Source organism: Sceloporus undulatus, chromosome 5, assembly GCF_019175285.1.
Source record: "Sceloporus undulatus isolate JIND9_A2432 ecotype Alabama chromosome 5, SceUnd_v1.1, whole genome shotgun sequence".
In the NCBI taxonomy this organism is placed as follows: domain Eukaryota; kingdom Metazoa; phylum Chordata; class Lepidosauria; order Squamata; family Phrynosomatidae; genus Sceloporus; species Sceloporus undulatus.
This window is the reverse complement of record NC_056526.1, coordinates 55,815,203-55,887,291: the sequence shown is the minus strand read 5'-3', so window position 1 is coordinate 55,887,291 and position 72,089 is coordinate 55,815,203. Positions and strand designations below refer to the sequence as shown.

The 72,089-nt window shown below is 40.6% G+C and overlaps 2 protein-coding genes across 5 annotated transcripts in view; both read left to right on the top strand.

Annotated features, from left to right (window-relative positions):
• The first annotated feature begins 32,879 nt into the window (after window positions 1-32,879).
• Window positions 32,880-50,671, top strand: TMEM19 (transmembrane protein 19). Of its 4 annotated transcripts, none has more exons than XM_042470074.1 (7): window positions 32,880-33,105; window positions 39,358-39,511; window positions 41,159-41,272; window positions 43,155-43,292; window positions 44,064-44,315; window positions 46,508-46,717; window positions 49,432-50,671. In XM_042470074.1, the coding sequence occupies exons 1-7, from the start codon at window positions 32,929-32,931 to the stop codon at window positions 49,593-49,595; spliced, it is 1,209 nt and encodes a 402-aa protein (XP_042326008.1). In that variant the 5' UTR covers window positions 32,880-32,928; the 3' UTR covers window positions 49,596-50,671. The 4 variants fall into 4 exon arrangements, with proteins under 4 accessions (XP_042326008.1, XP_042326010.1, XP_042326009.1 ...); XM_042470076.1 differs by having other exon boundaries at window positions 32,979-33,022; XM_042470075.1 differs by lacking the exon at window positions 32,880-33,105 and adding an exon at window positions 33,156-33,407.
• A 17,404-nt stretch (window positions 50,672-68,075) lies between these two features.
• Window positions 68,076-72,089, top strand: part of RAB21 (RAB21, member RAS oncogene family) — an 18,264-nt gene continuing 14,250 nt past the window's right edge. The window contains exon 1 of the mRNA XM_042468903.1: window positions 68,076-68,490. Coding sequence (XP_042324837.1) covers window positions 68,308-68,490 — 183 coding nt within the window. The 5' untranslated portion in view covers window positions 68,076-68,307. The remainder of the gene's footprint in view (window positions 68,491-72,089) is intronic.

Genomic DNA, 72,089 nt, shown 5'->3' with positions numbered 1-72,089 from the left:
AGTGTATCCAATATACTTTTGTTCCAATAAAGGGTTTATGTTTTTGCTGAAACATGCCTAAAATAAGCAAAGTAAATTCTACTGATATAGAAGATTACATTTTTAGCTTCAAGGTAAAAAGAAGCAGAAAGTTGAAATTTTTATTTGTTTAGGTTGCATTTTCCCCCTATTGCTCTTCCAGCAGGACTACAATCATTATAAGTACTAGAGTATGTAAGTCTTCATTCTGGTATACATTTCATTTCATTCTTGCAAACAAGAACAAATAATTTTACCATTTTTCCTTGCTGTGGGAACATTATTGAGAACTGCACAGTTTTTGAAGACTAGCCACAGTTTGGAACTGATTCTCTGCTTCCAAAAAAAATGTGTGTGTGCATGCACACACACACACATACACACATTGCATGACATTTTCTATGCATAAACATTACTTTCTGTGCAAAAGCCCACATGCTTTTTGGTATGCAAAACAGATCCTGAAACATGAAGATTCTCATGCTTCTAAGGATTCTCCTTATCAGGATTTCATCAAGACATCCCTTTTCAACCTTTTTTAAAAATTTTCTCATATTCTTTCCATCTCTATACATTATGTGCCAATTGTGCCAAGAGAAATCTTGGCACAGGCTAGTTCCCAATTTAAGCAGTCTATCTTTATTTCTCTACCCCACCATTGCAACAATCCATGTCTGCCCGGCAGAGGTCAAAACAGCATCTCTTTCTCACTCCCACTAGTGTCTAGGCCAATGGGACAACCTTACACCAGTAAGTTGGGATAGTGAAGACAAGGAACATGTCTATGTTGCTTTGCACGTTCTTCCCTGTAGGGCTGCAGTCTCAGAAGGTGACTAACTATTCCAGCCCTTGACACCTGTCCAGACATGGACAATATTCCACTTCCACTATTGTTCCCCAGTGTTCCTGAGAGTAGAAAGAGTGAGATTACTGTAGTGCTGAAGATGGAAGTGAACAAGTACAAGAATAAATATGCACTGGATTACACTGTTAAGATGGCCAAGCATTTTATATGCAAGACCAAATGGGTACATATATGCTGAAAATTAAATGGTAATCAGTCTTGCTGCTCTCTGTTAATAATATAAGCTTGCAAATCTGTATTTCACTATTTTCTGTCCCAGACACTGGTGGTCCAAAATGTGGGCCTTTTAGCCTAAATGGATGTAGGTTCTGAAAACTGAAGAGAGAGAGAAATTAGCAGTTCATATGTTTGCCATCTTGCCGCCCAGAGACTGATGACAGCTAGTCCTTTAAACTGACCATCCATAAAAAGCAAGAGGAAAAAGTCAAGGCAGAATGTGTGTGGATCTCCAGCTTCATTCAATTAAATGTAGAACATCCGTTTCTAATGACTTGATATCTGAAGAAATCTTTTGGCAACAGTGCAGTACTAGGCACACTTATTAGAGAGTACTTTCCGCTGAACTCTCTGCAGCTTAATTTTGAGTAAACATTCATACAATCAGTCTGTAATTTGCCTTCATTTTCTTAAGGACCTTTTTATCTTGGGTTATGCCAGTCAGTAAATAAAAAAATTAATCCTATACCTGAACTCTGTAGCACACCTTTTCCCTTTGTTCTCCTGACATATTAGATTATATTGGATACATTCTGCTCTGCAGAAGTACTTTAAATGCAAGACTTTTGCAATATCTACCTTCCTTGTGTGTTACACTTTGCTTCAGTACCAATTAACATCAACTTTATTGCCTTTTCTAGTAGAGATGAAAATGTTACAAAGATGCAAGATCAGAGCAGAGAGACAATTATCCAGCAGAGTACTGTATAATTTTCAATTTAGATACAGTAAAATTCATAGGGTCACTATAAGTCAACAGTGGACTTGAAGGCACATACACACACATATCATTATTTGCAGCAGCCACTGTAAACCTGTTTATTCCTAAACATATCCTATTGAATTCAATTAGACCTACCTCTGTGATACCCTTCTCAGTATAATTCCTCATGGCTGGATGTAGGAGTTGCGCTCATGAAACCCAATGGAGATTATTGCTGAATAAATGAAGAAAATTGTGATACTCGTTGGTTCATTCTTCTGATTTAGTGCCAAAAATACACTGGGTGGATCTCTGGAGGAGATGAACTGCTCCAATTACAAGCATGAATTTTGAGGCCCAGAAGTTGGGGCACGCCCTGACTTTTTTTTCTTTCCCCAATGATGTTGTGTCTCCTGACAAATTGAATCACAAGACGGTTTACTTTCATGCAAGAATGTGTGTGAAACAAACCCTTCCTAGCATTCCATCAAGACAAGCCACTGAAGTACGTATAACACTTTTTGTGTTTTCTCTGGCCTTCCACTTGTGGTATTGAGATACTTGCTTTACAACTTCCCAGAGGTTTCTGCCACCCAAAAAAGACTATACTCCAGGTAAGAAATACTAATTAAGCTTTTGGAAAACTTAATTCAGACTGGTTCAGTGTATTAGTTTATGATTTTCTTGCTTGATGGATTTTGTTTAGCTACATGTATGGTTGTAGTAAATTGTTCAATCGGATAGCACTATGTTGTTGTTTCCTGACTATAACCATTGCAATTAGTGCTAACAACCATCTTGTTGAAATGGCAACAAATGCATGCAAAATAAATAGTGACTGCTATCAATAAGACTTGCCTCTCTGAATTACTAATGGTAACATTTTAGACTGTTTGAATTTAAAGCCATAACCAACGTAATAAACAGAAGACAATAATTTTGTGACTAAGAGCTGATCTGCACTGCATAAATAATGCAGTTTGACACCACCTTAATTGCCATTGCTCAATGTTATGGAATTCTAGGATTTGTAATTCTGTGAGATATTTAGCTTTGTTTGTCAGAGAGCTCTGGTGCCACACTAAATTACAACTCTCAAGATCCCATAGGATGGTGCCATGGCAGTTAAAGCATTGTCAAATTGCATTATTTCTGCAGTGCAGATCAGCCCTTAGTCACAAAATTATTGTCTTCTGTTTATTATGTTGGTTATGGCTTTAAATTCAGTGCAGATGCACCTAGGTTTGCCAGATTTCAGGGCCTGAATCTCTGATTTTCATCTCAGGAGGGCACAAATTCTTCAGTTTTGGTGGCCTAGCTCCAGTTCCATCTCCAGTCAAGAGGAAAGGGCTGTGTGCAATTTCCAGCTCAATTTGTAGAGCATCTGCCTGCTACAATTTGCAATTATTAATTGATTGCTGCAACTTGTAGAGACTGTCTGGAAGCTTATGTATTTACTAAATTAGCCTCCTCCCCTCCCATTCCCTATGGCTCCAGAGCCACCTTCCACTCTGCTCTGCAGCCACATTCTTGCTAGCCCTGTTCTGGCTAGTGAAGATAAAGGCCCTGTGCAGACCGGCCCTAAAGGCCAGCTTGGGGGGGGTCGATTCAGGGCACAGCATCCATATGATGCATGCCCTGGCTTTGCCCCGAGGGCGCATGGTGCATGGCAACCCTCTAGCACTGTGTCCACATGCTGAAGGAGCACCTAAAGCTGCGGTGCTGTGGCTATCGCACCCTTTCCATGGTGCAAAAAGGAGCCACTTTTTGCAGCTCCTCTTTGCACCCTGGAAAGGCCATATCAGGGTTCCAGCTTCTGGTTGCCATGTCCCTAGTCTGGCTGTAACAGTCCCTGACTGTTGCACATTACTAAGTAAGAGAGAAGGAATAACTTTGATTTGGGAACAACCCCTTTGGCTAAGAATTCCTTCTTAATTTCCAAACCTCCATCAATATGTGTTAAATATATACACTATGCATATACTGTATATATTTAATAAGACAGATGTGCACACACTTTGCTACCACTGTACAATTCACAGCTTATAATGCTGGTAAAGCTTACAATAGAGCAGATGGTATAGATAAATGGGAATGGGACAAAGGCAGGAAAGGGAAAAGTGGCTGCAGGTCAAAATACATAGATTTCTGTGCATAAGCACAAGCCAGTGATGATGGTTAATGAGAAAGTGTGATGTGATTATTATCACACTGGCAGCAGTAGGCATGGAAGATAATGCAATAGTGTTAGGAGAAGCAGCAGTGACTTTCTTGGTTCTCTTTTAATATTCAATTACACCTGCTGCTTGCTGGCCAATGACAGAATGAGCACTGGCAGTACTATTTAAAAACCTGCCTAGGAACTCTATCCGATGAATCAGGTGCAAATAGGCTGCAGTACACTAAATCCTATGCCCAATAAAACATGTTCATCTTTAAGGTACCATATGACACTTGTTTTTGACAAACTAGCATGAATATCCTCCATGGGAAACATGAAGGTTTTGTATCAGCCATTCATATCTTTTGACTAGGAGTAGGTCTTTAACATGGAATAACCAGAGAAACAGGCTTATAAGTCAAAAACAAAACCAAAAACCAAAAACCAAAAATCAACTGATAAACAATTTAACCTAATGAGCTGGAAATATTGACTGCTGTCTGGAATTCTAGTCCTGATTTTATGGTTTTTAAGATTCCTGGTAAAGCTATCCCAAAACTTTGCTTGAAACAGAGCGTAGATACCCCCTGGCAGAGGGTGTATTTTAAAGTCTTGCTCTACCATTTAAACACACAGTCCTGTTTTTATCTCTACTAGTTCATGTTTTTTAATCATGATACTGCCTGAAGCAGGTTGCTTCATTACTTACAAAGCTTTGAGATTTGGGTTGGGTTGGGTTGGGAACTTCAAGGTAGGGATGTGCAAATGAGGAAAGGGCTCATTTGCAAAATAAAGCTCATAGGAGTTTATCACACGGGAGGAATTTCTCTTAATTTCAAATGAAAAGAAAGTGGGGCCAGAATGCATTCAGCGAATTTACGTGAATTCGAATTGCATTCAAACTGACTTCCCATTGCCCGAAAATAGCTTGCTATTGCCGGAAATTGCATGTGATCACCTCTCATGCAATAATATTAAACACCATGATTGCATTTGGATTGCAATTGAATTATACTTCCAATTTCCCTTGTCTGATAAACTCCATTGAGATTTCCTTATTCCTTCCTGAAAGCCCATTCCAACTCAAGTGCCTATTTGCGTATCACACAATGAGGGTGTTTTGCTTTGTTTTATTTTTGGCACAGGTATTTGGTGTTTTCTGTGCACATTTTCCAAAATATATTCAATTCTGTGCACATTTTTTTAAAAGTATGTATTTTCCTTACATTAAATGAGCATATTTTTCAAAAATGCCTTTTCCCCAATTGGGTAAAACATGCTTGTGTACATTTTCCAAAGTGTGCATTTTTCAAATCTATACATTTATTTAGCACTTTTTAAAATGCACAGATCAAATAATAAGTTCATAAATTCCATGCAATTATGGTTGCATATTGACTTTGGATCTGTATTCAGTTCCAGGAATTGGATCAGATTTGGTCGAGGGTGAACTAATATGAGTTTATCACTCACCCTTGCTTTAGGGGACATCAACATTCAGAATTTTAGTCCTGGGACAGGCTCAGATTAAATTGCCAGCATACATTTTATTCATGATCTCCCACAGGGAGAATGATCAGATGGTGGATTCCAAACATTGGCAATAATATATGCACGGGAATTTAATGTGAAATCAATGCATTACTAGGCAATCACGTCAAAGGTGAAACCTTTACCTTTATCAATGCTTTAGATTTTAATTCTCATGCTGCAGAGTTTAATGCAAGTTTTGCTGTTTTATTGACAAATCTCAAAGAATTCCCCTAACATTCCCTGTTAATGTTGTATTGTATGCCTTCAAGACTTATGGTGACCCTCAGGCAGGATTTTAATGAGTTTTTCTTAGCAAGATTTATTCAGAAGGGTTTTTGCCATTGCCTTCATCTAAGGCTGAGATAGTGTGACTTGCCCAAAGTCACTCAGTGGGTTTCCATGGTCAGTGGGGATTTTAATCCCAGTCTCCCAGAGTTTTACATAATCCAGCATTCAAACCACTACACCACACTGGTTCCCATGACTATTAATAAACATTGATAAATATATAGGAATATGGGAATCAATTAATCAGAATTATGCAGAAACAGCCTACCTTTAAATAATCAGAGCATTTTCTCTATTATTGTTATTGTGTTCCTTCAAGTCACCTCTGACATATGGAGACCCTAAGGCAAACCTATAGCAGGGTTTGTTTAGCAAGATTTGTTCAGAGCAGGGTTTGTCTAGTCTATAGTCATCAGCATAAAATGATGCCATATGACCTGACAAAATAAGCAGAGAAGTGTGAAGTTTCATTGTCCACTTAAGTATTGAACTGAAAATTCAGGCAACACTTTCAATCAGAAATATGAATCTGTGGGCGGGGCCGGTGCAGTGGGTTGCATGTTGGGAGCTGGAGTCCTATCCCTGTGGGGTGCCACGTGCTGTAACAAACTTTCCAAGAGATGAGGGTTGCTGCAACAGTGATGCTTTTAATAACTCTAACCAACTCGACAGTGCAAAAGCAAACAAACAGTGTCCCTTCTTTCCCAGGGTGTCAGCTTATCTCTCAGCTCAGGCCCGGGGTTCATCGCCGGCATCCTCTGAGGGTGAGGGTTCATGGCCTCGACGTCCCCCTGACTGCTTCTCCAAGAGTTCCCTCTCAGCTTTCTCCCAAGCCTTAGGTTCTGGCCCCTGTTCCCAACAACTGCCTCTAACATCCCACCACTCATTCTCCAACCTTCCTGAGTCTTTTCGTCTCCACTCCTCTTCTTCCGGATACAAGAAATCCCCCTCCTCTCGGGGGTCACGTAGTCTAACGTCCTTGTGAGGTCCCAGCCACCTAGGGCTGAGTCGGCCCAAGAGAGACACTGGTTGGCCAGCCCTCCCCGGGCTACGGGTCACCCTCACTTTCCCTACCTCAACCGCCTCTTCGCATCTCCCAACTCTCTCCACACAAGTGCCTCCTTCCTCTCTTATACTCCCTCGGGGCTCCACCTCCTTCTCCTCCAGCTCCACCCCCGGGTGCCTTTCCCTTATTCCTTCCACCTGATTGCTCTCCGTCCACCCAACTCTCCCAACATCTGTACCTGGGCTTGCCCCACTACAGAATCAAGACTGTGAAACCTGGAAAGTACCATTAATGACTCAATTAATTACCATTAATGACTCAATTGCTGTCCATCCATGGTGGCACAATTATGAAACAATGGTAGCTCTCTTAAAGCTTGGCAAAGTAACTATTTTGTACAACAGCTCCCAGAATCTCCATTGGCTAATGTTGAAAGCTAGCTGCAGTACAAAAGAAAATGATTTTTCTAAGCTCTTAGCTGGTTCTCGTTCTTTATATATTGTGTTGTGCAGTCCCTGTCTTCATGCTCTTGTCTACTCCCCCCCCCCCCCGCTAATGTTACTGTTGCCTTCTGTATCCACAGCTTCTGCAGCCACAGATTCAACCATGTCCAGCTTGAAAATATCCAAAACAAAATCCAAAAACCAAACCTTGATTTATGCCATTTTATATAAGGGACATCATTTTGCTACCTCATTGTATAGTCAGCCCGCCATATTCACGGATTCTGTATCCTCAGATTTAACTATTCACAGCTTGAACATATTGCAATCCCATCCCCTACCCCCCCTCAAATTCCAAAACACAAACCTTGATTTTGCCATTTTAGATTAGGGACACCATTTTATTACAGCACTGTATATAATGAGATTTGAGCATCCACAGGGAGTCCTGAAACCAAACTCCAGCAGATATAGAGGTCCCACTGTGTAAATTTTAAGTTATATGTGATTTCAGCAGATATTAATCCTCATGCAAACTCTGACCTGCAGCCAAAGGTCTCCTTTTCACACTATCTGCACAAACAGATTTTGTCAGGTAAAGAGTGCATCCCCTGATAGCCATCCTTCTATTTTTGATTGAGGGCTAAGTCTTTACTCACAGCTAAAATATTCTTTCTTAATTTATTGATGTAGCAAATACTTATGGTACTTTTATAAAGATAACGTTTTATGTTTCCTACTCAAAAGAATTTACAGTGAGTGGGATTTGCTCAATCATAGTTACTAATGTCCATTTGCATCTTTAAGAATATTAGTGGTGATGGAATAATGGGAAAGGATGTGGTCAAACGGGACTGAAATATACATTATATTGTGACTGCAAAAAGAACTTTTATAAAATGATGTACCATTGGTATATGATGCCGGAGAAGAATGTTCAGGGGTGTTTAAAATGTATGTCGGGAATGTGAACAACTGGAAGGGGCATTTTCTCATACAGTATGTGGTGGTCATGTGAAAAATCTAAATAGTTCAGAGTTCAAGTACATACCATGATGGAGAGGATTTTAAAAGTCAGTATTCAATTAAAACCAGGACTTTTCCCACTGGGATTGATGGTTGAACAGTTGGGAAAGAATCATAGAAAATTAGTACAGTATATGATAATGGCAGCATGACTGCAATAAGCACAAATATGGAAGAATTCAATACTACATATGAAAGAGGAATGGTTGAGTGATATTGCAGAAATGAATAAACTATCTGTTCTGAATGGGGAAAATTATTAGTGACTTTTAAAAAAGATCAAAGACCCCTGATTGACTTTTTGAGGGGGGGGAAGGAAATTATGTGAGATTTGAGAATTAGTAGGAGTAGGCTATAGCAATGATCTAGTTTTAGAAGGAAAGGGATGATTATATTAGATGTTTCTATAACTGCCAAAAAAAGTGGGAAGGCATTTTTCTATTTGTGTGTATTTTCTTTAAATCTAATTTCCTCTTTTTCTGTTTCTTTGTATTCTTTTTACATTTCTTTCTATTTTTCTTTTTTAAAGTCTGTAATTTTGATTGTATTTGGGAAAAAGCTTAATAAAAATTATATATTAAAAAAATAATAGTGGTTAGAGAGCAAATACATTTTGACAGTCACCTTGAGGTAAAGCAACAGCTCTGGTGATTAAAAGTGACAGCCTAATGCTCCAAAAGACCCATAGGCTTCTGCTTTACATAAATCTCAAGAAAGATCCAAAGAGAGTCCCAGTAGAGAATGAGACACAAGGAAAATCAAAGCAGCTGTACACACACAACACACAACACACACACAGATTTTGAGAAAAAGTTTGGAATGTTCTGAAAACTAAAAGAAAAAATATGAAGTGATATTTGTATTTAAATATACTGCTTTTAATGAGTCACAAGCTGGGTCACAAGTTCCAATCCAGTTCGTGTCAGTCATGCTTAAGCTTGATTTCATTGCATTAACCACAACTAATTGTTGTTTAAGCTGAATTAACAAAGGACTATAGTTAACAAAGTCCTATCTGGAAAATGGTATCTTGTATGCTCTGTCATGAATGAAATGAACTACTGTGGGACCTTGTTATCCTTTGGGGTTTGATTCCAGGACCCCCAAGGATACCAAAATCCATGTATGCTCATGTCCCATTAAATACAGTGACACAGTAAAATGGTGTCTCTTATATAAAATGGAAAAATCATGGTTTTCTTATTGAAATATATATATATTTAAAACATTTTTCAAGCCATGGATATTTAAATTCATGGATAAAAAAACACCAGTGGGTATGGAGGGTCAACTGTACAGTTGGAGCCCATTGATTTAAATTGGTTAAGGACATCAAACTCTCTTAATTGGATGATAGTATAATCCTGTACATGCTCAGTTGTGTGTGACTATAAGCCATGGTTGAACTCACTATCATTTGCTTTTGAGGAAACATACATATGATCAGGTTCTTTTCCTCTCTGTGAAAACTATCTTTCTGTGATCTTCATTAGTATCTTTTCTGCATTTATCAGGACAAAAATTGACTTCAGCCATCAAAACCTACTCATAATAGGTAAGTAATTATAAAGCTGTATACTCTATGACATACATGTTACAGTGTGAATAAACTAATTTTATTACACTATTTTTTTTAAAGTACTGTAATTATAAAGCAACATTTAAGATATGTATCCATTTTGTGAGTTTTGAATTTTTATCTCCAGCCTCTACTGTTCTGAGCTGATGTTTTCAGTTACCTTTTTTCCATGAGCCAATCTGTTGTTCATGCTAATTACTATTGTGCTGATGTATCTAATTCCCAATTGGAACCTATGTTATGTTTATCACTCCTTCAGCCTGACACAGCAAAGTGCTAAACTGAGGTTGCCATTTGTCTCCCTCAATTAGTTGCTGAGCTACCTCAGTGATTGCAGCTTATTGATCATGATTTTTCCATATTTGTCAGAGTGAGACAGCCAAAAGAGATTATTGCACCGTCAAATTTCCTGCTTGGATAGATGTGGATGGATCATATCAAACAGTCCTGTGGCTGGGCAGCAGGCAGCTTGTATCCAATCTGGAGTTCTCCCGCAGCTTTTCAAGAATGGGATTTTCCTGTTCTTGAAAAGCTTTAGGAGAAGACCAGATTGGACCCGGGCTGCTTACTGCATATTCACAGGGCTGTCTGATAAGATCTGTCTGTTACGGTTACAACCTGGCGGTGCAATAACCTCCTAAATTGCTGAAATTACTAAAACAGTTTTTCTCAACCTAGCGGTCTCTAGTTGTGCTGAATTACAACAACCATCTTCCTCAGCCAGGATGCTCATGATGGTCTGAGATGACAGAGGCTGTATTCCCAACTCATCTGGAGGGCACCAGTTTGTGAAAGTATTTACTTCCTAATGCAGGAAGAACCGGGGGGGGGGGGAATTCTACTAGGTAAGGGTTATCAAACTGAAATGTGCTGATGAGCCAAAGGACATCCAGGAGATGTCTTCTGTAAAGAAAGACCAGTGTCACTAACCTCTTAAGCATTTATTATAGTAATTACAGCAGAAATTGGGAACTTTTGTCTTTGCTTTTACAGAGATTTTGGACTACAATTCCCATAGCTGGAGATGATGGTAACTGAAATCCAAAACACCTAGAGGACTAACTTGCCCTCTCTAACTTAGAATTTGAATTTCTTGCAGTTCTTGCAGATTAACTGATGGTGATGCATTAGCAGCTATTGGCAAGGCCACCACTTAGCCACATATAAAGTATCTGATTTTAAGCTCTGAAGATTAATTAGTATTATGGTTGGTAAAAAAAAAAATGTTCTAAACCTGTGATTTTTAGGCTTAGGTGCTCTAGATGTTTGGGGGATTACAGCTCTCAGTAACTGTGACCACTGACCACACTGGCTGGGCCTTCTAGAAGTTGAAATTAAAAACATCCAGAGACTTAATATTTGACAACCACTGTTCTAAACTACACTAGGGATGACAAAGGAGCCAATAAAGTTTTTGGGCTTTATACTTTAATTAATTGTACACCTCTAAATGTCCAGTACATGTATTCTTACATAAGTTCTACATAAGAGAGATATGTTCCTTTATTTGGAATTCCAAAATCCAAGATATTCCAAAATCATCCACATGGGTGGCTGAAATAATAACACCTTTACTTTCTAATGGTTCGATGTACATAAGCTTTGTATCATTCACAAAATTATTTAAAACATTTGATTGTCTATATAATTATCTTCAGGCTATGTGTATAAGGTGCATATGAAACATAAATCAGTTTCAGGTTTAGACTTGGGTCCTCTCTCCAACATATCTCAAAAATTTTAAAAAAAAATCCAAAATCGAAAACACTTCTGGTCCCAAGCATTTCAAGTAAGGATATATTTCATTCTTTACACTTACCAAAAGTCAAATACAGTCATCCCTCCATATTTGCAGCTTTGATATTTGCAGCTTTGATTATTCATGGATTTGATTAATATGTTCTTACTAGGACTGTCTAGGTCCTCCAGTGCAACTCTGTGGTCAACTTTAACTAAAAGTTGCACTGAAAGACCATTTGTAGCTACTCCAGTGCCATTCTATGGTCAGTGTATGTTGGACATTGACCACAGAGTTGCACTAGAGGACCTAGAGATTCCTAGAGAGGTGTCCTCTCAGGGAAAAAGTGTTTTTGTTATTTGCAGTTTTTCCATATTTATGGGGGTCTTGTTCCCCTAACACTAGCGAATATGGAGGGACAACTGTAATATGGGAGTAGCCATATTAACTTGCTCAGTTTTTGTCTCTTTAATGGTAGGCCTGCCTCTATTAATGAAAATGTCATATTCCCTTTTCTCATTTGGGAGCACAAAATGGTTGCTTTTAATACATTAGCTGTGCAGCAGAATTTGTTCTCCCCATTGGTATAGTTTAAACATCAAGGAAGTCCTGCTCCAAAAGTCCAGTCTTCCTGCCCAGCCCCGTTCCAGAAGTCCCAACTCTGGCCAGAATACCTTTAATTTGGGCAATCGGTTCGTCATCACTACCCTAAGAAAAAGTGTAGTCAAAGAGATAACAATGAATTAAAAATTATAATTTATTTATTTTACCAACCATATGACTTTGCTGTAAAGTTAATGTTAAGACATTCTGCCTAAACACCCTAAAGGAGTGTGGTGTAGTGGTTTGAATGTAAGATGATGCCTCTGGAGACCAGGATTCAATTCCTAGTTTGGCCATGAAACCATTGAGTGATCTTCAGCAAATCATATACTCTCAGCCTCAGGGGAAGGCAATGGCAAACTTCGTCTGTACAAGTCTTGCCAAGAAAACCCCATGATAGGTTTGCCCTAGGGTCACCATAAGTTAGAAATCATTTGAAGGCACACAACAGCAACAGCAACCAGAAACTGATCTTGGAACCTAACCAGGGCCATCCCTGGTTAGTACGTGGATGGGGGACCATCTACAAATATCAGGTGGTGGTGGTGTGCATTTTCAAGTCATTTCTGACTTATGGTGACCTTACAATGAGCTATCACAAGGTCTTCTTGACAGCATTTGCTCAGAGAGGGTTTACCTTTTCCTTCCTCTTAGAACGACAGTAGGTGACTTGCCCAAGTTCATCCAGTGGATTTTAATGGCCAAGTGGAGATTCAATCCCTGGTTTCCAAGTGTCCCAGTCCGACACTCAAGCCATTGCACCACACTGGCTGTTGAATACCAGATGCTGCAGATTATATTTCAGAGGAAGGAAGTGGGAAAACCACCTCTGAGTATTCCTTGAGTAAGAAAACCTTATGAAATCTATTAGGTTGTTGTAAGTTGACAGGCAACTAGAAGGCACACAAACAATGTTAAGATGATTTGCTTCTGGAGGTTGAAAAATCTGAAGGATTCCTTGAGGCCCTTACCTTGTTTTCATGGGTAGAACTGGCACTCTTGTCCAAGTCAGTCACAGCTACGTAAGTGTGTTTTGTGTGTTGTTATGTGCCCTAAGGTGAAGATTTCTTGGCAAGTTTCTTCAGATGGTGTTTGCCATTACTATCCTTTGAGCACCTCTTCCAAAACACAGCATTACGGATTGCCACATAAGCTTGGAGCAACTCTAATGATATCTAAGCAGGAATGTGGTTTTTAATAACATCTGCATCCATTGACACCCTCTGTTTCAGGCCCCCATTTTTTTATCTGTGCCTGGTTCTGCCAGATTTTTTTCTTTCCATTTATTGAAATTTATTCCTGTTGTGTTTTCCCCCCAACTAAGTTCCCATTTTATATTGACAACATTATTTCCACCCCTTGCCGTTGACTAAAACTTAGAGTGGGTAAAGTTTGGAAATCTAGGACCCATGGGGAGCTATAGAGGGAAAATACAGGGGGTCTGTGCCTTGTTTTCATAATCTAACACTTCACAAATCAGTGCCTCTCACCTTACTGTGAACAGCAAGATTCTGCCTTCTCCTTTCCCTCCTGCTGAGTTAATGCTCAGTATGCATTAATGGAAATAAAAGGAGTGGGAAATGGTGAAGAAGAGAGAAAATGGGACATTTAAAAGCAGCTGAAGAAGTGAGACCACAGAGGATTAAATGGGACTGTCCTTGCCAAATCTGCACAGTGGGGGGAGGGGGAGTAAGGCAAAAATCTTGAGGACTTCCAGAAATAGAAATAGCAATTTCATTTTATTTATTTTTTTATGTTTAAAAAAGTGGGTGGGGGTTGCAGGGTGCAGGAGGGGGTCTGCAAAGATGCCCTGGGGGTGGTAGTGAATGTAGTCTGTAGCAGTGCTTTAGTTTTCACTCCTGGACTAAATACAGTCATCCCTCTGTATCCATGAGTTTTCTATCCATGGATTCAGTCATCCATGTCTTGAAAATATTTTTTCAAAATAAATAAATTCCAAAAAGCCAACCTTGATTTTGCCATTTTATGTAAGAGACCCCATTTTACTGTGCCATTGTGTTTAATGAGACTTGAACATCCACAAATTTTGGTAAGCATGGCGAGTTCTGAAACCAAAACCCAGTAGATACCAAGGTGCACTTTATGTTTTAGCAGTGTTTTACACACATAAAAGAGGACACCTTCATGCTGGTGGTCTGGCAATCCACAGATTTGACCACCTGCAGATTACCACACCCCATATTATTCAGTGGTGGCATCCACATGCAAATCAGTGTCATTGAATAATATGTAACACAAAAGTCCATGGTTTTTGCCATCTGCACGGCAGGGCAGAACCAAACCCCTGAGGAAGAGAAAAGTCTACTGCATGTGCATATTGCATGTCCACTTTCCAAATATGTGGCTTTTCAATGCACTCATATCTATCAGTCAATAGAAGGACTGAATAATTCAAACTGTTTCTAGCCCATGAATGGACTGGGTAAAATCTGTTGAACTTTTGACTGAAAACAGTTTCCTTACACGTCACTCTCTGAATACTGGAAATGAATTTCATTTTTTATTACATTCTTCTTCTAAATAGCTTTGTTGCTAATGAAGGCTACAAGCTAAGCAGGTGTTTCAGCTATATTACATGCAATAACTCTACCCTAAAATAGCTAAAGATGAAGCACTGCCACAATTCAACAGATTGATAAAGTAGTTTAACTGTGAAGTATTATGTTAGTGAGATTGAAAAGGGATGCTGATTAGCCTCTTTCAGACCTTGGAAAGGTCACCATACACTTTTATAATAGTTCTACCAAGAGAACTGAGGCTGTAATGCGGTGTGGCATGCTTTATTTAGAATCAGAGCAGTAGAGGACTATAGATGAATTAATCAAAAAGTTAAATCTCCCAACATGACTATACCTACTAGGTTACTATTTTTTGAGGTGGTTCATAGACGTGTCCTTTTTTCTCTTCTACCACCCCACCACATTTGCTGCTGCACTGTTGAGTTTTTGTGGTGTCACAAGGGAAATCCTCCTGTACTTGTTTTAAAACAAGGGCAGAGAGAGCACACATTTTGTTTTGAATCCCCACACACACACACATACACAAGAAGCACAAATTGACTCTGGAGTTTATCGCATGGCATGGGAGGCAAAGCGCCCAAATCCCATGCATAAACGGGGTTTAAATCCCAGGAAAATCCTGCAGGGGCTGGATTGTTTTCAGACATGTCACATGAATTAAGCATTAACATGACATTAACCCATACAAAAGGCACCAAAATCACCCAATTCATGCCCGAAGTTTAAAAGTGACATGATTTTATATGGGTTAATGTCACATTAATGCTTAATTGGAGCGACATTGTCTAAAAACAATCCCGCTCTTGTGGGATTTTCCCAGGTTTAAACCCTGTTCATGCATGGGATTTGGGCGCTTCCCTCTCCTGTGATAAACCAATGAAATAAGAAGTGAGCACATGCTTTATTTTAAAATAATGGTGTTGGAGGGGTTGTTAATCCCAGCCTTCAGAAGTGACCAGCACATTTCCTAACATGTGCCCCATTTGGTATAATATAGATGTTCAACAATCAGTGGTATTTTTCTGTCCTCCTGGTAAAACGTATGGCATGGACTCAAGAAAACATAGTTAATGCCTATAAATGTGTACTTCTGTTCCTTAGGTGTAAGGAAAAGTGGATAGCTTGAGGTCAGTGGTATGCAAAGGGCAGTTGTCAAGATGTTATTGGAATGCAGTTCCCATCAACCTTAGCCAGCATAGGACTTTATCGCACTGCATCTGGTGCCCTACTTACCTCTTCTGAATTGGGCTCAAATTCAGAAGTTACGCTGATTTTATTGCACGGACCTTTTCTTCAAAACAGCTTTCCATTGCCTCCAGTGTTGAATCTAGGCCCCGTTAAGTCACTTTGGCAACAATTTTTTCCAATTATGAAGCTTCCAATTTGGAAAAAATGGCCACTGAAGTGACTTATGGGGCCCAAATTCAACACTGGAGGCAACGGGAAGCCATTTTGAGGAAAATGTCTGTGCAATAAAATCAGCGTAACTTCCGAATTTGAGCCCAATTTGGAAGAGGTAAGTTGGGCACTGGAGGCAGTGTGATAAAGTTCTTAGCCAAAGGTGATGAACAGTGAGAGACAGAGTCAAGCAACACTAAGAAGGCTGCATTTTACTATCTTGATCTAAGTAAAATAATGGTCAGCTATGGGTGCATCTACACTGTTGAAATAATGGCGTTTGACACCACTTTGAATACTGTAGCTGGGATCCTGGAATTTGTGGTTTTACAGAGTCTTTAGACTTTTCTGCCAGAGTGATGGTACCTCACAAAACAACAAATCCAAGGATTCTGTAGGATGGAACCATGACTGTTAAAGTTGTGTGGAATTACATAATTTCTACAGTGTGGATGCACCCTGTATTTGAACTTGTGGCATCTCTAATTCTTCATAGTTGTCCCACTGTTGACAGAAGTTTTATTAGGGAGCTTAAGGTTAGCAACTGGGCAGCTCAGATGTTGATTGGGATCTTGTTCATTTGGAGTTCTTCATCACAGTCAATGCTTTTAATAATGTGCACAGTTGTGTTTTTAAGCAATAGTACAACATTTTCAGTTAGCCTTTTCAGCCTTACTAGACCTTAAAACCAGTAAGATTTTATTATCCTTCTTACTATTGTCTCCTATAATCTTCTCATGTCACCATGTTTGCTATTTTAAATCCCTGGTATAGTCGGGGGCAAAGGAGAGTGAAAAAGCTTCCCATTTTCAAACCTGCTCAGGTCAGCCAAAGCCTGACAAAATAGAAGGCATCCAAGTTGAAGCAACTTTTTTTCTCTGAAGAGTGACCTTTCCTCTCCTTGAATCACCTAGACATGTTAATATCTGTGGTAAGTTCTTAAATCTTTCTGTCCTTCAACTTTTAATTTTAAATGCAGCTTGGTTATATCTCTGCCACCAAGTCCCCTTATTCGTTTCCGCCTTTAGCACACAACACCCTTGTGCATCACTAAAGCCAGTGTGCCACCATATCCGTTATTGTTCCAGTCTTGCTATAGGTCCAAAATAATTGTTCCAATCTTGCTATAGGTCCTTAAAAAACATTTAGGGGTAGCCGTGTTGGCCGTATTAGCAAATCCAGTAACATTCAAACAATTATATCTTTATTGGACCAACCAAAATGCACCATTACATGTTGCAAGCTTTCGAACTCACACTGGCTTCTTCATCAGGCATGTATACAGTGTTAACCCAAGTAATGGCATAATGGTTTGAGTGTTGGACTATGACTCTGGAGAGCAGGGTTAGGTTCCCAGCTCGCCATGAAACTCACTGGATGACCTTGGGCAAGTCACATGCTCTCAGCCTCAAGGGAAGGCAATAGCAAACCTCCTCTGAACAAATCTTGCCAAGAAATCCCTATGATAGGTTCGCTTTAGAGTTTCTCGAAGTTGGAAATGACTTGAAGGTTCACAACAGCAAGAGGGTAATAATGGTCCACTTCTGCTTTCTCATCTTGCTTAAATGTCTTCTTCTTCAAAAGTGGAAGTATGGATAAAAAAATCTGCCTTTATTAGAAGTGGTTAATACCAAATAAACATTACTCAAGAAAGCAGATTTTGTGTCAGGGAAGAAGTCTCACTCTATTAAAATGATTCACTCCCAATTTGCATAAGATGACAAGCTTTGCTTCTTGTTCAAAACAAGGTGGAGGTTTTCTCCATGGATCCCTCATACATCCTCATTCATTCCTCATATTTCTGCAAACAGCATCAGGATCACACAAACCTGAAGGTCCTCAGAAGTTTTGGATCCTAATATAAAGGTTGGTAGACAAACAAGACTGTAGCTCGTGTATTTGCTCTCCTTAACAGCCAAGCCAACACAAACCAATCTTGTGAATGAATGGGAAAAGATACATTCCCTTTTGCAGTAGAAACCTGAATGGTTGGTTCAGTCAGAACAATCATGGGGAAGGTTGGGGCTGTGCAGACCAGCTATTAAGGCCAACCTGGGGGTAGAGTCAGGGTGGGGCGTTCATATGATGCACACCCCAACTCTGCCTCCATGGCAGCATGCTGTCATACCACATGGCACGCAGCGACACAGTGCTCCTCTGGCACTGCATTTAAATTACTCAGTGCCAAAGGAGCCCCGTAAAGCTGCAGCACGGCGACTATGGTGCCTTTTCCAGGGCACAAAAACGAGCCACTTTTTCTTTTTGCGCCATGGAAAGGCCAGATGGGGGCTGCGGTGTGTGGTTAACCAGCCCCAATCTGGCAAAGATGGAGGTGGCTGCAGGCCACCCCTTAGGGGCAGTCTACACAGTCACTCTGAGAGCCTTTAGGGCTGAAAGGTGGGGTATAAATACCGTAAATTAATTAAATAAATAAATAAAATAAGAATGTTAAGTTTTATCCTCATGTCAGTAGCATGTTTGTTGGACATAATAAATAGCCAAATGCCTTAAAAAAAAAAAAAAGAATTAAATTGCATTAAAATACCTGTAATTTGATTCAGCAAGGTAAAGGCTTTTGAAAATGTTTGTCCTCCTTTGAATTTTTTTCATCCTCCTATTGACTATGCTAGCTGGGGCTCCAAGAGTATCTGCATTATTCCTACTCATGGCTTAGGGAAGAGACAGAGCAGGCAGTATAACATATCAGAATAGTCTTAAGGCAGCACCAAGTCTTCAGTTGCCTCTTAATATATTCTTAAATGGACCTTCACCCCTTGGTTATTCAAGTCAAGAATGTACTCTTGCTGAGTACAGGGAGTGGGAGCATAATTCACACTTTTCCTTAATCATTCGCTAGGACACAAAATTTTGCATAGTTATTCAATCCTGCCATGTGGAAAAGCATTAGACGGGTGAGGGAAAAAACAGTCCACAGACCACATGCAGCCACCCAGGGTCATTTATGTGGCCCTAAACCTCCCCAGGAGGAAAAAAAAAGTGTATTTTTTTTAAAAAAAGAAATAATGTATTGTGTCCCCAACTGTCCTGTTGGGGAGGTGGAGGCATTATGCCATGTTTCGCCCCACCCCAGGCTATTTTAGACCAAGGAAATATTTTTTAAAAATAAAAAGTAAACAAGAAATTACTTCAATTCACTTCTTATTTTCAAAAAAAAAAGGCCTAAAATGGCCTAGGGAGACCTAAAAGCATTGCAAAAGTACCTCTTGCAGCCCTTAAGGAGTTTTGGGGAACATATGGGTGCAATTTATTATTGGTGGGGTGGTGAGGTGGTCACTACAAGGACTGCTAGAATGCTAACGTTGCCCCTTAAACTCCCACAGTTGCCTAACCTTGCATTAGATATATTTTATACTGAATATTTTTAAAATGTTTAAGTACAAAAATTGCTGCTGTTGAAACAATATGCCAATAATTTTATAGATGCTACATGGTACATGAAGCATCAACCTATCCAAACCACCTTGTTATTGTTGTGTGCCTACAAGTCATTTCCAGAGTATGGCAACCCTAAGGTGAATCTTGGCAAGTTTCTTCAGAGGAGGTTTGCCATGGCCATCCCCTGAGAGGCTTGATAGAGTGTGACTTGCTCAAGGTCACACAGTGCGTTTCCATGGCTGAGCCAGGATTCCAACCCTGGTCTCCCAGTGTCCTAGTCCAACGCTCAAGCATGCTGGCTCCTCAGTTCACCTTACTTGAAAGTAAATCCCACAGAAAATAGGAGAGTAAACTTGGTTAGGCTCAGAGGCAAGTCTTAACAGTAAAAGCCTGATTACAGTCAGAAGCCCTAGAACAGGAGTGGGGAATTTCTTCTTTGGCCTTTCAGAGATAGCTGGACTTCCGTTTCTATCAGGTCTAACCAGCAATGTCAATAGTCAAGGATGATGAGAGCACCACTCCACTCATTCCTCTCCTCTGCTCTGGAAACCTACAAAAAATCTTCCAATTGTTATGGGACCAAACTAGATCTGACATCAGAGATCATGATGAGGATTTCCCTGCTTGCTTTTTAAATGAAGCAGCTATTGGAATGAGGAATGTGATCATGTGAGTGACACAGAAAGTACAACACTGCAGAAGGGGAGATTCATTAATGATTATATTTTAACTTTTGTATATTTTTCATGGTGTGAACTTTTAACTGTATCTGTTTCTTTTTGTATGCCACTTTGAATTCTAGGTTTGGGTAGGATACAATTGACTGGTTGGTTGGCTGATTATTATCATTTCCCTTGTCTCTGGAATCATTTGCCTTATTTTATTTTTGCTTTTTGCCTTGTGGGGCAAAGCACACACCCATATGGTACCTGTGTGGTATTCTTGCCAGGACATGTAATACTTAGAGGGAATCTTATAGTTAGTTTGTCAAACATTTTAAAATCCAGGCACTCTACCTTTAAGTATTAAAACTTCCATCAGGATTACTCTGTAATTCACACCACATCATTAAGGTAAATGGGACACCACAGTTGTCCTTAATAGTTCAGGATTGCACCAATGTGAACTGCAGAAACTGATTTTTGTTGTTGTTGTTAGCATGTTAGATCTTTGATTAAATGGAAGTTCAGTTTGTACAGCAGCCAGCAATTCATATCTTGCTCAGGTTAATTGGGATGCAATCTGTATTAGCTTTACAGCTGTGCACCCCATGTCCCTCTTACATATTATTTTGTTCTTGCTTAAACAAACATACCCACCAAAAAGGCATGCAGCCACTCAAAGGCAGGCTGGTGGATAGTTACAGACAACAGTAGACTTCTCAGCTTTGAAGAAGCATTAAAAGTAATACAATCCAAAGATGCCTGCTCACAAGTGGAGATTCCACATGCGTAGCCATAATTCTGAAAGAAAAAACATATGGAACTACAACATTCTGTCATTAGAAAACATATGGACAGTAGGATTTTTTAAATTAAAAAATACTTATTTAACAGGAAGGATATTTTATATCCGGTTATAATTAGTCAGTGTCTAAAGCCAGTATGTCTGAAATCTTCTACAGACACCTCTTTTTCAGTTTTAAAAAATAATCCTCTATTCAGGGTGACCAGACATCCTCCTTTTCCAGGATATATCCTACATTTCAACCTTCTGTCCAGAAGGAATTTCAAAATGTCCTCCATTCTGAGCATGACAAAGAAGCATGAATTTACATTTATATTAGCGTTTTTAGCTTGTATTTGGTCATGTTCTCCATTTGTCTTGAATGTCCTACATTATACAGTGCCTTGTTCTCATTTGAAGTAATGTCATCTGGTTACCCTGCCTATATTTTACTTGAAGTTTTAAGTGACTATAACAGGTCAAGTTATTTTGAATCCAGTGCAGTTTGCTTTTGAGTGAACATGGGCTTTACTTATGCTTCTGAACTGTAGAGAAGAATTAAAACAAATTTGTGAAAGGAGTGTTTTATGTAGAACCACATTGCATTCTCCATAGTTTAATGGGCTTCTTTTTACATAGTAATTACCTTTTATCATGGAGTGAATTCTTTGAAGTTCTCTTTATGTTTTAAAGGGATGCATTTGTTCATTATTTTAAGTTTGCATGCCTCTCTCAAATTATATATGTCTAAAATTTCACTCTGAAAGTTTACATTGCTCAAACAGTGGGCCAAATAACACAACTAAAGAGCTGTACGATAATCTGTACTTGGTAGCTTGAGAATGTAGTGCCTGCATTATCATACAATTGTGAGCATATAATTCCCTTTCCCATCTTGTGTGTGTGTGTGTTGTGCGCCTTCAAGTCATTGCCAATTTATGATAACCCTAAACGAACCTATCATAGGGCTTTCTTAGCAAGATTTGTTCAGAGGAGGTTTGCCATTGCCAACCTCAGAGACTGAGAGAATGTGACTTGCCAAAGGTCACTATCTCATTTTAGGGGGAAAACAAAACAAAACCAAGAGCCTGCATAGAACAGTGGTTAAACATGGGAAAAGGGAGATTTAGATATCCACTCTTCAGTGGTAGAATTGAGACATAAATTATCTATAACCAATGCTATAATCTCGAGATTTCATTGTTAGAGTGATATGAGAAGCATGATCTATATACTCCATTAGCAATTAGGAAAGTATTACAACTAGAGCCATATTTTACAGAGTTCTTAATGCCTAACTCTAGCCACCTTGAGTCCCAGTTTTGGAAGAAAAGCAATCATCGTCATGGCGTAATCCTATGGGGGTTGGACTACGACTCTGGAGACCCAGGTCTGATTCCCAGCTTGGCCAGGAAACCCACTGGGTGACCCTGGGCAAATCACACATTCTCATCCTCAGTGGAAGGCAATGGCAAACCTCCTCTGAACAAATCTTGCCAACAAAGTCCCATGGCAGTTTTGCCTTACAGTTGTCATAAATTTAGCAATATATCCATTTTTGATTACTTCTATTTTTTAAAAAATGTCTCTTGCCCTCCTCCTCCTCCTCCTCCTCCTCCTCCTCCTCCTCCTCCTCCTCTCTCCTCCTGGGTCTCCTGGCCTTGCCTTGCTCCCTCTTCTGCAGTGCTTCCCCTCTCCCCCTTCTTTTCCTTCCCTCCTTCCTTCCTGCTTACCTTTCTTCTTTCCTTCCTGCTGCCTCTGCTTGCTCAATACTGGTGGGGCTTGTGGGGCTGCTGCTATGCCAGCCAGCACTGAGCAAGTGGTGGCGGCACAGTAGCAGTGTCAGAAGTCCCGCCAGCATTGGGCAAGTGGCAGCGGCTCGGTAGTAGCACTGCAAGCCCCAGTAGAATTGGGCAAGTGGCAGCAGCAGGAAGGAAAGAGGGAAGGTAAACAGGAAGGAAGGAAAAGAAGAGAGAGGGAGGGAGGGAAGGAAGGAAGGAAGAGAAAAAGGAAGAAAGAGTGAGAGAGAGGGGGGGTCCAGTCGGGGCTGCAGTCTTCCAAAGGGGTTCCCCGGGGTGGGCGACTGGCTGAAGGGCTGCCGCCTTCCCCAGCTCCATCTAATGGGAACGACAAGCATTCACAGGAAAAAAAATTGATTCCACAAAAGGTCCCTTTTCATAGTGAGAATGAGGGACCTTTTGGAAATTGCTTAGGAAGTGGAGCGGAGCAGATCTGGAGTGGAATGCGGATTATACCCCAAGTGGGAATGACCCCTAGGTGTCATTTGGAACAGACTACGGAACAAACCCTTTCCAAATAGATTTACAATCTATTTTGATTTAAATTATTTAACAGTAATTGCATCCTTTCCACCACAATATCTTTCAAACTGGCTTACAATTTCAATTTAAAACAACTGAAAATAAACAGCCTGGATGAACAATACATATAAGAAGTCAACATTACTTTTAAAAAAGACAGAAAAGTACTGTATAAACCTCAGAGTCAAAAAATGTTATGTGAAATTAATTTCCAATCCCATTGTTGAATCTTTCCTGCATATGTAGGTTAAGTGCAAAGTTACTTGAAACGTTTAAAACAAAACAAACAAAAAAAAACTTATTGCCCCCTCCCATATTGAAGTTCTTGCCACATGAGTTAGTGAAATAATCCCCACCTCTTTCTATCTATAGTTCACATACCTCTCTTAATCACATTTACTATCTGTTTTGTGGTCACTGTAATATATTATTTTGACATATCCTTGCTAAAGTTGTCTAACTTGCTTGATCTGTAGTCATGTGGAAAATGACTTTAAATTACTTTGTTTTGTACAGTTTTTAGCAAGTGTTGTTGCTATGCACCTTCCAGTCTTTTCTGACTTATGCTGATCCAAAGGTGAATCTATCATGGGGTTGGCGAGATTCATTCATTGAGGGGTTGCCATTTCCTTCCTCTGATGCTGAGAGAGTGTGACTTGCACAAGGTGTGTTTTCGGTCACTTGATTGGGGATTTGAATCCTGGTCACCCAAAGTCCTAGTCCAGCACTCAAACCACTACACCACACCAGTTCTCTGAGCAAGTATACAATCTTGAAAGGAATATTTGAAAATATCACTCCCACATTGAGATCACATTTCCCTAAGACCTCAGTTGATTCCCTGAGAAATGGCAACTCTGATCATATGGATAGTGCAAAATAACCTGTTTCCTAGCTTCTGACTGCCAGTTTTACAATATTGGTAATGGTGGGGAAAGAATATCAGAAGAAGCTAAAGAGGGATGGTAGAGACTTTTATCCCAACTTCTTTAACAATGCATACATGCTGGGGTGTGTGTGATGGGTAGGGAAGAGTGTGTGTATACATGTCTGGAGAGCAGTATGCATGTTAGCAATCACATATGTATGCATGTATGTATGCATGCACAGGTGTAACATATGGATCTGCCTGCTTGCAGGGTGCAAGTCTTGGATCCTAAAAGTTTGTGCATGCCTACTGTAGCTGCTAATTGGAGAGTAAGCACCAAATGCAATAGGACTTTTTTTGGTATTGCACTATACGTGTTGCACTTCCACAGGGTCGCCATGGGTCAAGACTGACTCAAGGGCAGTTAACAACAACAAAAACTATAGGTATCCCTTTGTAAGTTTTTTGAGCAAATGGAGGGAAAGACCACTACATATTCCAAATAAGGGTAGGTATGGAAAGTGGAGTGATTGTTCTCAAATGATCATGATTTGAATATGTTTAGCAGCTTCTGAGGCAATGACATACAAAGTATGTAGAGGACATGTTTGGTACAGGTCATTGTAATGGTGTGATGAGAAAACAACTGAATAAATGACAAGGGGCTATTTTTAAGGGATATAACTGAGATTCAAAACATACTGCAGAAATAATCAACAGTCCTCTCTCCATTCTTGTGGTTTTCGAACTGGCATCCCTTGCTTATGCAATAATGGGCATGTGCTCAAGGCACACGTGCACCTGCTCCCACAGCCGTGTGCCTATATTCAAGCCAATGGGGCTTGAATACAGTGGTACCCCGGGATACGAAATACCCAGGTTACGAAATTTCCGGGATACGAAAAAATCCCATAGGAAATAATTGTTCCGGGTTACGAATGTTTTTTCGGGTTACGAAAAAATTTTTGGTGCTTTTTTCGGCTTTTTCGCACGAAATCGCGGCTTTTCCCCATTAGCGCCTATGGCATTTCGGCTTGCGAATGCTTTTCGGGTTACGAAAGCGGCGGCGGAACGAATTACTTTCGTAACCCGAGGCACCACTGTATATGCAAAACTCCATTTTCACAGGGGGAGGGGTTTCCAGAATGGATCCCCCATGAAAACAGAGGGTTGAAAGTAGTTTGAGACCTCTTTTACTTCCCTGGTTCAGTGCTAGGGAATCCTGGGAACTGTAGATGATCATGGCACCAGAACTCTCAGACAGAGAAGGCTAAATGTCTTGAAAAACTACAATTCCCAGAATTCCTTTGCATTGAGCCATGGCAGTTAAAGCAGTCTCAAACTGGATTATTTCTGCAGTGTGTTTTGGACCTGAGGCCAGCAGCTACAAATTAAGAAAAAGAGTGAAATTCTAGCTCCCACTTCAAAACTTTGGGATGGTTGGACTAAACACTTTTGTATGCACTAACAAGGCCATGTTTAACTTTTTGGGGGGAAGGTGGAACAACAATGTATGGCAGTACATTTTCAGGCTCCACTATTAGTGCTATAAAGTTGTTAGAGACTGGGAGTGAATATTTTCAGAACTTATTTCCAGGTTCCTAGGGAGAAATTATGGAGGACAGTACTAAAGAACTATTGGAGGTAAGCCTAGATCTACCTTTTATCTTCTCATCAAGGCTTCAGGTGAGAAAAATATATGCACCCAGCACTTCTCTTTGCTCTTGGCCATCTCAAGTTAAAACTTGGCACTAAGAGACAGGAAAGCAGACTTGTGCTGTGATAGTCAGGATGATTCTCAAGGAATTTTCCCTAACCTGTTTTTGTTCTCTGAGGATCCACAAAGGCCAGGAAGTAATGATTCACAGGGTATATACCAGCTGGTTCTTTGAACATGCAGTCACATGTATTGTGCTGTTGCCATATGATTAAAAACAATTTTATAGTCTTGTCTAAGCTAGTGCGTGGGTAGGAACACATTTTACACTTGACAAAGAGAGGCTGAAAAATCCACCTACACACAGCAAATTATTATGCTACCTAGCCTATAAAGTTTTGAAACATATAGTCACTGGGCAAGAGATTCAGAGTCTGATGAGCAATGCCTATGCCTACAAATCTGATCAACTGAACCAGAGATTGTTTGCTTCCAGTGGCATCCACACTCTCATTTCAGGTCTAAACTTAGCACCTAATATGCTCAATAGCGCCCCATCCATGTGCATTACATCATGGATTCACAACAGCCATGTAATTGTTTCAATGTACTACAAATTCTGTATGACTGAAGGAAGAGACTGTTAGGAGAATCTTCATATCTCCGTCACTGAAAAAGAATGAGAAAAACTATGTGTTAAGGTGACAGGACTGGACTTGCTATCCCAAACCTAATTGTCATAAGTCAGCAATTCAGTAACTGCACTCTTACACTCACATCTTATAGACATTCTTTGATATAATTAAATCACATTATATTCAATGGGACTTACTGCCAGGTATGTGAGGACATTATCAGACAAGGGAAATTGGAAGTATAATCCAATGGCAATCCGAACACAATCATACGGTTTAACGTTATTGCTTGATAGACTACCACACGCAATTTCGGGCAATGGGAAGTCAGTCTGAACGTAATCATGGGGTTTCACGTTATTGCGTGAGAGGTGATCACAAGCTATTTTCGGGCAATGGGAAGTCAATTCAAATTCACGTAAATTCACTGAACTAGCAAATTCATGTGAATGCATTCTGGCCCCACTTTCTTTTCATTTGAAATTAAGAGAAATTCCTCCCGTGTGATAAACTCGTGAGTATAGGATGGCACCTTTTGTTTTCTTTAATAAGAATATTACGTTGGATGCCGGACTAGGTAAAAATGACAAGAGACATATCAGTTTGGATAGTTTTACCGAGCAGCTGAAAAGAAAGAATCTTGAAAGGATAAAGTCTCAGCTTCCAGCAATATGAAATTCTCTTCTTCCAGTATAGACTCCTGCTGCTGAATGGCTCAGTTTTGATGCCTGTCTGGCTAGCTGATGTGCAGGACTGGCAATTTTTTCCCTAAAGGACCAAGGATTGGTACCATATTTGTGGCCATTGGCTACAATTGTTCCTTTCTTTCCTGGAAATTCACCACTGAACAGGAGCCAATGGCTAGTGGATTACCACTATGAGCAGCATAGCTTTACTTGAAACCTAAAGCTGCACAACAGCAGCTGATTTGAAGATCTGCAGACCCTTCCCCTTATTTTCTTTTTTAGGATCATATCTACACTGTAGAAATAATGCAACTTGAGAGCTTTTTAACTGTCATGATGCCATCTTACAGAATCCTGGGATTTGTAGTTTTGTGAGACACTAACACTCTTCAGCAGAGAACTACAAATCCCAAGATTTCTCATGGAGCTACATGTCAAACTGCACTATTTCTACACTGCAGATGCACCACAGGACTTTACACATGACCATGAGTTCTGGGCAATCTCAAAAGCTTGCACACGATTTTCATTTCCTTTTGTTTTCCTGGACAAAAGTATTGCATAATAGGGATATAAAAATGTTTACAATGCTCAGTACTATTGCATTTGCTTTTTCTGTGATCCAGATAATCTGAAAACTCAGTGGCTAAGCTTTTGCCACATTTAAGGAATAGGAAATCTAACTAAATGCAGTCCTCTGCCCACTTATATAGGAATAAGTCCCACTGAATCCAGCAGTGCTTAAACAGCTGTGCCAGCCTTATTTCTACTTGTAGAAATGTTACATAGTTGGCCTATGTATGGAACAGCCTCATTCCTGCTGCCATGGAGGATGGGTGGGTTGAAGCTCTGTGTCTGGGAATGTTAAGCAAGAGTCAGCTTTTAATTTGGCAATAGGGCAGGGTTGGGGGGGGGGACTAGTTTAAACCAGTTTGTTTGGTTTTTTTGCATTATTTTTTTCAAAGAAAATTTTTGAATCCTGCTTATTATATTAATACTGTGAAACATTGTTTTTATGGTCAACCATGTTTTAATGTTTTTCTGACACTGATTATTCAAAATTATTAGGCTTGACATCTTCCAATAAAACTTTGGGAATTATAATGACAAGTTGGTAGCCTATATAAAGAGTATGCAAAGGGATCTTGTAGCACCTTTCAGACTAACTCCACCCCATGCATGTGAGGAAGTAGACCAAGGCCTTTTTCAGACAGTGACAATAATCCAGGATGAATCTGGGTTGAATCTCCATTGTTCACATGCATCCCAAATGCACCTGATTAAGGTGTTTTTTTTTGGGGGGGGGGCAAAACCTCCACTTAACGGCTCCTGGGATAATAAATACTGGATATTTTCCCAAGTTTTTTCTCTTCTCTTTTTAAGATTTGCATCGTAAGCAGTGTGAATAATTAGTGTGAATAGATCCATGATTAAACTCTGTATGCCTTGAATGCATTTTGAATACATTCCCATCATCAACTCCGGCCCCATTCAGACTCACCTATTTGTGCTGGATGGAACTGTTTAAAAAAAAAACAAAAAACAGGTGGGAGCGGGTACATATTTTGTCAAATTTAAAAACCTCCAGGTGTATGTGTGTGTTGTGTGTATTTGTGTCACTACAGATTATGGATCTTCCCCTGCCTCCATTTTTCAACCCCAAAATGCAATCTAATGCCACTTCTGCCTCCTTTGCTTTCCCCCAGAATACACATATGTAGCAAAAGCATTCTGAATCAATTGGCCAAATTGAAAGAGAAACATTTGTAACATTCGCATTGTAGCATTCGCATATACATAACAATTTAGAAAAAAAAAAGCCTTTTGCAAAGTGCCGTGCTCTGCCCTCCCTCTGACCTAAATCCCTCCCCTGAACTTGACCCAATCACGATCGGGGACAAGTTCATATTTGCCGGACCTGGGTTTTTTCAAAAGATACAGCTTTTACTCCGCTTCCAAATGACACGGACTAAGGGGCATTTGCCCCTCAAAGGGTGTGCAAGCTTCGGATTCGCTTGTGGCAGATTCGGGGTTAATATGAACTTCCTGTGGTTAATTCGGGTTCTGATCGGAGGTAAAAGGTAGCCTGAATGGCCCCTCCAAGTTTATTTGAGCGCTGGCACATGTGAGATGTACAAAGATGCAGTGCCATAGTGTGAATAACAAACCCAGAATGCATGAGTGAGATTATTCACATTGTTCCACAAAATAACAACAACGTCTGAATGGCCTGTAAAACTGCATCCACACTGCAGAAGTAATCTAGTTTAACACTACTTCAACTGTCATGGCTCAATGCTGTGGAATTCTGGGAATTGTAGTTTTGTGAGCCTTGTGGATGCAGTCCAAGTCTACAAAAGCTGTGCTACCAACTTCTTTCAATTAGTTTCAAAGGTGCTACAAGATCCCTTTGCATACTGATTTTCCAGACTACCATGGCTATGTCTCTGAATTCCATAGATAGGAATATAGGACTACACCAACATAGGACTAAAACAGAAAATTAACTATCAAAATGTAGTTCAGATGTTATAGCCAGTAGCTTAAATAATAAATGTACTTTTTTTGTAAAGTGCTCCTTTAAAGCCAGTTGTTTTGGTTGTACTTATGTTAATTGACTTAATTCTGAACGACATTTCTTGCACTATAAAATAAAGTGATTAAAAAGAAGCAACTGTCACTGGATACTAGTCTAACAATGAAAAAGTGCCAACTAACTGTTAAAAGTTAACATGTTTAAATTCAAGCAGTCATTGCTATTTCAGTAAGGGGGTTGGAAAATAGTAATAATTATAAATAAATAAGGAAGGTAAGGTTTGTTTTGAGTTTTGTACAGAGTTTTTGATACAATTTAAATTTTAATGTGTAAGTAAGGTTTCTCACTTTTTAAAATAATGTAACTTTTTAAAAACTTCATATCTAAATTTAATACTTGTATTTTTTTAAACTTGTACTGTTGTAAATTTTAATTAGCCGCCTTGAGTCCCTATAGCAGGTGAAGGGTGGGATGTAAATAAATAAAATAACAATAACAATAGCTAGACTTTTTGTAAAAAAGTATGATCAGTTTTTAAAATCCAGGAATTGTTTTGTTTGTTTGTTTGGAGTCATTTTAGAAACCCTGCAAGACTCTTTGAAGTCATTTTAGAAACCCATCAAGAGGACAACTTTCAGGAGCTTGGAAAATGTGGCTGGGGAGTTCAGAGAGATGTAGTGCCAAAACAATTTGAAGTTTTGCAGGACAAGACAGGCACTTGCTACTGATAAGACTATAGAAAGAAGAAGAATAGATACAAACCCCAAGCTGGTACAGAGCATTTTCGGCTCCAAGCTGTTACAGGGAGGTTTTTTTTAGGGGGTGTGGTGGCGGAATAAAAGATGAGCCAACTTCTTTCCTTTGAGAAAGCTGAATGCTCTTTTGCCAGTTGATTCTAGCGCAGACCTGCACAGCTTATCAGTAGGTAGGGGCCAAAATCTAACTCCTAAGGGCCGCAGATATGTCGGGGGGGGGGGGGGGGGTGGGGCTCCCTCAGGCCCCTGCTTCATGGGACTGGGGGGGCCTGTGGGGGGGAGGTAGTGCAGGGGCAGGTGCAGAGGGCATTTGGGGGGGCCCTCCAAGCCCTATGGGGGAGCCACCTCACAGGACTTAGAGAGCTTTGGGGGAGGATGCAGAGGACATTGGGAGGGTGCCCTCCAAGCACCGCATGGCAGCTGCCTTAGAGAACTCGAAGGGTATTGGTGGGGAGGTGGTTTGGATTTGGAGGGCCTTGGGGTGTGTGAGGTGGTGCAGAGGGCATTGGGGTGGGGTGGGGGTGCCCTCCCAACCCCATGAGGCTGGGAGGGCATGGAGTGGGGTTTGAGATGGTGACCTCCCAGCCCCATGAGGTCACCACCTCACAGATTGGGAGGGCATGGGGGGGGATTGAAATGATGCCCTCCCAGCCCTGTGAGGCTGCGAACTGGCAGGAGTGGTGGGAGTGCAAGCCAGTTTACTGTCCCCTCATACCAGCTGACACCAACCCCAGTGATGCCCTGCTCCACAGCCCAGCTTTGTCCCAAGGACAGGGCTGGGCTGTGGAGGAGGGGAATGGGTGAATGTTTGGGGAAGGTGTTCCCACTTCCTCCTCCCCTGCAGCCCAGACTCTACTCGCAGGTAAAGGCCAGGTTGCAGGGGAGGCTTGGGAAATTTGCCCCATGCCATCGAGGGCCACTGAAAATCATCCAGTGGCCCACATGTGGCCCCCAGGCTGTATGTTATGCAGGCCTATTTTAGTGCATGCCACCTAGAGGCCTGACAGAGATAGGAAATTATAGAGGAACAATAGAATTTGGAACCAACCTTGGTTATGTCTACCTCTATTGCCCAGCTAAGCCTCTTTTGATATTGTTCTGTGCCTTGGAATGGCGACCCTAAGGTGAATCTATCAAGAGGTTTTCTTGGCAAAATTTGTTCAGAGGAGGTTTGCCATTGCCTTCCCCAGAGACTAGGATAGTATGACTTGCCCAGTGGGTTTCATGGCCAAGCTGGGAATCGAACCTTGGTCTCCAGGGTTGTAGTCCAACATTCAAACCACTATGCCATGCTGGCTCTCTTACTTAGGTTAATATAATTAGTGTACCATTATTTTGGACCTATAGCAAGACTGGATGAGAACAATAATGGATATGGTGGCGCACTGGCTTTAGTGATGCACAAAGGTGCTGTGTGCTAAAGGGATTTAAACCCTGGTCATCAGAGACATAGTCCAATGCTCAAACCACTACAGCAGCTAAGGCTACCACAGTCCTTATACTACAGGTGGGGAGCTGTAGTAGTGGGGAGTGGGTTACGACCATCCTATAATGACAACTGTGCTGTTATTTGCTGTCAAGTCAGCTTTGATTTATGGTGAATGAGAGGTCTCCGAGAGCCCAGGTTGTCAACCGCCCTGTTGAGGTCTTGCAAATTCAGGGCAGCCATATTGTGTATCACTTTACCATTATCTTTTCCAATGAGTCATATTGTCTCAGGATACATCCAAAGTATGATAGCTTCAGTTTAATGATTTTTGTCTGTACTGAAAAAATTTGATTTGCCCTTAAGACACATTCATTTCGCTTTTTGGCAATTCATGGTATCCACAGGACTCTCCTCCAGCACAATAATGTGTGCGTATGCCTTCAAGTCACCTGTCCGCTTATGGTGAACCAACAAATTTCATAGGATTTTTTTAAAGGCAATACTTTTTGCCTAGCTCCTTCCTCTGAAATGTAACTTACAGTATTTGGTCTCCCATGCAAGTACTAACCATGGTTGGTCCTGCTTATTTTCTGCTGCTCCAGAGAACAGGACCCGGAACAATGGATGCAAGCTGCAGGAAAAGAGATTCCACCTCAACATTGGGAGTATTTTATTGTATTTCTAATGCATTTTTACTGTTGTAACCTGCCTGGATTCCTAGTGATTGGGCGGGCTATAAATAAATCATTTATCATCATCATCATCATCATCATTACATTCCTGACAGCAAGGGCTGTTTGACAAACTCCCTCAGAGAGTGGTGGGGTCTCCCTCCTTGGAAGTCTTTAAACAGAGGCTGGATGACCATGTGCTTTGAGAATAAGTTTATTCATTTTCAATATTATTATTATTAATAATAATAAACACTCCTGCTTTGATTGAGAGTTCCTGCATGGCAGGATGGGGTTGTGGCCTCTTCCAGCTCTAGGATTCTAGTCAGCCTTCCTTTCTCAGAGGGATTCCAAAACGCCCTCCATTTTGAATGCAACTGAGGCGCCTGAAGTGGACTCGGAAGCTTTAGAATGATGAAGCAGTCTACCATATTCTGTAGTCTACAGCGCGGTTACCGAGGCAACCGAAACGGCCTGCTGCAATGGCTGCCTCGGGAGGCGGCGGGTGAGGAACAAAATGGCGCCGCGCCGTCGTGGTGGCCTGTGGAGCGAGGAGGGCCGCGTCGGGGCTTGGAGGGCGTCCCTGGGGTGCGTGAGGGAGCAACCCCCTTCCTTGGGGGGCGGGAGGGCTGTGAAGGCGCCCTTTTAACCCTCTGGAGCCATCTCCTCCCATTATCCCCGACACACGCGGTTAAAAGTGGGTTATTTCTGCAGTGCGGATGCAGCAGCACCAGCAGCCTCTATCTTAACCCCTTCCTTTGGCCTTTAACTTCTTTACCCTCCTTCTTCTTCCTTGCCTCCAAATGGGTCCAAAGCGACGCCGGTGGCTCCCTCCTCCTCCTCCTCCTCCTTCCCCTTTAGCTTTGGCCTTATTGCAACGCCTCTGTAAGGTAGGTCCAGGCAGGGAGTGTTCCAGGCTTCCAGAGGGGAAAAAATGTACTGGACGTTGCTCCAAAACACACTGCAGGAATACATAATCCAGTTCTGAGACCGCTTTAACTGCCCCTGGCTCAGTGCTAGGGAATCCTGGGAGTTGTAGTTTGTTGCAGCACCCCAGAGCTCTCTCTCTTAACAGAGAAGGCTAACATGTCTTTCCACAAAAACTACAGCTCCCAGGATTCCCCAGCATTATTGAGCTTTGTGAGACATTTAAGGCCCAAACAGACAGGCCAAAATAAAGCCGCTTCTGGTCACTTTGGAGGTATGCTGTTTAAATGATGCATGTGTCCTAAGAGGCCGGAAGCTGCACCAAAGCCTCTTAAGATGCATGTGTCGTTTAAATGGCATACCTCCAAAGTGACCCGAAGCAGCTTTATTTTGGCCGGTCTGTTCAGGCCCATAGTCTTCTCTAAACAGAGCTCCAGTGGCTCAACAAGCGACAGATCACAGGACTCCATAGCACTGAGTCCAGGGCAGTTAAAAGTGGTGTCAAACCGGTTTGTTTCTGCAGTCCAGATGCACGGCCAAAGTCATGCTCAGAATTGGAAGATGTGTCAGAATCCCTCCTGGGCAGAATGGCTGAAATGGAGGTCATGTCCTGGAAAAGGAGGACGCTTGTTCACCCTGGGTAGGCCAGCCTGAGAGTGACTGACCAGCCCAAGGCTTTCTCAGTGGCAGTAGGGTTGACCAGATGTCCTACCCAGAAAGGAGGACAAGGCACAGCAAGATAGAGGACATTTCACAAACAAAATGTAAGGCGTTGCAAAATAAAAGCAAAAAGCACTCAATATATATATATATATATATATATATAAGAATTTATTTCATATGGTTTATTTACAGCTATATGGCATATATTTTATTTTACAGTGATCCCCCCTTTGTATCCACTGGGGTTTGCTTCCAAGACACACCGTGGATACCAAAATCTGTGCATACAGTGGATAATAAAATGGTGTCCCTTCTATAAAATGGCAAAATCAAGGTTTGCTCAAGCGGTGGATGCTTGAATCCTTGGATATAAAGGATCTGAATAGTTTTTTGTGGGTTTTTGGGGCTTTGTGGCCATGTTCTAGAAGAGTTTATTCCTGACGTTTTGCCAGCAGCTGTGGCTGGCATCTTCAGAGAAATAATCTGTGAATGTTTAGGGCTGACTGTATTTTTGTTGTTGTGTGCCTTCAAGTCGTTCCTGACTTCGGGCGACCGTAAGTCAAACCTATCATGGGAGTTTCTTGGCAAGATTTGTTCAGAAGTTTACCATTGCCTTCTCCTAAGGCTGAGATCATGTGACTTTCAGGTACTGAACTGTATTTTTCTGATGAACTTAGCTTTGTTAAAATGCCTTCTTGGCTTGCAGCATTACATACAGAACTCCCTTACACACTTCACACACTTCTTGCTCAAAGATAGATGCTTAAAATTGTACTTTACCAGCCACAAATCTTTGACTGAATCTACATTTAAATTATTTCATTTTCACCATTGTGCTGATAATAAAGCGGGGGGAGGGGGGGAACCAATGTTTGCACTGTGTGCTCAAGCAGCCCATTGCCTAACACTACTGTTTGCTGTCCTTTTCTCCTCCAAGAAACAAATGCATCCTGAGCTCTAGGTGCAAGTCTTTGCTGTTGTTCCTCTTGGGGGAAAAAGAGCTTCAGAAGGATCCTTCTTGTCCCCCTATTTGCAGCGAGGACAAGCTGCATTTCTTGAAGGGGAACAGCAAATGTGGCGTTACTCAATGGGCTTCCTAGTCTTGCTCAAAATGGGGGACATTTTGGAATTCCTCCTGGACAGAAGACTTATTAAAGTAAATCCAGAGCAATGTTGTTTTTTCCCAACAAGGACCCTGGAGTCATTTTCAGTCAACTTTTTATGGTGGCAGAGGTGAAGTGAGTAAAGGAATGGGGACAAAAAAGGCAGGAAGGCTGGTAGAGATCACACAGCTGCTCTTTTGTGCCATTAAACACACATTTCCAGCCAGACTGTCCCCAGACCCCTGATGGAAGGAACCTAATGAATTGTATTTTATTGTTATATCATAGAGTTCTAATTATTGCATTTTTATCTTTCTGCTAAATCTGCCTGGAAAGGGATTTGTATCTTGAAAATTGGAGATACAAGTAACACAGACATGAAGTGGACTCTGGTAACAGGGGGCTTACATTGCAGTAAACCTCAGAGATTGTGTATCCACACAGCACAAATGAAACAGCTTGACACCACTTCAACTGCCATGACTCATTGCTATGGAATTCTCGGATTTGTAGTTTGGCAAATTATTTTGCTTTCTCTGGTGCGTTATAGAGCGCCCGAGAAGGGTGCTCTGCCGCCGCCACCGGTTGTTACGTCCGGGAACCGCAGCGGCCAAACCGTGCAGTTCCCGGGTGCTGCAAGAAAGAAGCACTGAAATGGCGCTTCTTTCTGCGCCCCAGAAGTGGCACTGCAAGGCGCTAGTCGTGCACTCGTGGCGTCACTTCCGCCGTGCGACGTCCACAATGTCAAAATGGCGGCCCCCATGTGGACGGGCGCTGCCATTTTGTACGGACTCAGTCCGTAAGAGTTGAGGGGCGTCCGGAAGGGATGCCCCTTCTTAATGCTACTACGCCCCTTCCTAACTCTAGCACGCCCCTTCGGAGCGTCTGTAACATGCCACAGTCAGGGAACTCTAGTGGCCCCACCAAACTACACATCCCAGAATTCCATTGCATTGAGCCATGGAAGTTAAAGTGGTGTCAAAATGCTTTATTTCTCCAGTGTTGCAGCAGCCCTTGCCATGTTAGTCTGGAATATCAATATGCAAAGAGATCTTGTAGCATTTTTGAGATTAACTGTATGGAAGAAGTTGTAGCACAAGCTTTCATGGAATTGGTCTATTTCCTCAGATGCTTGGAGTGAACTGGTGCCCTGGAAGCACTTTTATAACTAAGCTATTCCATGTGAGATAGATGTTGAGAAGGTGGAACATGTCCAGAAAAGGGCAACAAAAAATGGTGAAGGGTCTGGAAACCATGCCCTAGACTTAGGGACCTGGGTATGTTTAGCCTGGAGAAGAGAAGGCTAAGAGGTGATATGATAGCCTTGTTTAAATATTTGAAGGGATGTCATATTGAGAATGGTGCAAGCTTGTTTTCTGCCACTCCAGAGAGTAGGATCTGGAACAATAGATGCAAGCTACAGGAAAAGAGATTCTAGCTCAACATTAGGAGGAACTTCCTGACAGAGAGAGCTGTTCTACAGTGGAACAGAGTGTAATGGAGTTTCCTTTGGAGGTCTTTAAGCAGAGGCTGGATGGCCATCTGTCAAAGGGGATGCTTTGATTGTGAGTTCCTGCATGGTGGGGGTTGGACTGAATGGCCCTTGTAGTCTCTTCCAACTCTATGATTCTATAGGAATGCAAAACTTGTGGGTATGGTGATGAGGCAACAAGTTTAGTTTTAATTATGGTCCTTAAGGGACAAAGGCTGGAGGAAAGATATTGCCTATAGTCAGGATGGGTGAATGTCCGTATGAATAGTCAAAGTAAATTATATTATATATAATTTATACATTGAGCTATATTTACATAGGTAGGGATGAAGAACTGTAGGCTCTCCATAAGTTTTGGACTACACCTCACCATTGCTTACTATTGGTTGTGTTGGGTGGGGCTTTGGGAGTTGTAGTCTAGCATTGGCTGGATGGCCACAGCTTTTCCCTTCTGTCATTACAAGGTTAGTGCAGGGAAGGAGGAATAAACTGCTTTATCTGCTGTAGTTCTCAGCCAACAATGGAGACCATGGGAACCAGAGTTCTAAGAAGCGCTTGACAATCTGCAGTAAAATAGTCTTAGTTGTCCCACATAGTTTCCAGAGTGCTGTGAAGGGAGACTGTGACAGCTCAGCTGGTTTCAAAGTGATTTAAATTTGTGGTGGTCTTGTTTTAACCGGTACCTTGAGTTTTACATGGTGAATCCAATGTATACATTGTCTGTGCCAGGTTTTTTTTTCCTGAGCATATGTAATACCAGAACATACTGGTAACAACCAGTGAACTCTGCCTCCTCTCCAGTGGTTATTCTGATCAGGATTGTATTTGTGGATTTTGTTGCAGGTCAGGCTTTTAATTAGAGAAATCAGAATAAATAAATTGATTGATTGATTGATAAATCAGCTGCATAGAAATAAAACCACTATTTCTTAAGTAAAACAGATATTTCTGTTGTTTCTAGATGGACATATGGATTGTACTGTAGCATGGGAAAGAAGCAGGGATTTGAACAGGCTGCTTGCCAGCTATAGTTTTTATAAATGCTTGTTTTTAAAAATAGTAGTAGTGGAGGAGGTTTCAGATATGCTTTCTTGTTAATTGGGGCTCCTTATTAGTCCCAATCATTAAAAATTGATTTGATCTAATACATTACTTAAATGTTCAAGTTCTAGTTAAAGAGCCTGAACCTCGTTATAAAGACTATGGCGCGTTACAGACGCGCCTAAAAGTACGTGCTCAGCACGTACTAGGGTTAGAAAGGGGAGTCACTTCTTGACGCCCCCAACCCTAGTACGTGCTCATCACGTACAAAATGGTGGTGCCCGTTCTACATGGGGGCTGCCATTACAACGTCACCACTGCGCCACCTCCAAACGAGGTGGTGCGGTTGTGACGTCATCATGCCATGCGAGGGAGCATAGAGTGCCCTTTCCGCGGTGTGAGAAGGAGCTCTGAAACGGAGCTCCTTCTGAGGTTTGTGTCCCTGGAGCAACCTTTAGATGGCCGAGCGGCCCCTTTCTCCTCCTCCCCGCCGTTGCCGGGTGTCCTTGGGGCATGAAGCCCCAAGGACAACCCTTTCCAGGCCGTGGGGAAGCGGGCCTTTTGCCGCTTCCCCGCAGCCTGGAAAGTGGCGGATCGGGGCCTTGAAGGCTGCCGTTGTGGCAGCTGAGGCCCTGATACAGCGGGGAAAGGGCCGCTTACAGGCTGCCCCAAACGGGCAGTCTGTAACGTGCCTACCTTTATGATGCTGTTCCTTTAAATAATCATAAATAACATTGGCCTGTTACAGACTGCTAAAATAAAGCTGCTTTGAGTGTCTTTGGAGGTATGCTATTTAAATGATGCATGGGTCCTAAGAGTCCGGAGGTTGCGCCAAAGCCACACTCCACTCCTAAGCACTGGAGTGCAGCTTTGGTGCAGCTTCTGGATTCTTAGGGTGCATGCATCATTTAAACAGCATACCTCCAAAGAGACCCAAAGCAGCTTTATTTTGGCAGTCTGTAACATGCCATTGTTTTCTTTTTGATGCCTGAGATGGAAACCAGTTCTTGAATAAGTGACCCAATTTGCCATTCGCTTGTGTCTTTTCTGTATTGTCCTTTGGCCGTGTGCAGAGTGCACATATAAGGATGTAAGGAAGAGAGGTGAACAAAATGGAATTCATTCTTTTTCCATGGCACTAGTTATTTCTAAACAAACTAACAAAAAAGTTCTTATCTCTAGCCCCCAGTATCATGGGTGTTAGTTAAACTGAAAATTGTATGTTTTCTTCTTTTTTCCTTTTTGGGTAACAAACTTAATTCCAAAAGGACAAGAAAGATGAAAAGCCTCTTAATTTTCCTGTGGTCTTGCATCCAAGTCTTTTTCTCCCAGCTTGACTGTACTATTGGGAACAAGTGTGGCTGAGAGGAATGCATACAGTATCCAAGTATGGGATGTAATGTGCAAAAGGGTTAATTTTCCCTCACTCATTCACCCCTCATTGCTATCACCATCAGGGACAACTTGGATTATTGAAATTGATTTCTTTTGGATTTTTACTGGTTATACATTGCACATTGGAAAGCTATCTTGTTTGTTCAGTGTTTGATGTTACATTCTGTTACTTAGTTAAACAATTAATTCAAAGCATAATATCTCTGCTTCTTCTCACAGGTGATTGGCCTCGGATTTTCCATGCTGTTTTATTCATGGGACGAATTCAACAAAAATTATTTCAAAATGATAGCGAACATTATCATTTTGAGTGTCCTGATTTGCATTTCTTTATCGTTTTGGATTGTGTCCATGACTGCAAGTACATATTATGGTAAGGCTTTAAACTGTTGGGTTTTTTAAAATTAAACAGAACTTCATCTGCAACATTTTTGTGTATTTCCTGTAGCCACACATTACTACTAGGGATGGTGTTGGAGTCCAGGGATGATCTCATTTGGAGATCAGAGATCTACTAGATCTGTTTTGGACTGTAGCTGGGCTTCCTGGAGTCTTGAGGTAGTACAACCTAGATGCAGTAAAAGGCTTGAGTGTGAATCTGAAAAAGCCTGGAGTATAGAGATTCCAGAGCAGGGTTAGCTTGAACAGTGACGAAGTAGACTCTGCCCCAGCCATTCATAGCAGGAAGGCGAAGAATACCTGAAGCTGGCAAAACAAGATTCATTCCTCCCTAATCTGTGTGAAATCTGCTTTGACTTCTGAACAGAACTTGGACATGCTCACATCATGGCAAAAGTAGTTTCCATGAACTGGGGAAAGGGAATAAAGCAGAGGTGGGCAACTACATGGGACCAGGGACCAATTCCTCCTCCCCCCCAGACCCTCCATCCTAAATACAGTCGGCCCTTCTTATACACGGATTTTTTATACACGGATTTAAGCATACACGGTTTGAAAATGTTCCAAAAAAGTATAAATTTACCTTGATGTTCCATTTTTTATTAGGGACACCATTTTGCTATGTCATTATACTTAATGGGACTTGAGCATACACGGATTTTGTATCTCCTTTTTCTGTGTAAGTTTCTCAAAATGGTGGTAGGAAGTAAAGGTTCATCTCTTCCTATCATCATTTTGATAATAGCTGCAGAAAAAAACAGGTATTGGGGTGATACAGGGTTCTGGGATGTTAGTGGGGATTTCATGTTTTCATGCATGGGGGGGAGGTTTCTGTATGATTTTAGAGAAAAAATGCCAGAAAATGGAACCACGTTTTGTGTTGTTGTGCAGGGTAGTAAGAGGGTGATTATAGAACGTCATAACTAATGGGCTTGTAGGATCCTTGTAGGCTTGAGGTGTTGATTTTTGTGTCCTCTTGGATTGTAATTCCCATATACAGTCAGCCCTCCTTATCCATGGAAAGAAAAGAAACTTAAAAAGAAAAGAAACTTAAAAAGCTGGCAGGTGCCTCTGTATGGAGAGCCTAAGGCTTTCCATTAAAGATTGGACCGCGGGTGTGGATTGCTCTTGCAGGCTCCTCGCCCCCGCTTTCCACTCGCACCTTGGAGCTGCGAACTTACTTCTGTTTCCAGTGCTGGGGTGCGAGTCCAAGCCCTCCTCCGAGCCCCCTCTGATCCCCCTATATCTAGGGGGGAATTCTGAAGTTCCAAAGGTTGATTTGAAACCTCAAATCCCGCCGCCAACCAGAACGCCTCTGGAGCTATCTGGAGTCCATTCAGCGAGGCGCCATGTCCCAACCGGAAGAATCTACTCTGGTTTGCAGTAGATTCTAAACTATTTGCAAAGTACAGATAGCAAGGGAAAAGTCGGTCTAGTATCATAAGAAGAATCATTTTGATGGGTCTGCCTTTTAAAATGAATAAAAGCCACATGAGCTTTGATCCTTAGGCAGTTAGGATTTTTAAACAATTCAATGCTGTTATCTAATGTACAGTGAAATCTTGCATTTCGGCCAGTTTGTGACATACTAAATGCTGTTCGTTTGTTTTAACAACTTTAGGTACTTTGCGACCAATTTCTCCATGGCGGTGGCTTTTTTCAATCTTAATTCCATTAATAATTGCTTCAAGAGGATTTAAGAAAAAGAGCCTTGATCATGGGGGAGCAATAGGAGGTATGCTTTTGAATCTCATTTTGGTTGTGCATATATTTTATAGATACAGTGATGGCACAGACACCCATCTTTCCATGGAAAATTCATTATTATGATTATTAGTGATTTTTGGCTGCAATGGTTTTGGTTGATGTTTAAGCTACTATACAGATACTACCAAGTCTCTATGACAGTTATTGTTACTTCGGGGAGGATGGAAAAATAAATTATATGGACATTGTCTAGCAGACTTGAAGTTGCTGGAACCTCTCTAGTGTAAATGGCAAATTGTTTGGAATAAAATACATTGGCCAGAATCCTAATGATGCTGTATACCAATTCATTATGCCAGCATAAGACACTTTTGAAGTGATCCACAGTAGTTGCAATGAGACAGCGGTGAAGACTGTCATTGTCACTAAGAAAGCTGTCCTAATGGCTCCTGATCTGCTCCCTCTCCTCCCCCCCCCCCGATAGAATGTTTCCTCCCTGCTATCCACCTCTCTGTGTTGCTAAAGCAAATGTCATAGTTCTGTTCATGACCACCTACATTGCCTTAGTTACTTGAAGCAACAGAATCATGGCCACTGTTAGTAAATTTAGTGCCATCAATAGCGTGGTTGTGTTCCAGGAAAGTGATAAGATGTTGTGGTCTTGAACAGTGTGCCTCAAAGTGGTGGTCCATAGATTGTTGCTCACCAGCTACAGGTCCTATGTGAGTTTCCAGGAAAGAAAGGGGGGAAATTGTAAACAGTGGGTAAAAATGTGGTATAAGTTCGTGCCACATTGAGGGAGGAAATTGCCAATCTGCACATCAGATAGAGCTGTACTGGTCTAAAAGATCTACCAGCTAGAGATGGAGAGTAGTTCATGTTCAACAAGTGTATAGGTGAAGGAATTATCATAGCATTAGATAAATCAGTTGTAATCTGTAAAATTTTAACGTTTAATGTAGAAGGCTAAAACCCCAGAGCTTCAATACTCAAGAGAAAATGTAATTGCAGATGGGAGATCCATGAAACCTGGAACTGAAATATAGGTCAGGATTATATGTACTGTAAATATATGCCAGTGTAGTAGTGCTGGATCCCCCAGTTGTGTAATGGACACAGCACTCTGAATTTACCCACTGCACAACTGTCAAGTAGCTTCCCAGCCACCAAATCAAATAGGAAAGGGCTTGAGTAATAATTGAGTACAGAGGGCACTGCACTTAGCAGCCTTTGAGAAATTGCATCACAAAGATTGCACAGCTGTGTGTATGTTAGTGTAGAGCCTCAGCAGAATTTGAGTCATAATATACAGTATTATGCTATCCAGATGCCACTGTGTTACATTCACAGCACAAACTGAACTGGCAGGAAGGGAGATAACAGAAATGTGAAAGGCGGAAGAAAGAACAAGAGCAGAACTGAAAATCTAGTCTGATACAAAAAGTATACAATGTCGTTTTATAAATTGTTACATTTGCTTCCTAAATATAATTAAATTATATTTGTTGTTTTTGTTTTCCCTTAGAAAATGGTAAGCACTCTATAAGTGTTAGCAATAGCAAGTACCGCTTATCAGTGCACTTAAGCACTCACTAAGCGGTTTACAAAGTGTAAGCTAATTGCCCCCAACAATCTTGGTACTCATTTTAGCCACCTCCTTGGAAGGATGCAAGCCTGAGGCGAGCTTGAGCCCTTTTGCTGGTATTGAACTCGCAACCTTATGGTTTGTGAGTGAGTGGCTGCAGTACAGGCATTTAACCACTGCACCACCAGGGCAAGGATTGTGCGGAGATTAAAAGATAAGGGATTTCTTGTCCACAGGCTCACTATGTTTATTTTACACATTGATTTGATTGTCTTCTAGTAGAATATTGTACAAAGCAACATGTCATTTTCCCCACCTTTCTTAGGTTTAATAGTTGGATTTATCCTCACAGTTGCAAATTACAGCTTTTTCACTGCCATGCTCACATTTTTCATCACTTCCTCCAAACTAACCAAGTGGAAAGGAGAAGTAAAGAGGCAAATAGACCCTGAATATAAGGAAGGTAAGGTTTAAAAATTATTTTTTTACGACAACCTACAACCACATATTGCTTTTTAACTGTAAGGGAGTTAAAAGATGTGAACCATACTCTGTGAACTGGGATCCAGAGAGCCACTGCAGGTCAGAGTGATTAGAAACTTAGTAAGTCTCAGGAAGTCTAGAGTTCTTAGTGAACACGAAAGTCTGTTGCATGAGTGGAAAAACCAAATTTGTGTAACATCAAGTAGAATCATTTTAGTGAGCTCAGATCCTTGGGTGGAATCTGAGGGTGGATGGGGAAATCAGCTTTCTTCCACCTCTGAGCAGATTTATGTATTTAATCTTAGGAAAATGTGTTTTGTCACCATCTTCATTCTGTTGGGTTACAATAAAGTACACAGATGAAATATTCAATAAACAGTGAACAAATAATCAGTAACCATCTTTGTTTTTAATAACAAATGCAACAGTGTAATTTGTAATAAATTATTAATAACCAGTGTGGTGTTAGATTGAGAGCTGAGAGATCCTAGTCCCCACTTTGCCATGGAATTCATTGCATGATCTTGGGCCAGTTTGTTTTGTCTCAGTGTGACCTACTTCACAGGATTTTTGTTGTGAAGAAAAAAGGATAGGAGGGACCTTGTACATCATCTTCAGTTAACCAGAGGAAACATTGGATAGAAATGAAACTAATAATAATAGTTTAAATTCTAATCTTCATTATCTAAATTCATTTTTTCTGGAGTACTATTTATGAGCTGTGCCTTTTGGTTTCCCTGTTTGTACATAGGTGGGCAGAGAAATTGGGTGCAAGTGTTCTGCAATGGTGGTGTACCTGCAGAATTGGCTCTGTTATACATGATTGAAAATGGACCAGGTGAAATCCCAGTAGATTTCTCTAAACAGTATACTGCATCTTGGATGTGCCTGTCACTTCTGGGTGCTTTGGCCTGCTGTGCTGGAGACACATGGGCTTCAGAGATCGGCACCGTCATGAGTCAGGAACCGCGGCTGATAACAACCTGGAAAAAGGTTCCAGTAGGTAAGACTGAATTTCTTCTTTTCTAACCCAGAGTTAAGCAGCTTACTAAATCCCTTTTTGTTTCAGATACTGAGAAGATATACACTGACTGCAACTCATGTGCCCTTGACAGTGCACATTTGTGGCAGCTCAGAACCCCTAGCATTTGAACTCGTGGCCTAAATCCAGCCCAACGCTAACAGAGCAAAAAATTCCACTATTATGGTTCCAGTCAGTCAGTCAGTTGCTTTATTTTTGCTCCACCTTTTTGCCATGTTTGGGACTCAAAATATAAAGAAGTACAAATAAAACCTCATGTAACTAAAAACAGCAAAAAAATCAAGATTAAAATAGCATTAAACTGTACATAAAATTAAATCCAAGCATAGAATAAAAGTAGTACATCACACTAATACAGAAAGCTCTTATATGTAAGATGATCAGTTCCCATGTGCCTGGTGTTGAAGGTGACATGAAAAACAGAAATGGCTATATTTCTCCATAGCACCAGTTCCAAAAATTCACTTCCACTAGTGCAAAAGACCTTTGAAACCTTTGAATCAGGCCAGTGACACTAGAGTGTTGTTGGACAGTGTCTAAAATTGAGGGGTTATTTTCTCTCTCCTTTGGGATTTGTTTTCTAGAATATTCTAGAAAATATAACATAATCATTATTTTTATCCAAGAAGAGAAGAAAATGTTTTAAATTTAGGATTACTATGTAGAAAAGTGATATATTTGAAAGTTAGCTTCAGGTTCTGGAAAAAGATATGTTTCTCCTGAAGTTTGGTTGGCACCCCAATAATACTTCTTTCTAATAGGCCTTCAGTAATTTTATTATGATCACAGCTGTGGTAAGAGTTTTGGATGAGATGCTGAATTTCTGTTCTATGACCTCGTGCCCCAGATGATAAATCAATTTTGAAATCAGTATAGATTATGGATTAGTCGCCTAATCTCCCCTCTTCTGTCAAACTTGGTTTAAAGGTTCAGTCCTTTACACACTAGCCTGGGAGTGCCAGTAAGTCTCAAAACTCATTGGAACTTACCTCCTGAAGAGTCTGGATGACCATATTGTATGCAGTTAAAAATAAACACTGCCATCATTTCTTACCATGTTAGGCTCATAAAGGCTTAACGTTTCTGCTTTTCTACTAGTCCAGCATGTTTATCACTTCTCTCAACAAATTTTCATTTCCATTACTTTCTCATATCACCTCTCCCAATTGTATATATGTTTAGTTTTTTATGGGTTTTTCAGGCTATGAGGCCGTGTTCTGGAAGAATTTATTCATGACATTTCTTCAGCAGCTGTGGCTGGCATCTTTGAAGATGGCAGCCATAGCTGCTGGCGAAACATCAGGAATAAACTCATCTAGAACATGGCCACATAGCCTGAAAAACCCACAAAAAACTATGGATGCTGGCCATAAAAGCCTTCAACTTCACATTGTATATATGTTTGTCCAGAGTTCTGTACCACTCCTGCATCTGCTGAAGCAGATTGAGTCCACAAAATCTTATGTTAGAAATTCTTGCTTCCCGATTAGTCTCAAAAGTATGACTGGATTTCTTTATGTCTTAATACTGTATGCTAAAACGGACTACTATGGCTATCTCTTCAAATTCACACATATTGCAAGAATTCAGGAGTCAGTTGTTCTGAACTCTTTTTTTTTGGACTCTCCCACATAAATTTCCTGCAGCCTTCCTGTTACAGTTCCAATCATGGGATAACATCACTTTGACACTAATGCCAACCATGGCTGACTTTTTCAAAATTTGAAGGTAGCTTACTGACTATGGCTAGTGTTGGCAGTGATGCAAATGTATTGCTATACTGGAGTTAACATTGACAAGGCAGAGAGCTTACATTCCAGATTCATTTGGGTGTTGTTTTTTTAGGTTGGAAATGTTATCTCTGTACTAGCTTTGTGTGTTTTGTGTAAATTTCAAAGTAAAGTTGTATAAAAATAGATTTAAAATGGCCAGATTTTTCTTGTTTGCCTATAACACTAATGTGCTTTGTTCACACACACACACACACATCCCAAAACCCCACAAACAAACAAAAAGGGAGTTAATCTGTCTTCTTTTTACAGGAGGGAGATTTGTTTTTCCTTGTTACTGAACTATGTGTTATAAATGTACAGTTAATTTTCTTCCTCTTCCACTGAATGCATGTCCTGATGTATTTTTAAACTTTGTTTTAGGTACCAATGGTGGTGTTACTTTTATAGGCCTGATCTCCAGTTTGCTTGGTGGCGCATTTGTAGGTGTGGCTTATTTCATCTCCCAGATGATTTTTGTCAATGATCTGGATATTTCTGCACCGCAGTGGCCCATTATTGTGTTTGGTGGACTGGCTGGTTTGCTAGGTTCTATAATTGATTCTTATTTAGGAGCAACAATGCAATACAGTGGTAAGTTTTTAAAAAACAAACAAAACAGCAGCAGCAACAACAATACTTAAAGTTTAGTATAATGTTGTGTAACCTAACTACTGAGATAAGATAGTTTTAGATAAGATAATTTTAGATAATGATACCAAAAGCTTTCTTCAAAATGTCTAATTCTTAATAACTTCAAGGACTTTTACATTTCTGATCACCTGGAATGCCTTGCAAATCCTGTCTCATTTTGGTTTATGTTGTTGCATTGTTAGGTTTTTTAAAAAAATTAATTAAAAATATCTATATTTGTAATTTTAATGATATGCAAACAATATACAAACATGTTAAACATTAAAACACTCCAAAAACTTCAACATTCTATTATTCACAATAACATCAACTATCATACAGTCATACTTCCACCCACTATTTCCTCTCATCCCCGTTAATGATCATTTTATTCCCTTATAGATCTCTTCCATATACCTTCTCATCTTCCTCATCTATTCCACATACCTTCATCCCTTCTTCTTCTCACCCCCTCTTCTCACTTTCACCTTCAATTATTCATTCCTTCCCTTTCTTCAGTTTACTTTTTCCTTCTTCTCCTTCTCCCACTCACTTTCTCTTATTCTTTCACTTATTCATATCCTCCTATTTATCTTTTCATTTCCTTCCTATCTTGCTCATATTTATTCTCTATATTCTATTCTACATGCCCTTCAACTTCCTCTCATCGTTCTCATGCCCTTTTTCTCCATTCATCCAACTTCCTCCGTTTCCCTCTTCAGTGCTTACTTTATTTAAGTGGCATTCTTATGTCCCTAACTAGTTAATGCTCCATCTACTTAGCAAATATTTCACCTAATCTTTTCCTTATATCTATATATCATCTGTCTGTCTGTCTATCTATCTATCTATCTATCTATCTATCTATCTATCTATCTATCTATCTATCTTGATTCACTATTATAGAACATCCAACATCTTTTTCTGTTGAAAAACACATAACTGCCAATGTTCCTCATTTCTTTTCCAATTTTTTAAAACTATTTCCCATTCCTCATATAGTAAGATAAGCTGTATTAGGCATTGTTAGGGTTTGAAGCTGAATTTAGGTAAAGCTAGTAAGTAGTGTTGGAAAGATCCATTGTTAGATATAATGAAAATGGCACAATTCACTTTATCTGAGCCATGTAAACAGGACTGGGAAAATGTTACACAAATAATCTGTCTGAGTCAAAAGAAATGGAAGTGAAAGCAACTAAGTAGTTACTCAATTTCTCTTTTAGCTAACCATATCTCTTTTGGCAGTACATTTCTTAGGACAGCGTCAGCATCTTAGATAATTCTGTCACTTGCCCATCAGTTTTACTGTCGTTGGTGTGGATAATAATGAAGGGTCTTAAATATACAAGTCTTAAATTTTGTATTAAAACATGAACAGATTAATACGGCTGTGTCTTGTTCTCAAATAATCTGGACCTAAAGTATTTAAAAGTTTAAAATTTAAAGCCAGTTTTTGAGCTGGGCTTACATCAAACACACTTGTGACTGGTACAGCTGAAAGAGGATTGGAGTAATATGATCTGACCATCTAACTTAAATAGTTTCATTCTGTACCAGCTTAAGTTTCTTAGGCTGCATCTGCACTGCAGATCTAATCCATCATGACACCACTTTAACTGTCATGACTAAGTGCTATGGAATTCTAAGAATTGTAGTTTTGTGACACTTAGCCTTCTCTGCCAGAAAGCTCTAGCGCCACAATAAACTACAGTTCCCATGATTCCATAGCATTCAGCCATGGCAGTTAAAGTGGTGTCAACTTGGATTATTTCTGTAGTGGATGCAATTTTAGGGGCTGCAGCAGCCCCTTTTAGTGCTGGATCGTGGCAACTACTTGCTGCAGCCCTGATCTGGCTTTCCTGCGCTGTGGAAAGGGCACTGGAGCTGCCGGCACCACAGCTTTTTGGCACTCCTTTGGCACTGCATCATTTGGACATAGCGCCAAAGGAGCGCCGTGATGCCACCCGATGTGTGGTGTGGCGTGCGATGTCACACTGGCATGGGGCGGAGTCAGGGCATGCATACACCACACCCCCACTCTGCCCTCAGGCCGGCCTTTATCGCCGGTCTGTACACCCCATTAGTCATCTTCAAAGGCTGTTCTATGTAGATCACATTATAGTCATCTATCTTGGATGTAACTAGGTTATACAGAGTTGGGGCTTCATTTGGTCTCCATAAATAGAGTCTCAAATGCTGTATTAGCCATTGTTATTAAAATGCATTGTGGACAACTTCCATTCTCTGTACTTCCACAGTGAGAACTGAGTTCCAAAGGACTATTGAATGACATGCAAGGAGGAACTTGCTTCCCCACCCTAAATATGGTGATTTATTCTTCCCAAAGGAAAAATATTTTGCTAGTAGAAAGCCACAGCATCAGTTATGAGATCAATTGTGTTAAATGGTGCTTATTGCCGGATAAATATATAAAAATTGCAAACATAGGTTTTGTATGAAACTGCAGTTACTGTCTACTAATGCAAAGAATCCAAATTGAATTACAACGTTAAATATATTCTGCATTTTTATTGTCTAAACGATGAATGTCTTGTCTCCACTAGTTCTCAGTTACAGCCATTTATATACATTTGATGACACAATATCTCATTATTGGAGAAAACTGTATTTCCTGACTAGTTGATTTTTAAATTTTTATTTACTTCTTTCTTCAGGTCTGGACACACGTACTGGAATGGTTGTCAACCATCAGACCAAAGGTGCAAAGCACATATCTGGAAAACCTATTCTGGATAATAATGCAGTAAATCTCTTCTCCTCTGTAGTCATTGCTTTGTTGTTGCCTGGAGCAGCGTGGGGATTTTGGCCAAGAGGTTGACGTTGGTGTATTGACTCCCATATGTTTTATTTAAAGAAGCTGTGACCTAAAGCATTCTTCACAAGGCACTTTTATAACTTTGGGCTGGATTGTATTTTCCTGTAACTCTTCTGGAGGCATGAGGAATCATCAGGCAATTAAAGCTATGCTTCCTATAGCAGCTGCAGACATGCTAGGCCAAGTGGACGGAACACAGGAATACTGATTTGATTCCACTTCATTTATACTGGAATGCTATTCTTGCTTAAATGATTACAATTTTGCCAGTTAAGTACTTTTGTTCAGCCCATTCCTCACAGTCTGGCAACGGAGGAAATAAAGGTTAACTTCTTACAGAATACTACTGTATTCATGAAGCAAAACAATGGATCTTAACCTTTTACATCTCCTTTATACTGTATTTCTGTTGTGGGATGGGGAGGCACACTTTGGGAATTTTTCTCCTTTTGCTCTTAGAACATTCTGGGGAAATGACAACACAATGTTTGCGTGTCAGTTGAATCACATACACACAAAAAAAATCAAAATATTTTACAGTTTGGGGGTTGTTTTCTGAGTAATACATTGGCAAAAAAGATTGGCTCTTGCAAGCGTGTGTGCTATTTGTTAGCTGTGCCATGAAATCTAATAATAATTATTGATGTCCAGTGTTTAAATATTTAATTTGTTAAATTTAAAACCTGATGTTTAGAATATTTGTTTTGCCCAATGCCTGTTGATGGTTTTTATCCTAGCATATTCAACAAATGATATTCTTTACATTCATTCCAGGTAGTTCTGTTATTTATGATTGCTGTTGCTGTTTGTTTTTTTAACCTGAGAGTGGTGATAACTTGCAGATTTGCTTTGGCTATTGAAAAAAAGTTACTGCTTGATTACATGCATTGTACAAGTTATCCAATTCAGAAGTTTTGTTTTTACAAAGATGAGTTGGGGTAAAAATTACTCTTCACTGTATCTCAATGCAGTATATGACACCCCCCCTTGTGCTGATGAAAAAAAGAACTTCAAATATTACCCTTAGTGTGTATATCTGTGAGTTTAATTACAGACACAGTAAAATATGCTTCATTGTACTTTTCATTCTTCTGATTTGCAAATAGATCTATTTTCTGTTTTCTTATGTTTTTGATTGTACTAATGTTTTGTGTAAACCAGGTGGCTAGCACATTTAATTGTGTATTAACTATTAAGAAAGTATGAGAAGCTGAGACAACAAAGAGGATATGTCCACAAACTGTTTTGAAGCTGGATTTTATCCGGATATTATCTGTATCTTCAAAACGTGGTTCTTTCTGACAGATCCCACTGACAATCAGTGTGAGTTATTTTCCTATGTGAAATGGTATATTCTACAGTATTTCTAAAAGTTTGTCAGGAAAACACTGAATTCCTTGAAATGCACTCTTCTGTGCAACAGCCACTTGGTTCCTGTGCAACATTCAATGCAGAGAGACTTCTACAGTGTAGATCAAGCCCAGGGAATGTGCAGACTACTGACTGTATATGATCCCCATCTGTTCCTGAGGTTCACCAAGAAACTATGAATTTTTTTCTTCTGTTAAAAAATCATTTTGCTAAAAATGCCCCCATATCTGCTAGGAAGTCAATTTTGCTGCCATCCCCCCAGGCAGTTTTAGGCCCAGGAAAAGCCTTTTTCTATCCAGGAAGTAATGCAGAAATCAATATCCCATATAATTCCTGGTTATAAAATGCCCCTGTCAGAAAGGAAAAGGGACATTTTTAGCCCAAAAAAGGGTGCTCCAACCCTGGCAGTTGACTACACATGAAAATGAATAAATCACCCCAAAGTAATATTCTCATAGCATTACAGTGGTACCCCGGGATACGAATGCGCCGGGTTACGAATTTTTCGGGATACGAAAAAATCCCATAGGGATTTATTGCTTCGGCTTACGAAGGTTTCTTCGGGTTACGAAAAAACCGCGGCGCTATTTTCCGCCACCGGAGGGCAGCAGAGAGCTATTTTTCCATTAGCGCCTATGGGAATTCGGCTTACGAAGGTATTTCGGGTTACGAAATTAACCGCGGAACGAATTAATTTCGTAACCCGGGGTACCACTGTATTATTGCCTAATAGTCCAACTGGAAAGTTGGCCCCTCATGAGAAGATGGGAAAAGAATGAAAATGAGAAATGAAAGTGAAAGTTTAGAAGACAAGAAGCAATTGATGAAACAGGAAAATGAAGGTGGAGTGTTGTTGCCTCTGCAGACTTGGGTATGTATGCTGTTCATCACAGGAACAGAAAAAGTATGAAGGTAAAAGTAAGTTATAAAGGAGAGTATAAGTGGATTGAAAGATTAAATGTCTGAGGGAAACCCTCACATTATATAAAAGATACATACACTGAAATATTTTCTTTATATCTGTGTCCTTATAAATGGTAGCTACTGTGAACATAATTTCTTAAACAGATAGACCTTGAATAGTTTTATAAACTTGTTCAAATAAATCTGACTTCACAATGATGTCCAGCTCTTTTTTTATTGTTTAGCTGTTACAGATGATAAATTAAAATGAGATCAAATTTCTGGAGAGTCAGACCTTGAAAATTCTTCACACCTAGATCTCCTATATTTGTATTCCTTTGGTCACTTTGCTCACTGTTTTCTTTGGATGATCAAATTCTACATACATCTGAATGGTCAACTGAAGTTTTAAGTTACCAGAAATTTGGGGAAAGAAAATGGAGGGGGGGCAGAATTCTTATTTGCGGTCAGTATCTTCAATTTGTCCCCTTCCCCACAATAACTACACCCCTGAAACCCATCTGAAGGACACCCGTTTGAGGAAGACAGCTCTAATACAATCTGCCATTTAAAATTTCAGAAGGAAGATGGGCTGCTTTTACACTAAAAGACACACACTGAGCTTTTCTACATCTGTCTCTATTTTGTGAATACATGGCTCATAGTTCTGTCTCCTATATCACATTGTGTGTGAACTGTTGCAGCTGAAATGTTCAATGATAGTGAAAGACTTTAAACATGATGTTCAAAATATGTTATGTGCCTTCAAGTCATTTCCGACTTAAAGCAATCCTAAGACATTCATGGTAATATTTGTTCAGAGGGGATTTGCCTTTGTCTTCCTCTGAAGCTAAGTGTGTGCGTCTGGGGGTTTGAACTCTGATTACTACATCATGCTGGTCCTGTTGTTGTACAGGCTGCTCCATGTATGTATGTATGTACCGTATAAAAATTAAATTAAATTAAAAGGGTGGGCAAAGTGTGCCACCCCTAGAAGTTGCTGAACTGCAGCTTCTACCATCTTTCACCATTGTCAATACTGGCTAGGGCTGATATTACACAGTGAAGTAAATATATGGATGACTGCACTTGCCCAACCTCATGCATGGAATCCATTTAGCTTTGTAAAGTTACTTCATCTTAAGCCTTTAATGGAACATAAATGAAAATAAAAGGAATAATGGGTTACGGTGAAGGCATAAAATACTTATTTAAACTAGGATGTGAGCATGTGTATAGAGGGATGCTTTTGAAATTGTGTTGTTGCTTTCCATTGCCTGTGGATGAGAACAGTGACTTTTCCACTTCTGTCCTATTCTCCAGTCAAACTGGATTTTCAGGTTTCTGTAGCATTTGGAGAAGTATCTGGGGAAAAGTCAGAAACTGCTTCCAGCTGCAATAGCCAGTTACAGTATTTTATACCTGTTGTAGGTAATAATAATAATAATAATAATAATAATAATAATAATAATAATAATAATTATTATTATTATTATTTATAGCCCGCCCAATCACAAGGAATCTGGGTGGGTTACAGCAATAAAAATGCAGAGAATACAATAAAATAAAATACAAAAAATAAATAAAATACAATAAAAGAGAGTAACGTGAGTTACAGAATTCACAGTTAGACCTTTTAAATCTGTTAGGTACTGATTAGAATCTACAATGAGGAAGGGCTTTTCTGCTCCCTAATACCATAATATATTTGGAAGGGCATATAGTTTATATTTCTTTGCACCTTAACTTGTCTTTAAAAGATGGATCATCCCTGGTAACAATGCTCTGACACAATGGCTCTCTCCTTCCAGTGAAAGCAACTAAAAAGAAACTGAGAACCAATCTGTTCTGTTTCACCTAACTTTAGAATTAGCAGAAATGCTCTTGCTTTCCTTATGATGTTTATACAATTACCAAGTTACCTATGCTGGACCAAGACTATTACTGCAGTAGGATTAAAGAGATCTACACTCTTCAGAAATTAGAATATTAATCTAACCTAGAGATTTGGCAGTTTAGCATGGAATCAAACAGCTCCCTCTTACACAGGCTGGCCATGGTATGGAATAATAGAATTCATATACCTTTTTGTCTGAGGCAGGACTCTTTTGTTTTTATTTGCATTTCTAATTTATTTATTTCACTTTGAGTAGGCATTGCTGTCCATTTGTAGGAAACATCTTGGAGATTAGTCTTCCCCACCCAATGCCCCTATAACATCCATCATCTCCAGCCTGGGCAGTAGCCTGCTGACTAAAGATTACTGGAGTTGTAATCTAACATCGGGAGGGCAACAAAGTGGGAAAATAAGTGAATATATTGAACTTTTTGTTAGATAGCCAGTCTTTTCTTTGATGCTAAGCATCCTATGTCTTTAAGAAGGCAGCCTGACACTACTCTTCTGATTTGGCACAGCTGAGATCTTTAATTGAGATAATAGATTGCTGTGGTGTCGAAACTTCATATAATTGCTTAGGTATTCAGACAGAGAAAACCTCCTTTTAATTGAACACGGGGGAGTCAGCATGCAGCCAGTATAAAGTCATGTTGTGCCTGGATGGAAATAATTTATGGAGGTGGGAGTGGGATGCTGATGGGGCAGACAACTTTCTAAAGTAGAAGAGCAGAAATGCAGTCTTTCATAAAGAAGTTAAAAATAAGAACAAATTAAAACAATTTAAGGTGGGGTTTTTCTCATTTTCCCAATCTCCAGATAGTGCTGTTAGTACACGTTATATTCATAAACCACCTCATTGTTAATTTTATATTCATGTCCACCGTGTAAATGGAAAAGATGTAAACCAATGATAGGTAATCTTTGGCCCTTCACTATTGCTGGACTCCCATTTTCCTTCACCATTGGCTGGAGCTGGAGCTGTTTAGAAGTGAATTCTAGGAACACCTGGAAGGTCACATATCTTCCCCCCAATGTGGTGAACATCTGTTTGCCACTATCTCTAGATAGTGCTGTTAAAATTCCTATAATTTGCTATTACCAACCATTTTGGCTGTGGCTTCTTCCCATCCTGTACATTCAACATATTTTTTTTTAAAAAAAAAAATTAAAAATGGTAGTGTGCAAGTTGCAAAGTCCAGTTTGCTGTGTCCTGGATCTACAGTTTTCTTATGTGATTTTCTTAAGTGAGCTCTCTGTGTGTGTTTCAAAAAATAATTAAGGTCTTCAAGGAGATTTCAGATTTATTAAATCAGCTTTTATATTTATACATTTTATTTTTACATGCTATTTTTCTAGTTTTTAAAACAACTAAGGTGTACCTTTTTAGAGGGTTGTAGGGGGAAGGAAAAATTGGTGAAAATGACCACCTTTCTTCCCCCTTCTATCAGTGAGATCCTTTCAATGGATCAATAATCTTCCCTGGATAGAAGGAACTTATCCAGGGATATAGCTTAGTATTCATGGACAAGTGATACAAATGCCCCCTTCAAGCAAATTGTATGGGGAGACGGGCTGGCAGCTTGTGGCAGTGGCCCTTTTAGTTAAATGGCAGCTGTTTCCTTCAGTCTCTACGATGGATATAACATATTGATGGTACAATTAATAAAAGCATGCATATATAGGGTAGACCAGGTGTGGGAAATGGATAGTCCTCCAGGTGTTTTGAATCAACTCCCAGAAGCACCAGCCAACATGGTCAGTAATAGTAAATTACACAAATTCTAGTCCAGGATCTCTGGAGTGCCAGAGCTTCAACACCTCTGATGCAGGCATTTCTGAGAATGAGAGCTTAGTTTTCCATGTAAGTTACACTATTTTTACAATGACTTGCCAAAACCTTCTTTATGGATATTGTAAACTTTCAGAAGATTCTGAAGGACTCTTGCAACTTCTCATGAACCAACTGAATGCAGCTCACAGACTCATAGAATTGGAAGAGACCACAAAGACCATCCCGTCCATCCCCTTGCCATGCAGGAATACACAGTCAAAGCACTCTGACAGGTGGCCATCCAGCCTCTGTTTAAAAACCTCCTGAGCAGGAGACTCCGCTTCTAACCATCAGGAAGTTCTACCCAATGCTTAAGTGGAATCTCTTTTCCTATAGCTTGACTCCATTGCTCTGTATTCTAGTCTCTAGAGCAGAAGAAAGCAAGCTTGCTCCATTATCAATATGACATCCCTTCAAGTCCCATCTATGACTTATTGATTTGATTGATTCAATTTATATGCTACCTTCCTCCTGGAGTGGTTGCCTCAAGGTTGCTCACAAAAAGAATCAGCTAAAACCTAACAATAAAATTTTAACACAAAAAGCTTAACATGTTTGGGTTTGTAAGGCGTGTCTGTAACTACAAAGACAAGGCCAAGGGCTAGTCTACATGTAAATGTACTATGTAAATCAGTGCACACTTTTGCACATTTATATTGGTGGTTAATTGTATTCACCTTCCTGTGCAAATTGGCATCTATTCACTCTCCCTCCGCTGAAAATGCACAGCCATTCAAATGCATGTGAAGCAGATGGACATCCACATGTGCAATAATGTACACGCCTGCAAATTTCCTGTGGAGTTTAAGGATTTTTTCAGACACACACACACACCCTGCAGAAAGCCTGAATTCCTGCAAATTGCTTATGGCTGGATCACATTCTATTTGACTGAAGGAGAAGTATTGTAAAAGTGTAGACTAGCCCAGTTGTCATATCATTATATTTGGCTGTTGGTGTCCTGTGTCTGACCAGAGGGTGGAAAAGGTACTTTTTGCTACATCAGTCTCCAGAATCCTTCAGCCAGCATCAATGTGGGAGTTGCAGTCTAAAAAGTAACTTTTCCATACTCAGTTTGGTTTACCAGCTCACATATTTTGCATGGCTGGCTCATTACTATCTCCTCTTCCTTGCTATTATGTTACCTTCACTGCACACCTGCTGTACGTTTTGAGGGAGGAAAGAACACCTACTCAAACACAGGGAGAGGGAGAAAAGGGAGAACTGAGATAGCTCAGAGACAAAGCACTAAGAGCAACAACTGTTCACCTCTTTCTCCAGCTTAACTCTGTCAAGGCCAAATCAGATTCCTCCCTTCCCATCTGTGAAACACTGATAAAGTTCCAGCAGACAGCCTTTGTCTGCTTAGCAATACTGTCAGTACAAACTCTCCCTGTGGTGGAACCAAAATCTTTTTAAGAAGCAGTGACTGCATCTGGAAACTGCAAGGAATTTTCTCCCAGACTGACCTGTGTCTTCCAGTAAAATGAGGCTGAGCATAGTTTGGCAGCCATTCAGAAAGGAGCACCTTGAAAATCATGTTCTTAGAATAGAACAGAATGTACTTTTCATAACTTCTGTGCCATTGGGAAATACAGCCAGTGACAGATGAATTTAATTCTTTCCAAAGCACCAAGTGACAATGTGGTGTGGTTTTTAATTTTAAAATCCTTGTCAGTAAAAGTGTGTTTGTTTTAATGAATAAGAGGTATAGGCTGGGATCAATAATCAGTATGAAATTGCTTTTTTGAGCCCCTTAAAGCATTCTAGAAGTGAAAGCTAGATGATAAAGTCTAGCTGTCTTCCTGTATAAAAGTCAGTTTCCAACATTTTCTCTCCAGCTTTGCAAAGTAACAGAACCCAGAGAAATGCAATATGGATAAATTACCATGTGACAATGCAGATAAGAGCTGGCATCATTTTTGTTGGCTGAGGGTCACTTGAGGCAACGAAGTACACCTAAGGTGCAATCCTAGGCATAAAGCCCCCATGAGTTCAATAGGATTTATTTTAAAGTATGTAAATGTGTATTAGGAGATTAGTGCACAGCTAAAAAAAGTTACTTACTACTGCTGCTGAATTCAATTTGAATTTGGGATACATCTGGATTTTATCACATTGATTTTTGCCGCCAATGCCACCAGGCAGGTACATTCCGGGTAACATCTGGCTAGAATCCGAATTCAGATGCCCGATCAGATCCTAGCCAGATGTTACCCAGGAAACACCCACCTGGCAGCATCATCAAAAATCCATGTGAATTCTAGCCGGATGTTACCCAGGATATACTTCCCAGTGGTGTCCGCAGCAAAAATCCATGAGATAAAATCCGGATGTACAGTGGTGCCTCGGGTTACGAAATTAATTCGTTCCGCGGCACCGTTCGTAACCCGAAAAGCCTTCGTAAGCCGAATTGCCATAGGCGCTAATGGGGAAAAGCCGCGATTCCGTGCGAAAAAGCCGAAAAAAGCACCAAAAGTTTTTTCGTAACCCGAAAAAACATTCGTAACCCGAAACAATAATTCCCTATGGGATTTTTTCGTATCCCGAAAATTTCGTAACCTGGGTATTTCGTATCCCGAGGTACCACTGTATCCTAAATTTGAATTGAATTTGGAAGAGCTACATCGCTTTTTTCAGCTATGTGCCAATCTCCTTAGTTAGAGTACATCTGTGTCTCATCTTTCCCCCAGTAAGATGTCAGACATGGCTCTTCTCCACAGAATAACCCTGTAAGGCAAGTCAGGCTGATATAGAGTGACTGCTTCAATAACACTATATGAATTACATGGCTTGGGATGGGCACTTGAATCTGGATTTCTGAAATTCCAGTCCAGTACTCTAGCCACTACACTACACTGGTTCTAGAATTCTGGTCTTAAGGATCTAACAGTACTGTTATTTTTACTTTATCTGCAATAATTAATTGCAGTCACTTTGGCCCAAATGTGTGTGGGGAAGGGATCAAGTTCTGCTCTCCAATATGAATTTTCAGGTAGGTCAAAGACTTCTGTTCACCTCTGACATTATCTAGGCTGAAGAACTTGAACGAGTTCCTCCCACCTCTACAAATCCACAATTCCCCAGTCAGCAGGCCCAGTATAAATTCTGTGAGCACAGAAGACATGTGCCATCACAGCATGGATCATTCCAATATTCCAGCCCTTCCTATATAAATCAAATGAATTATAACAACAGCCATTTAGCTTGCTTATACAAAAGGTAATTTCAGAGTCTTGTCTCTGTCAAATGCATGGGTGGACACTTCTGGAGGGTTCTCCTTTGGATCTTGGTGAGCTACACCATAATAATAATAATAATAATAATAATAATAATAATAATAATAATAATAATAAAATAATAATAATAATAATAATAAACCTTTATTTATAAAGTGCTGTAAATTTACACAGCGCTGTACATACAATCTTTTTATTTGGACGGTTCCCTGCCCTCAGGCTTACAATCTGAGATGGTTCTGTATGCAGGAGATTATTTGCAAACATCCTGCACAACATCCCTGGATTAGGATGACAGAAATCAGGATCAAGTGTGTATATATGTGTCTGTCTTCATGTTGCCTGTAGACTTACAGTGACTCCCATTAATTTCCTAAGGTTTTATTAGGCAAGAAATACTCAAAGGTGGTTTGTCTTCCTCTAAAATATAGCCAACAGTGCCTAGTTTTCTTGGGAGCCCCCATGTAATACTATGCTGGGAGGTGTGGTAGAGTGGGGAAGATGAAAAGTTGTAAACAGCATTCCTGGAAGGTAAGGAGGTGATATGCCACTTAAAGGTTATTTTGACCCCACTAAGTCTTGTTACAGACCAAACAAAAGCCCAATGTAAAAGCAGAAAGTGACCCAATGGTCATCTTCTAATTTATACAGAAGTTTATTTGGGTCATGAAAGAAGCCTAGGTTGCATTGAATAACCTTTAAATGGGAAATCGTGCTCCCAAGACTTTGGGTTTTCCCCCCCCCCCCCTCCGGGTTTTGGAATTCTGTGATTTGTAGTTTTGCAGCAGCCTCTGCCCATCCGACCTGCCAGCACTCAGTTTAATTCTTGGGGACTGGCAAATCATTTGCCTAATATTATCCTCAACCTTTGGCTTCAATTGACAGACTATGGAGCTGACTGAGGACTGCATTTTGCTTGTAATTCAGACAAACTTCTTTGATGTTTTGTAAGTTGTTATCTATTATCACATATCATGTACCAGGTGGAAATCATGTGGCCCTCAATATGATGTTTGAGAGCATGTTAATAAGCAGGCACAGTTCCATCCTGTTTAGTTCCAGCAGCTGAGGAAGGGTCCCACTGCCTCTGCTGTGTCCTTGAAGGGAGAGAAGAGCAGCCAGCATCTGCCAGACTTGATTTCCTGCCACACAGCCTCCTCTTTTCCTTGGGTGTTGTGTCTGTTTAGATTGTAAGCATGCGGACAGGGAATTGTCAAACTGAAAAGCAAACTTCCCTCTGCCAGCATCAAAACAAGCAGGAATTGCTGGCTATTCTGTCTAGGGCTCCATAAAATATGTAAAGGCATTTGTTCTATAATAATTCAGAGGGGAGTGCCATCTACAGGTTTTCTTGTACCATTTCTGGAAGGCATGAGGTTAGAAACCAATGTACACAATGTAAACCCCAAAAAAGAAATAGCTGATTTTTTTTAAAATCTCCTTTGTATGATACCTTCTTCTAGACTGGTATGTTGTCAGCATGAGCATGTAAACTAGATGCTAGATGTATATAATTTTTGTCAGAAACATGTACACTTTAAACACATTAAAGTTTCAGTCCTCTGCTAATACCTGTCTGAAAGTAAGCCCTATAGAGTTACTTCTGAACAGACATGCAGGATTACACAATTTATTGTTCAAGGAAAACTATGCTCTATACAATCATCATTCTAATAAAGAAATAAATCAGATTTCTTCCACATTTAAGATTAATTTCCCAGACAGATAAGGGAATTAGAAATTCTGAAACATATTTTATTTCAAGATGCGGGTGGAGTGGGAGTGGGAAGCATAAGGAATTTTTAAAACAAAAGATACAATTCAAAGTCTTGGGTATTTTTCCTGCATGCATATACACACTGCTCTGCCAACTCCCCAGAAGAGATAACAACTCTATTACTAGTTTCCTTGAATTTACCAAGTACTTTCTGTTTGAAAACATTTCTCCCTCCTACTTTTCTCTGCAAAGACTCCCATCTCCATTAGGAAGAGCAGTAGTCATCTGCACAAGCAGTTAAGCAATTCAGTTCACTATGCCAAATTCCCTAAAGTAATCTTACCCTGCAGCTCTTAGCTTAGGTTTCTTAAGCAATTTAGGGCAATATATGTCATAGCCAATCTACTTTTGACAGTTCTCAGCAACTTTTATCTGTTCACGGCAACTTCTTTATGTGCAGTTTTTGGTTTCCCATTACCTTTAGGGATTGTAACTAATATTGTGGAAAATGTTGTTGTTGCTACTTTACATAGTAAGTAAAATGTGTAGTCCAAATAGCAGGATCAACATGCAAAATAATTTGAATGTGAGAATATACATACATACCCATGGATGTCTGCACCAATGGTGTTGTTTTATGCATTGAGAATCACTCTGTTTGACAATTTTACCTCTTCTAAAATCACTCTGGTTTTGAGAATATAAAATGCAGAAGTTAATCATCTACCTCAGCTTTTGCATGTTTGTACTCTATAAAGAAGTAGCTGAGTTTCAGGGTTCAGAAAATTATCTTTGCATTTAGTCACACTGCAGAATAGCAAAGACAAAGATAATTTCCTGAACTCTGAAAACCAGAGGAATAATTATGGGGAAAGACATGCTCTATTTTTCATGTATCACTAGTTACGAATAACATTATATATGTAGTGTGGGTATTACTCTCAGCATATCAAAATTGTTCAAAATTGTTCTCTGTAAACTAGAGCCCCGAAAGACAGGCCAAAATAAAGCTGCTTCGGGTCACTTTGGATGTATGCTGTTTAAATGACACACACATCTTAAGAGGCCAGAAGCTGTGCAAAAGCTGCATTTCAGTCCTTGGGACTGGAGTGTGGCTTTGGCACAGCTTCTGGCCTCTTAGGATGCATGCATCATTTAAACAGCATGCCTCCAAAGTAATCTGAAGCAGCTTTATTTTGGCATGTCTGTTCGGCCCGTCTGTTTGGGCCCTAGAACCTCCAAATCCAGTACACCTATAGTTTAAGACATCTCAATAATTTCATTTGTGATTTATTTTAAAATGAACATAGCACAGAATTGCTGCAAATAAAATAAATATGAATTGTTTTACATTTCTACCCCAAAAAAGGAGCACAAGATCTATCCTCCAAATAGCTGGTGTGGATGCACATTGTTACACCCAAAAGGTGGGAGGGCACTGGACCCCCCACCAACTGTGTCAGTGTTTCCTTAAATGTTGGGGGACACAACTAAATTGGCCAGCTTTTGTGCAGCAGCAATGGTCTGTCGGCGTAAAATGGTTTTTGAAAATTTTATAATGATTTTACACTTTTAATTTCACATTTTTTAAGAGTAAATTTTGTACAGTAGTCCCTTGGCTTACGTGGGGGATCCGTTTTGTGCCCCCCCCCCGTAAGCCAGAAAACGTGCATGCTCAAGTCCCATTCAGTTGAATGGGGCTCGTGCGCCATTCTTTCTCCTGTTGCACAGCTTCCAAGTAAGTATGGGGCGCCCACTTATAGTGCAGGCGCACTGTAATTGTATTCCCAATTAATATTATTTACTTTTATATTTTGATGCTAATTCTATTTTATTTGTTGTATATGTATGTCTGATGATTGATGTTTATCTGATGTCTGATCTGTTGATTGTAAATAAATAATTCAAATATTGGGGGAATTGTTTAACTCAAAGGATACTTGAAAGAGTTTGGGTAAACTAAGGGACCATTTTCACCTGTGTATACCAACACTAACTGCAGGAGCACTTCAGGTTTAATGCAACCTTGGAAGGATTCCAGGCTGAAAGTTTTATTTAGAAATATGCAAGAGAACATGCAAACACACACTAACAATTCAAACAGAATTGGAGCCCTGGTGTTGCAGTGGTTAAATACCTGTACTGCAGCAACTCACTCACAAACCACAACATTGTGGGTTCAATACCAGCCAGGGGCTCAGAGTCAAGTCAGCCTGGAATCCTTCCAAGGTTGCTAAAATGAGTACCCAGCTTGTCGTGAGCAATTAGCTTACACATTGTGAACTGCTTAGGGAGTGCTTAAGTGCACTAAATGGTATAGAAATTTACTTGCTATTGCTGTAACAGAAACACCACAGAAGGCTAACTGAAATAGAGGCATGGAATTGGACAGTGGAGGCACAGAGCTGTAAAAAGATAAAAGTTTCCCCTTGAAGTAAATGTCTATTTGTAGGGGTGGTGCTCATCTCTGTTACTAAGCTGAAGAGTCAGCATTGTCCAAAGATGACACTGGTGGTCAGCATGACTGCATGGAATGCCTTCCTACCAAAGTGGTACCTATTTATCTACTTGCATTTGCATGTTTTTGAACTGCTAGGTTGGCAGAAGCTGGGACTAGTGATGAGAGCTCACCACATCACATGGTGCTTAGGTCTCAAAGTGCCAACCTTCCGACCCTACAGTCACCAGAATTGATGTCTTAACCACTAAGCCACCACGTCCCTTAGTGCTGTAGATGGGGTGATATTTATCAGTCCCAATGAGGGATCCATAGAAAGCAGGGTGCGACTAAGACAGTATCTGATGATGATACAGGAAGAGGAAGCTCTGGATAGATGGACAGAGCTCCAGTAGGTGGCTGGTGTATGTGCAGAGTGACCATGTGTGGACTGGATATATATACCCTGTTTGGTACCCTCAAGGGATACTTAACGTTCCCACACAATGTAGAAGGTTGAGTGCTTTCCCAGGAAGGTTGAGTGCTTTCCCAGGGAACTGACAAAAAGGGGTAATTTTGGTAGATGGTCTTAACTTCAGATGATCAAAACAATAATTGGACCTAGGACAACCCCAGGGTAGATGGATAGGGAAGTTGGCTGGGAATATGACAGGGGGTACGTAGAAGATATGGTTTACTCCCCTTTGTGCAATGGGTCCACCTTTGTCTCTAGTGCAAGAAGACATGCAGAAAGCTTGTGGCGAGGACCTAGCGATCAGCAAGCCCATTCATCCTTTATTTACCTAGACCTTTCACATGTGTTTGGGTCAATGTGCATTTCCGGTGGGAAGCTTTCTTTTGTTCAAAAGGTCATTGTGACCTCTTAAGAACATGTCTTGCTCTATATATGAACATATGAAAACACATATAAAGCATGGGGGGTGAGGTGTTGAGTATGCTAACACAATGAAATCTCATGACTGTAATGGCTAGAAGAATCTGATGGTGGCTGCAGATGCATTTAGACTGCCTCAGGAGGTGGTAGACTCTTCTTCATTGGTGATCATTAAACAGAGGTTGGATGATTTTATCTCAAGTATGCATTTTTTGTGTTTCAGCATGGCAGGGGGTTCAACTAGACAGCTCTTGCGAACATTTTCAATACTTATAGCACAGAATCATTGATTCTGTACTGTAAGTATTGAAAATATCTCATTATTACAGATATTTAAAGGATAAATAAATGACAAATGTTAAAACTTACATGTGCCACTTCAGCCCTACTTATAAAAGCCAATGTTGGTTTTAATTTAAAACAAACAAACACTAATTCTAAAATGCAGTGGGTCATTCAGTGAGTAACAGAATGAGCAAACTTTCAAATGAATCACTATATCTATTACAGCTCCCATTCATTTGTCCTCCTGTAGCATCATCAGGAACATTTGTAGATTGCTTTTCAGAGCACATTAGAACCAAAGGATTACAAAAACAATGGTATAAATCAATTCACTTCTTCAGCAGCCAGTGTACCTGGATGTATCTTAACACATTATTTAAAGGTCATTCCTAAAAATGGATTCCTTGTAATCTGTTCTTGGCTCTTGAATTTTAAAAATGGCTTTGTGATAAATGGATTTCATTTAAAATAGATGCCATGCTTATCATTGCCCTGTTTGTTTCTAAATAAACCTGAGTCCAGATAAATAGCTGCAAAAGGCAGAGTCACTCTTAGTAAGCAAAGGTCACTGTTTTCAAACTGGTTATTAAAAGCTGTGCAAAGTCAGAATCTGATTACTGTATGCAATTCATAAACCAGTTAATTTATCTCAGAAAGATTAATACTTTCATTCTGTAAAGGTACCAATCAGGAGAAACAAACAAACTAAGTCCATGATCCAAGATGGCTTTTTATTTTGCATGTAAATGAACACAGGGGAATCATTTCTACCAAACTGTGCCACCGGACAAAGCTGAGAGCAGCCTTTTATACAGAAGACAGTGCTTAAGTTTCGGGCACCCTCCTTCTGAACTTTCAATAACCCAAATTAAAAAAGTGTGTTCTTAACATTTAATGAGGATGAAACTCTATGTCTTATCATTTGGCACCAAAAACTGATTTGTCTCACTCCTTGTCTGGGTCAGCTTGGCCTTGACTTTGCAGGTGCACTGTTATCGTCCCAGAACTCAGAAAGGGAAAGGTGGGGAGAGAAAGTAAGGAGAAGGGGGGCAACACAGCCAAAGGAAGAGCAGCGAGAGAGAGGGGGGTTTATCAAACCCTCACAATTCTAACATAAAACTAGTAGCAAAGCTGGAAGTGCTAGTCCTATGGCAAGGATGGACACAATGGTCCTATGAATGTTCCCTCATTACAACTCCCATCACACTTGGTCACTACGGTCAATAGTGAAGAATTAAGGGAGTTCAGTAGGTGAAAACTTATGGGAATTTCACTCAAAACCAAATCTGAAACCTCAGTTTTCTACTCATCTCTTATAGCAATTGCAACCATAGTACCTTTTAGCAATAAAATTAGGTCTTTCTACTTGACCACCAATCCAAATCATTTTCCTCTAGCTCTTACATACCTCACTGCAAGACAAAGCTAATACTGGTGTCAGTGTTAAAGCTGAAGTTATTCACATATTTGTGCCTAGAGTCAGGGGCTCTGGGGCTATTTTTAAAGCAGGGAGGGATCAACACTGGCAAGCAAGCTGTTACTCATTCTACATACTTGCATGTATTTGCAGCGAAAGGGCAAATTACTGTTCTCATCCATTATAACAGAAGCATCCTTAAATAGGAAGATTCTTGTAAGCAGTGCGTATGTAGAAGTGCCCTTCTTTTCTCCCCCTTGTAATTTACAGCCTTGACAGACCAGTGATAAACACCAGCCTAGGGACAGAGTGGGTGTGGTGTCCACATGCGCATGCCCCGATTCCACTCCCACACCGGCGTGACACTACGCACTCAACCACATGGTGGGTGCCATCATGGGGCTCCTCTGGTGCTGTATCAAGATGACACAGCGCCAAAGGAGTGCCGAAAAGCTGTGGCACTGGCAGCTATGGTGCCCTTTCCGTCCGTGGTGTAAAAAGGAGCCACTTTTTGAGGCTCCTTTTTGTGTCACAGAAAGGCCAGATCGTAATTACTCAAAACAATTTCACACAACATCACGCAAAACCCACCATTAACGTGGTTGCAAAGAAGCATTAACACCCATCTTTTTACTTTCAGGATTTCAGTGACAATGCATTTCCAATATCACTATTTGAGCATTTGCATGTGATAATCATTCTTGCAATTACTCGCCATTTTGATTTATTTGTAGGATGCTTTAAATGCACTTTAATCTCTCTTTAATGCTGAAATTAGTCCCATTGTGATAAACTCCTATGTCTGAAGAGGTGGGCCATAAGACCTTACGCTATGATACAGAAACATGGTCATGTTAGTCTGGATTATCGGTATGCAAAGGGAATCTGTAGTCTTGAGACAGATTATTGCATTAGTTCTGCTGCCAGCATAGACCAGGTATGTAACTTTCTTAAGGCCGATCCTATTGCATTCACCCATCGCTGGGCAGTATGTAGCCTATATGCAACCCGAGCTTCTCTTGCAGCTTTTCAGGAACGGGATTTTCCCATTTTAAAAAAGATTTGGGACAAGCCTGGAGAAACCTGGGTTTCATACGGGCTGCATACTGCCCAGCAATGGGTGAATGTGACAAGACCTGCCTGAAGAAAGTTACATCCCAGGTCTGTCCCAGCAGTGAAGCTAATACAACAATCTCCTAAGCGAAAGAAGCTGTAACATAAGCTTTTGTAGACCAGGCCTGCATCTGCACTGCAGAAATAATCCAGTTTGACGTTGCTTCAACTGCCATGTTAAAAGCTATGGAATTTCTGGAACTGGTAGTTTTGTAAGACAGCCTTCTATGCAGAGAGCTCGGGTGCCACAGCAAACTACAAATCCCAGAATTCCATAGCACTGAGCCATGGCAGTTAAAGTGGTGTGAATTACTTGGAGAATTTCTACAGTGCAGATGTAGCCACAGTTGAAAAGGGATGTAATAGTCCTACTACTGTATTGTTCTGTGTGACCCAGGCCTCATCTGGAATACAGTGTTCAGTTTTGGGTACCATGCCTAAAATGATATGGATAAGTAGGTTCTGAGAAGGACAACAAGGATAGTAAGAGGTGTGGAAAACAAAACATATGAAGAAAGTTTTAAAGTGCCGGGCATTTTCATATTCTTTTCACTGTTGATTCCTCTCAAGATCTAAGACTGTAAAGGCCTATCTATGCTCTCTAATTGCATCACCTTCATACCACTAATAGCTTGACCACTAGACTTGGTCTGCTGCAGGGCAGAATGCCGTTTTATAGCACTTTAACTGCCATGGCTCAATGCTATGGGATTCTGGGATTGATAGTTTTGTGAGATAGTTTGCCTCGCCGCAGCAAACGACAGTTCCCAGGATATGGCAGTTAAAAGTGGTATCAAAATGGATTATTTCTGCAGTGCGGACACAGCCCAGCTCTATTTCCTCAAGTGCATGGAGTGAACTGGTGCCTCATGTAAGCAAAAATATGTGTGTGTGTGTGTATATATATATATATATATGTTTATTTTTATTTTTTTATCCTGCCTTTCTCCCAAGTTGGGACCCAAGGCAGCTGTAGGTACTCTGTGTGAGTGTATATATATATTTATGTATATTATGAATATGATACAACAGTTTGTTTTAAAGTCACCACAAAGCTACTTTTTCTTTGCCTTATCTAAGCCGAATCAGGCTTAACACTCTTTGAAAACTGCAGAAAGAGAAAAAAAACCACACACACACACTTTATTTATTCATTTATTTATTCATCCCCTTCCGCTTTCCCATATTGCTGCGTTGCGCATGCGCCAACGGCCCAACGGACGCCGCCTCGCGCCTTGAAGAAAAAAGAAGGCGGGGCGACGAAGAAGCGATTAGGCCACGCCTACTCATCGCCCCGCCCCTTTGGGCTAACTTAAGAATCTCCTCCTCCGCTTCCTTCGGCTTCTTTTCCTAGGGGGGCGTGGCGTCAACACAGAGCGCCGCGTCGCGTGACCGATGACGTAGGAGGAAGAAGAAGGCCGCCGACGCCATTTGAGGGAGGCCGAGCGAGGGGGGTGTTTCGGTTTGGCTCTTGCTGCTGCGCCCGAGGCCGGCCCCGCTTCTTCTTCTTCTTCTCCTCCTTCGCGTTCCGTCCCCTCTTCCTCGCTCTGCCCGCTCCGTAGGGGTCTCGCTGTGGCTGATGTGAGGCCTTGGCGGCCCCTTGGCTGCGGATGGCGACGGCAGCGGCCACTTCAGGCGCAGGTGCTGGGACTGCTGCTGCTGCTGCTGCTGGCGGCGGGCGGAGCTTCTCCTTCAAGGTGGTGCTGCTCGGGGAAGGCTGCGTAGGGAAGACCTCCCTGGTGCTCCGCTACTGCGAGAACAAGTTCAACGACAAGCACATCACCACCCTCCAGGTAGAGAAGGAGGGAGCGAGGGAGGGAGGTCAGCCTGGGGCCAGGGGCATCCCTGGGGTTAGAATCCTAGAGTTGGAGGAGACCCCAAGGGCCACCCAGTCCAACCCCATTCTGCCATGCAGGAACTCTCCATCAAAGCATCCCCTTTGACAGATGGCCATGCAGTCTCTGTTTGAAGACCTCTAAGGAAGGAGACTTCACTACACTTCGAGGAAGGAGTGTGTTCCACTGTCGAACAGCCCTTGCTGTCAGGAAGTTCCTCCTAATGTTGAGGTGGAATCTCTTTTCCTGCAGCTTGCATCCATTGCTCCAATGGGTCCTGTTCTCTGGAGCAGCAGAAAACAAGCTTGCTCCCTCCTCAATATGACATCCCTTCAAGTATTTAAACAGGGCTATCATATCATCTCTTAACCTTCTTTTCTCCAGGCTAAACATCCCCAGCTCCCTGAGTCGTTCCTCATAGGGCATGGTTTCCAGACCTTTCACCATTTTAGTTGCCCTCCTTTGGACACGCTCCAGTTTCTCAATGTGTATGTATATCTGTTTATATGAGGCACCAGTTCAGTCCATGCTGGGCTGCGTCTGCACTGCAGAAATAATCCATTTTGATACCATGTTAACTGCCATGGCTCCGTACTATAGAATCCTGGGAACTGTCGTTTGCTGTGGCAAGGCAAACTAGCTCTCACTACCAATCCCAGAATCCCATAGCATTGAGCCATGGCAGTTAAAAGTGGCGTAAAATTGCATTAATTCTGCCCTGCAGCCCAAGTCTAGTGGTCACGCTATTACAGTGGTATAAAAGTGATGTAACTAGACAATGTAGATAGACTTTTATGGTATTAGATCTTGGAAGCTGTCAACAGTGGAAAAAAGGAAGGATAAGAAAATGCCCGCCGCTTTAAAACTTTCCTCATATATTTTGTTTTCCACACCTCTTGCTATTCTTGTTGCCCTGCCTTCTCTGAACTTACTTGTCTATATTGTTTTATGCATGGTACCCAAAACTGTTACCCTCCTCAATATGACAACCCTTCACCCCTTCCCCCCATTGACCTCCTCCTATTTCACACTATTCAGAATCCCGAGGAATGCTTTTTTGCACTAAGATTACTTAAAAATCCTAATTCCCGTATTCCAGTGAATGCCATGCTAACAGTTGTGACATAAACAACTAATAAATAAAATAATGTACCCTGGTGGCGCATTGGTTAAATGCCTGTGCTGAAGCCACTCACTCACAAACCATAAGGGTGCGAGTTCAATACCAGCAAAAGGGCTCAATCTCAACTCAGGCTTGCATCCTTCCATGTCATACTTCAAACAATTAAAGTAAATTTGCCCTTGTGAAGGTCTTATCTGCACTGCAGAAATAATGGACACTGAGTACCCAGGTTGTTGGGGGCAATTAGCTTACACTTTAGTGCAGCGATAAGTGGTATAGAAATGTACTTGCTATTGCTATAAAAGCTTTATTTATACCCTGCTTCTTTATCCAAAGACAATCGAAGTTGCTTACAGTTAAAAATCCACACAATACATAAATGGTCGCCCAATTATTCCCTCCCTCCCTCCCCTTAAAATATCAATGAAACACAATAACAGTTAAAAATTATACATTGAAATAATCAAAGAGGGTTGAGTGGGCTTTCAGAAAATTCATATGGTGGTGGGTTCAATTTAGCGGCTAGGAATACTATACAGGAAAGGCCTTTCAGAAGAGATCCATCTTGACGGCCTTTTTAAAGGCATCCAAACTGGTAACCTGATCAATCTCCTCTGGCAGGCTGTTCCATAATCTGAAACTAGCACAATTAAAACTATACCTTCAAATTATAATATCATACACCCAACCTACATGTATTTACATAGTGAAGGTCTGGTTAAAGTGTTAAATGTTTATTTAAAAAAACTTTAAAAACTAATCAAACTTGCGCCCGGCCTTTATACAACTCTGATTTGAGCAAATGGAAACCAGGATGTTGCAAGGCCACTATGAGGGTATTCCTATTCAAGAAAATAATTTGCATAGGGGGGCATTTGTCGTTGCAGATCATGCCCACTACTTATTGCACTGTTGGATATATGGTACCATCAGAGACCACTACTTCAACCTGTTTCAAACTACAGTTGGGCCACAAGAGCAATACAGAGACATGGTCATGTTAGTCTGGAATACCAGCATGCAAAGGGGATCTGTAGCACCCTTGAGACAGATTATGGCATTAGCATTGCTGCTGGGATATACCTGGGATGTAACTTTCTTAAAACCAATCTTATTGCATTCACCCATCGCTGGGCAGTATGCAGCTTGTATGCAACCGGGATTCTCTCGCAGCTTTTCAAGAATGGGATTTTCCCAGTTTGTAAAAGATGTGGGGCCAGCCTGGAGAAGCCCAGGTTGTATACAGGCCGCATACTGTCCAGTGGTGAGTGAATGTGATAACAAGAAAAAGAAAGTTACATCCTGAGTGAATCCTAGCAGCGTTCCGCAACCCACCCACCCCCGGCCAAAATAGAGGCTTGTGCATATTCAAGCCCCATAGGCTTGAATGGGGCGTGCAAAGGGGTGCACCCTATTAAAAATAGCAGAGGTTGCTCCTCCACAGATTTTCAAGGTTGCAGATCCGACATCCGTGAATTATGAGGAGCTACTGTGGTTGGAGGGGGTGGGATGACGAGTCCAAGCTGATTTTCCTTTTGGAAGGGGCTAATCCTTTTGTGACTTAAAAAAGTGGCCCTCTTTGCATATTATGTAGCTAAACTGAGGAAGTAAGCCTTTGATCAAGGGTTTGTCTTGATGGCTTATGGGTAAAATTTTAGTTTCCTGAGGGGCTGGTTTTCTTAATTTTTAATATTTTAAAAATATTTTATATTTTCTCACTTGTCAATGTGCTTCCTCATTAATGATGTTGTTTTTGTACTTTTGCCCATGCTTCAGGTTTTGTCTTTTCTTTTTTAATCATTTGATATAGTCGGCTGACTGATTCAATAACTCACTTACATTGTAAAAAAAATTTAAAATTAAAATTTTGACATTTGTAATTTTACTTTTAATTTTTTTTTTGGGGGGGCTCTCCTTTTTCCTTCGACTGAGCTTCACCCCACTCCCACCATCTCTTAAAGCATTTTAAAGGGATGCAGTTGAATGCCACATCCTGTTTCAACCAAAAGATTGGTGTTTGATGAGCAGTGATGCCACCCCCCCCTTTAAGGTGTTGCTTCTACTGGGGGGGAGGAGGCGGCAACAGCAAGAAATGGCTGCCTTGCCTTGGAGGGCTTATCACAGACTGAACTGCCTTTCTACACGGGTCTCTGTGTGTCAGTGTAGAGGTCAGGAAGGGGATTCCTCCTCTCGTGTGCATGCTCAGGCACTGGCCCTTGAGTTTGGCATGGTCACTCTCACGGCAGAGTTCTTGATCACCTTGAAAATAGCATTAGTGTTGTTGTTGTTGTTGTTTAAAAAAACTTTTTTTAAAACTACTGTCTCTTGTTCCTGTTTTCAGGTCTAAGGTGAGGAGTCGTATAGTCCACGTCTGCGGGTGTGACTTTTGCGGATTTGCTTATTCACGGATTAAGAGGTGTTCTCTATCGGCATC

What these genes read in the sequence shown, in the direction of transcription:
- TMEM19 (XM_042470074.1), top strand. Translation starts at nt 32,929, where the DNA reads ATGATGAAGCAGTCTACCATATTCTGTAGTCTACAGCGCGGTTACCGA. An exon ending in GCTTGGAGGGCGTCCCTGGG is followed by an intron (nt 33,106 to 39,357) that starts GTGCGTGAGGGA and finishes TTCTTCTCACAG; the next exon opens with GTGATTGGCCTCGGATTTTC. An exon ending in TCATGGGGGAGCAATAGGAG is followed by an intron (nt 41,273 to 43,154) that starts GTATGCTTTTGA and finishes CACCTTTCTTAG; the next exon opens with GTTTAATAGTTGGATTTATC.